Raw genomic sequence first — 72,089 nt, 5'->3', positions numbered from 1 at the left:
CAACCAAACCATTTCTTTCATTAGTTGTGATCAACACCCTACTTTTTAATTCTCTCTTATCTTGCTAAGTGCCCATATGTATTAATTCAAGAAATTTTATAGTGGGCTATTAGGAATGCTTAGACTATTCAACTAGCCTTGTGAACTCTTCCAAATTTTCTCTTTACCACTCTCTCTCACCCATTGTAATTATATACTCATCAAGTTTTAGACAATTATTCTTAGTGCAATGTGTTTATGCATTTATTAAATATCCATTTTCAGATTTCCTAAAGTAAAAAGTATATAGGTGTGAATGGATAATAAGCAAGACGAAGGCATACTTGAAAGAAATAAACATGATCTCATTAAAATTTTAAAAGAAACAAGCACAACAACAATAAAAACCTTATGTTAATATCTTGAGTTATGATTATCGATAAGGTAAAAATAAAGCATTCAAACTCAATAAAATATATAAATTAGCACACTATTACTTTTTGAAAATAATTGGGACTTCTTGGATCTCTTAATTGTTTAACTCTACCCCTTCAGCTAGCTTTCTTACAAATTATACTTGAACATCTTTTAAAGATGTTGATAGTTAATTGGGGTAGCATTTCGTGAGTGTCTTCCTTAATCTTAAAGTCTTCATCACAATCTTCCTATTCATTTTTCTCTAGATAATTGATAGCAACATCATTGAGTTTCTTTCTCAGACTTTTTAGCTCATCTTCATGCCTTATCACATGAGATGGGGTTACATGTATGGGAGAAATTTCTATTATTTCTTCATTCGGCGTGCGCCCCTAATTTTAACCATCATTTTGTCTCTCTTGATCTCATATGCCCTCTTATAAACTTTCCTCACAGGCTTAAACCCTAAGCCAAATCATTGGTTAACACACTTTATTTTTATCATATTAACTCTATCAGACATCCAAATGGTTAGGTCATATTAGAATGATAACTCATGTTTCAAAGGGTATTTTACGGCTATCTTAGCAGCTTTTGAAATTCAAGGTTTTCTCAACATTGTATTTTTAGGCACCTATTCAGCGTTTATTGCCTCAAAATCATGTAGATTTCCATCGATGTTGTCTTTAGTTTCAATGTAAGGAACTTTCATATTCTCTATCATTAATAATGTCTCTTCAGGCTTTACAATGACTAGACCTCCATTGATAATGAATTTTACTCTTTGGAGCAAATATGATGCTGCAACTCCAGCAGTGTGAATCTATGGCCTTTCAAACATGTTGTAGGATGGTTGAATATCCATAACTTGAAAAGTTACTTGAAATGGTTAGGGGTTAATGACTAACATAATTTTAATGTTTCCAATAACCTGTTTAGATAATCCATCATAAGCTTTAGAAGTCATGGTACTTGGTTTATAAGAGAAACATCTATTAGTGCTTTATCTAATACATGTGTTGGTAGCACATTCAAAGTAAAACCATTATATATAAGAAGCTTGGAAATTATACATTCTTTGAACCTCGTAATGATGTGTAATGGCTTATTATAACCTTTAAGATTGTTTCTCCTCTATTTGCTTCCTCCAAAACATTGACCTTTTTATTTCCCTAGGCATGGTTTAGAAGTGGATTAGAGTTACTGGGAGTTTCCTCGAAAGTGATCCACTTGCCTTAATAAGCTGAAGGACTTTTCTTTTAAATGCAATACAAATTTCAATGAATTATTGTGTGATACTATACTAACATGGTATTATAAGTTTTGTCTGACTTATACAAATTTAGAAATGGTGGTTTCAATAGGGTTAATAGAATAGGGGCAATTTGACCAATGTTTAAAAGTCTTTGGTACATTTTTTAAGTTGTATGGCCAGAGGTGGCAATTGTTCTTGGTCTTTTTAGAAATGGTTATTATTTTAGTTGCTGATTATTTCAATGATTAGGTTGGTTTAGGGGGGAAAGTGAGAGAAATTTATTTTGACTATAGGTGGGGGTAGGTGTTTAATAATTGTATGTGTTTTGATACCCTTTTCCTTTGTATCCTTTTCCTTCAACATCATTTACTTTGATATCCTTTTCCCCCATAGTGAAACCTTTTTTATCTGATAGTTTAGTAATTCTACCAGCTCTCATACCTTGTTCTATTCTCTCAGCGACAATTACAATATTAATGAAGCGTTGAATCATGGTTCTTATAAGGTGCTCGGAAATAAAAGGCTTTAAAGGTGTTAGAGAACAAATTTGTCATCTCTTTTTTTCTAATAATGGCAAGTTCACTTCATCGGCCTTCTCATGCCATCTCTAAGCATATTCACAGACATATTCCTTACATCCTTTCTCCAAAATAAAAAAGGAACATTTATTTGGGGTGATATCTATATTGAGATTATATTATTTCATAAAGCCTATACCAAGTCTTTCCACCTTCTAATCTTAGTGTTCTTTAGCCTCATGTACCAAGCTAGTGTAGTGCCACTCAAATTACCCTGAAAGAAATGGATCAACAACTTTTCATCACTTACCACTTCCACCATCTTATTGTAATATACCTTCAGGTAGGTTGTTGGGCATTGGTTATCGATGTATTTTATAAATTTTAGCACTCTAAATTCTTTCAGCACCATCATAGTAGGGACTAAACACATCCTAGCAACTCTTATAGGGTTGTATAGATCAACCCCTTCAATTTCTCTCATCTTTTCCTCTAGGGCAGTAAGCTTATCATAATTATCCTCCTCCCCTACTTTATCCTTTATGAGTTTCCTCAGCAGTCAGGTCTATAATAGGTTGTACTCTCATAGGAGGTACAAGTTGGGTAAAGAGAAAATGGGTTGTAAATTAAGGTTTAGGTGCACTAATACTTTATAGAGCTATGGATTATGCAACAACTTTGGGTTAAGCAAAGGGTCTTTCCCTAGAGTTGGACCTTAAGGCTTATTCAAGCAGGCTAGTGATCTTTGCAATATCACTTTTCATGCTTTTTATCTCCTTTTAGTACTAGTGATCTTTGCAATATCACTTTTCATGCTTTTTATCTCCTTTTAGTACTGAACTTCCAACTAGGCTCATTTTTTGTTTTCCATCAATCTTTTTTAAATGCTGGTATTGTAGGTTAGGTGTTGTAAGGGACTTATATTTTGACCCAATTTTGTTTTGTTTTATTCTTACCATGCAATCGAAAGACATACAATGTGTTCGTGAATATAAAATGTTTGAATGATTATGCAAATGGATTGTTTGTTCATTTTAATGCTATAAAGATAAACCAAGTCAAGATTTTCTTAGGAAGTTTTCATTGAGGACTCCAAACTCATAGGAACTTCGACCAATATGGAGAAAATTAAGAAATGTTACCATTAATAAGGAAAATAATTCCTAAATACTTTAGTGCTCAATAATGATTTAATTTATTACATTATTTTCCACCGTTAAACTACATCATTCTATGTTTTCAAACCTAGATATTCAAGTTATATTGATGCGAAGCTATCCAAAAATATAAAAAACTCATCTTTTGTTATTGTCTGATCTTCTGCCAAGTTCTAAATATTCCCCCTCATCCTAAATGCATAAAACTGGGTATTTCCATCCTAGACGTGGTAGTGCATGGTTTTTCAAGCCCACAAACTTGCTTTTTTTTTTTTTCGCAACAATCTTATCTCTAGTTAAAATTTGTTTAATAGAAATGAGAATATTAGCCTGGTTAATCAAAACCTGATGCAATATTGCCCCTTAAATTGTTAATTTGAGGTTTGAAGAATAGTTTGCAATTTCACCCAACAAGAACCTTACTTCAAAGAACTAAAGTTATATGTAGTTGATTACCCCACCCTACGCCTATAATGAGATATAAATGAGAAGTATAAATCACAACGAAGTTGTTTGATCATTTGAAGAGTTTGCAAGTTTAATCTAGAACTTATTATGAGAATCACTTAAACAGAAATAAGCATACAATATACGACAACTTGTAAATAAAATTCATCAACCTCAAAATAATGTTAACATTTGGTTTATATAATAAAAAGTTAACTGTAATTTGACTTAATGGACCTAAAATTGATAAATGGACTTTAACATATTAAAAGCCCAAAATAACTAAAATAATAAAATAAAACCTAACACAAATAACCCTTAAATGCCATAGGACCTATAATAAACTAAGAAATAAATAATAGCTCAACTAATTAAAACAAGTCCAAAATCAAATTTCATAATTTACTGGCAGAATTGAAGCACAACTTCAAATGAATTGTTCTTTCTCGTATTAGTGAATTAAAAGGTCTACCATATGGCACTGGAAAGGTTTAGATGTCTACTTTCTAATGAAATTATAATCACATCAAAATTATTTTGTAACTTTAGTTATGTCCAAAATAGTTGTGAAAGGTTAAGTTTTTTTTTTTATCAATTTCACACTTGACCGAATTATATATGTCCTTTGATTTCTTCATTTCTTTCATTTTAGTTCTAGGTTCTTCTAATCTCCATTTTTTAACCAAATAGACTCTCAATTTCAAATTACTTTTTTAATTAGACCTTTAATTGAATTTCTAACTTAACTATTTATTTCAAAACCATCATTGAACTTCCAATTCCTTTCAATCTTAGCCAAATTAAATCAATGTAAGCCATTCCTTCAATTCAACCCTCAATTATGACCCAAAAATCTTTAAACTTTATTGTAGCCTATACTTCTCAATTATTGATCCAATTTCAACCCCATGTGTGTGTGTGTTTGTGTTATGTTTTATATATTTTTTTAATGATTTTAATGATTTATTTTTAACGTAAAAAATAAATGAAAACAATTAAAATTAAGATATTTTTTCTTATGGTTAAAGAAAACCCTCCAATGTTAAGTTAAAACTTTAAAACGGATGGTGTAGAAAAGGAAATTGAGGAGGTTTTCCTTTGTGTGTTTGCATAGCAAAGCTTAAAGAAGATGAAGTTATTTTACAACAGAGAACATCACCCAAGTGCGAGTCCGTTTAACTTGGGAGTCAAAGCAGTTTATGCAACTTAAAATCTACAAGAGTGTGTCTGTACAAAGACATGATAGTTAATGTGCTTGCCACATAAAGGATGTAGATTTCATAATTAAACATCCTGAATCCATGGATTTAATAAAGAAGAACCCAAATTTCATACGTTCGTCATCAGCAATACGCTATGCGAGGGATATATATATCACTACAAGATTTCACAGTTTTACCGATGGAAATATTCCGTCGGTGTGTGATTACCAGTTCATCGGTGATGGAATTATCGACGTCTTCACCGACGAATTACATCCGTCGGCTTTCTTTTTGTCGGTAATTCCACATTCCGTTGCTATATCGGTCGGAAACACAAAAAAACCATTTGCTGATGGTTTTATAAACGAAATTTGCGCGCTAAAAAAAAGTTTCCAGCTTGAAATATACCGACGGATTTTATTCCATCGGTGATATCGTGATTTATCGACAGCTACCTACCGTCGGTATATTTGTCGGTGAATGTTTGAAATACTGACTGAATATATCCGTCTATAAATTTGTTGGTAATTGTGGCAGCTACTGTCAAATGCCGATGGATTCATTCTGTCGGTAAAACTATCGGTGAGTGTATGAAATACCGACGGAATATATCTGTTTGTAAATGCGTTGGTGAATGTGGTCAAATGCCGACGGGTTCATTCCGTCGGTAAAACCCTTTGTAATAGTTTTTTTCTAAATTTGTTTTTAAAAAGTTATTTAGAATACATAATATAAAATTATATAAATTAATGGTAATAAAAACCAATTATACAAATAAAATTTATATTAAACATCAAAAACAAAAAATCAAAGTAAATAATATTCATTACAAACTAAATGTGTTTCAGAAAAAATATTAAAGGAAATTTTAAAGGTAAATAATATTTATTAGAAATTAATATAAAGGTGGAGCTGGAGGAGAAGGAGGCTGGTGGTTATACGGCCAAAAAGGATTAGGCGCATATGTTCCACTCTGTGTTGTTATGTTCATGACCATTTCACGAAGTTGTTCATAAGCTGCTTTTTATTGTTTAGACTCCACTTTTTGTTGTGCTTGAGACACTTTGAGTTGTTCAGACTCTGTTCTTTGTTGTGCATGAGACGCTTTGAGTTGTGTGTACTCTTTTGATAGGTGGTCGTATTTTTCGGTGAGCTGAGCCGTGTGTTGCTGTAAGGCCACGAACTCCTTAGATGGGGGCTCGATATTGATTGATAGCTCCCAATGGTTGAAACACTACGGGTCAACTGCAAATTGTCAGCTATAGTGTTGGAGATCCCGTAAACCTGATTTTTATCGAGTCCACCTGACGATCCAACCTCCATCCACAAATCCGGATCGAATTCCGGATGGGTCAAAATATCATCCATGTATCTCTCCCCCAATCGATTATTATAGGCCTCCTGAAAATAAAAAAAAATAATCATCATATTCAATTCAATAAACATAATAACTTACAAAATAAAATGGTTGAACAAACATACCACAAAATGTTGATCACGATTATCAATGAACTATTGTGCCCTCTTTTGGCGGTTTTGACTCTGCACATGTGTCTTCACAAACAGCTCCATCGAGCTTGGCTCACATCCAAGAGACGTAGCCTATAATGAAAAAAAATTTATTAACAACAACTTAATTTAATGATATATTTCATTTAAATTAATCTTACCGTCTGTTTTACATGTGCAACAAATGGAACGAAGTTGCCAATATGCGTTGTCATTGAGCCATGAATTGACCGATTCCGGTTGCCAGCACTAGACTGTGAGCGTCGTGTGAACCGCTCAGACGTCACATGTTCAAGATAGTGGCCATATAACTTTCGGGATGTATATCGGTTTGAAATCCCTCCAAACTGCATCATCGTTCCAACCTTGAAAACTCCTATCTCTTGCGGTTTTTTTTGCCCTCTTTTGTGCTTCATACCAAAAATCACGCAATCTACTTCACACAACCAAAAATTACATTTCGAAACATAAATTTTTGTCTAAAAAAAATCTTGTATTGTTTTCGATGTTACCTAGTTGCCGCATGATTTTCTCACACCCTCCTCGCAATAGTATTATGCTCATTGTCCTAGCAGAATTTGTCCTGTGTATAAATAATTAATTTTAAATAAAAATAATAATTTATTTACAATTATATTAATAATTTATTAGAAATAAGCTAAAAATTATAAATTAATACCAACCTCAAATCTGTCAAACCATGCATTGATTTAAGGCATCCATTCAAGATGCTTGGATATCTGACTCCATTGAAACAATGGAATCTCCATCGATGATTTAAACGCTGATGATATTACTCGGGTAGAGTCAATGTTTGTGAACCTGAAAATAAACGAAATAAATTCATTAGTGATTATTTCATAAATTATGTTGTAATTTTTTTTTAAAAAAAACTAAAACCTTAACAAACTTACATTGAAAGGTCGTCATTCCACTGTGTCTCGTACTTACGTATAAATTGATTCTGCTGCGAAGGCACGCCGCCTCTACGCTGTGAACTAGCGCTGGAAGAGGCAACATCGGTTGACAACGCAGGTGGTGTCGGTGCCTCTTTTTGAGAGGCACCTAAGGAAATGTTATTCTCACTGCTAGGCAAACTAGCTGCGACCATATGTGAGCGACCAACTCTAGTTTTCATTCTACGCATCTACACAATTTTATACAAATAATTATATAATTAAATTCAAATGTTAAAAAAATTCGACAGCACCTCCCCTATACTGGATACAACCCAAATCCACAAACCTGCACATATTAACAATAGCCACAACCAATTGACCCAATCTATACTAATTATTCCAACATATTCAATGACTAATCCTAAGGTAAATTCAACATTAAGAATTACAATTCAACAAATTATTCAATAATTATGCCAATACAACAATAAAATATATTCAATAAATAAAAAAAACTCTAGATTAACAATTAAAATTAATGGAAAAAATCAAACATAAATCACGCAATAATAGAGTAAAATTAACAATTATTCCAAAATATTCAATTACTAATTCTAAGGTAAATTCAACATTAACAATTACAATTCAAAAAATTATTCAATAATTATGCCAATACAACAAAACAATAAATTGAAAAAAAAACTCTAGACTAACAATCAAAATAAATGGAAAAAATTAAACACATATCATGCAATAATAAAGTTAATAATTATTCCAACATATTGATTACTAATTCTAAGGTAAATTCAACATTAACAATAAATATTCAACAAATTAACTAATAATAATTATGCCAAAACAACAATAAAAAATATTCTATAAATTCAAAAAAAAAACTATAGACTTTAGGAATGAAATATGCTTACTTTAATAATTTTTTGAATTCAAGACTTTATCTACATTACAAAAAATACACAAAAACAAAAAACATAACAAAAAAAAAAGCAAAAAAAACCCTTAAAGTAAAATGAAATAGAAGAAACACATATCTTTTAAACTGATGAAGATTCACAAGAAAACTTGCAAGAGATTGTAGGCGAAAGCCTTGAAGAATGGAGAGGAAAAAAAATTAAAATTTAAGGTGAAAAACGGAGGAGAAGAAAAAATGAACTGAAAGGACGGTGGCTGGAACTTATATGGCAGTTTTACCGACGGATTCACTGATGGATATAAAATTAATTATTATTTTAATTTATTCTGTCGGTGAAGTGTCAAAAATCTGTTGGTAATTTTAAAATTTCGCACCAAAACTTTTAATGACCCTCCATATTTTTCGTGGTCTGTCGGTAATTCCGTCGGCAAGATGATGCGGTCAGAGATGCATTTAATGCACCACCCTTTGGAATTCGCACAGTCCGTCGGTAATTTTGTCGGTAAAATTGACCCGTTGACAACTTACCGACGGACATATATCCGTCAGTATGCATGTCGGTGATTGTGGCATTTCAAGTAATTATTTTCAAAATCTCTGTGAAATGCCGACGGACTTGTATCCGTCAGCATTGTCGTCAGTGATTGTGACATTTCAAGTAATTATTTTCGAACTCTCTGTGAAATGCCGATGGATCTATTTCATCGGCATAGTCGTCGGTGATTGTGACATTTCAAGTAATTATTTTCGAACTCTCTGTGAAATGTCGTGGTATGGACGTCGGTGATTGTGGCATTTCAAGTAATTATTTCAAGTAATAAATATTTTGTGTTACAAAATATATCATCCATAATCTAAATTACATGAAAAAAGGGTTTTACACAGGGCTTCATTTTGATAGTTAGTCTAGCTTTTGAGTTTATATTGCGGAGTCTAGCTTTTGAGTTGATTTTGACCAGACCATAGAGCGGATCAACTCTGATTCCTCTGTCAATCATGTCATACCAATAGCATTTGAATAAAAACACTCTATTCTGCTCGTTATGATATTGCAGTTCGACGACCTCTTCTAATCTACCATAGTAGTCAACTTCTAACTCACTACTAGTGGATCCTTTAACACAAACACCACTATTGTATGTCTTTCTTCATTGCCGTATTCTTTAGTATGGAAAACATATCCATTGATAAAATACCTGTTATAGCACTTACATTTTCTTTCAGGCCCCACGTTTAGTAAAGACAATGACTTAGGCGCACTCCTTCCCATTTGATAAACCTTGTATGTAATGTACATCAATAAATAGCAAATAAACGACAATCTCATAATGATTTGCATTCGTACATTAATTTTACAAGTTAGAATGAGTTTGTGATAGTGCTTACATGTGTTCTGAATCACGTGACAAATTGTTCATCTTGTAATTGAAAGATCAGGGATTCAGTCAACTGTGAGTTATTAAAGAACAAATATTGTCGATGTTGCCTGCAAGTGATAATGAGTGTATCATATTACAATATATAATTAATAGTATATTACTAACAAAGTTTAATTAGTATTACATATATATAAACTTACTGAATAAAAGGTCTCAGCTCATCACAGTTAAATAGAACATAGTTGTGTGCTTGTTTGAACTCTAGTTCTGACAAATATCTTCCTCTTACGATATTTTTAGATGTGGTTCATCCAGTATTGGAGAATATTGACAAATTCCCACTGGAAGGCACTTCACTGCCATCATCATGCGGTGGAACGCGATTGATTCTTGTTCTCAGATGAGGTTCGAAATAGTACGAGATAAATGTTGAGATCTCCTCAACAATATAGGCCTCACATATCGAAGCCTCAACATGCGCGTTGTTCTTAACCTTTTCCTTGAGATTAAACAAGTACTTGCATTGAATTAATCAAGTATTTTCAATTAAAAAAAACATAGAAAATACTTTTATATATGAATTACATTGCAACTATAATATCTAATCATTCGAATGGGTACATCCATCTATATTGGACCGGTCCTCCAACTTTTGCCTCGAATGGTAGATGTATATGGAGATGCTCCATTGAGTCAAAAAATTATGGAGGGAATATCATCTCAAGTTTGCATAGTGTCTCGACGATATTCTTTTGAAGCCTCTCAATGTGCTCAACATTCAACTTGCTAGAGCATATATCTCTAAAGAAATGACTGATCTTCGTGAGTGCATCCCATATTCCCTTTGGCAACAAATCATGAAAAGCTAATGGGATGAGTGTTTGCATAAACACGTGGTAGTCATGACTCTTCATTCCATACAATCTGCAGTCCTCTATATTAACTAGCCTTGATATTTTTGATGCATGTCCATCCAGAAAACGCAGACTCTTAAGCCATTTGTAGACTAGCAATTATGCATTTTTATCTAATACGAAGCTTGCTCTTGCTTTTGCGACCCGTGACTCATCAAAAACCAACTCCATATTTTTACGGTTACAGTATAAAGCTATATCCAATCTAGCTTTGATGTTGTCCTTTGTCTTCCCCTTTACATCCATGACGGTGTTGAAAATGTTCTCAAACACGTTCTTTTCGATGTGCATGACGTCAAGTTATGGTAGAGCAGATTGGTCTTCAAATAAGGAAGCTCCTAAAAGATACCTCTTAAAAGATACTTCGCTTTACCCAATTATGGGTCAAACCAAAACTAGAAAACTTTTGCTTACCTGATTGAAGGCCAAACACAATGTACCGTACTCTGATACAACATTATGCAAGTCTTCACTAGAAAGACGCGGGGATGCAACATCTTTTTCAACTATGCCAACAAAGAAATCTTTTCTATTCTTTCTATACTTGTGATTAAGTGGCAAGAAGCAACGGTGACTGTAAAAAAAGAAAAAAGCTTTATCTCCGTTTACTAGCGTGAATGCCTTGTTGTTTTCCATGTAGTATGGACATGCGATTTTCTCATGCGTGCTCCAACCAGAAAGCATTCCATAAGCTGGAAACTCGTTGATAGTCCACATTAAAGTCGCCCTCATAAGGAAATTTTTTTTCCTTGATATATCATAAGTCAGAGCTCTAGAGGACCACAACTGTGCCAACTCATCAATCAACGGTCGAAGACAAACATCTATATTCCGCCCCGGGCTACTTGGACCGGGTATGACAGTAGATAAAAACATGAACTCTGGCCTCATACACATTCCTAGTGGCAAGTTATAAACTATGAGTATGACCAGCCAACAAGAATAAGGAGCAGCAAATGACCCAAATGGGTTGAATCCGTCTATACACAACCCAAGACGCACATTCCTTGATTCAGCTGAAAAATAAGGATGAACACTGTTAAAACGTTTCCACGCTTTACTGTTAGAAGGATGCATCATCGCTCCATCAGCCACATCATGTGCTTAGTGCCATGTTATGTGCTCGGTGCCATGTTATGTGCTCAACAGTCCTTGGTGACATGAATAACCTCTGCAGTCTAGGTGTGATCGAGAAGTATCTAAGTTTTTTATATGCCACTAGAGTCTTTCCCCTGCCAGTTCTAGGTTTGTAACGGGAATGCCTGCATGTCATGCACTTGATTATCTTAGCATTTTCAAGGTAGTATTACATGCAGAAGTTAGGGCACATGTCAATTTTCTGGTATCCTAAACCGAGGAGTTTCATCATGGACTTCGCAACATAGAAGTTCTTTTTCAGCCTGTTCCCTACAGGTAAAATGCTTCTCACCCATTCAATAATTTTATCATACCCGGCCTCACTCAACCCGTGATCTGACTTGATGGTGAACATCTGTGCTACAACAGATAATTTACTGTGGTTTGTGCAACCATCCCATAATGGTTCGTCAAAATCTTTCAACAAATCAAAAAACCTAGTTGCATCTGCATTAGGTTCTTCTTCTATGATTTGACATTAACTGATATTACCTTGATTCATTCTCATTGCATCCATAACCATATTTATGTAAGGATTAATGTTGTCATTTGCCGCTTCATGCACGTTGCTAGCACTAGAAGTTGACCCAACCATCGTTTCTCCCATTCTCCTCTTACTAACAAATACTTCTCCATATGCATACCAACACTGGTGATTCTCCATAAACACTTTGTGTAGAAGATGCATCATTACAACATCTGGATGCAGAAATTTTTTTATTTTGACACTTCCTGCATAGACACCTAATATCGCCTCCAGTAAAATTTATGGGAATAGATGTTGTGAAATTAATAAAATCCTGAACCCTGTTACAATAATCAATCCTCTGCAATCCTTGGGGTGAATCCCGATACATCCATGAACGATCATCCATGACTTATATCGAACTTCTATAAAATTATGATGACATCATGTATTAATTAACTAAGTATTTAGGTAAATAAACTTGCAAAAATATTATTTTACCTCGAGATTATCCAACAAACCAATCACAATTTCTCATAAATATTAAATATTCATTATCATTTATCAACATCCATACAAATTAATATATATAAATTTATGGAAATTACCACTCCGTAATACCATTGATAAAACTTTAAACGGACCCATTAACCAAGCTATTAATTATTTCAAAATAGCACATGTAATTCGGTAATTTCATAAAGTTTTAACAATTTACAAACAAATACAATCTTACAAAATCTAAAACAAACCATAACAGGTATAAAATTATACATTCATATACTACAAGTTTGTTTGAGAAATAACAATAAAACATGTACATCTACTAATAAAATACATATACTAAAAAAACAATAAAATTGACATTTAAATATTAAAATTTAAAAAGATAAAATTACTTACAAAAATTGATAAAATCCATCGGTAAATCAGAACATAGATGCTGTGGCCACAAAATTTCAAGAAATATAACTTGTTGTGCTCAGATGAGGGAGATTTTTGTTTGATGGGGAGAGTTGGGATTAGGAAAAAGAAGAAGAAATAGAGAAAGAGAGGGTCGGCAGAGAGAGCATATATTAACTTTTTTCGAAATCCATCGGTGATTCTGATGGAAAAATCAACATGTCATCGTACGAATCTTTCATTTCTAATCCTTCGGTGATTCCATCGGCATTTCAAGAGGTGAACCGGTCACGTCATTGTACTGATCTGCCAATTCGAATCCCTTAGTAATTCCGTCGGCATTTTAAAAGGCGAACCAGTCACGTCACTGTACGGGGCTGTCGTTTTGAACTCGTCGGTGATTCTATCAGTAAAAATAACCCCGCCAAAACCTCCACGTCAGCGACCCGCCTTTTTTTTTAATTCGGAACGTTTTCTGTTCGTAATTCAATCGATAACTACCGACGGAAAGAGTCCATTGGTAGTTACCGACTGAATTACGGATGGAAAAGTTTCCATCGGTAATTTCGACCTCAAATTATCGACAGAAATATTCCATTAGTAAATCCGTTGCTATTGAGCGAATTTCTAGTAGTGTGTGTGTGTATCAGATGGTATTATGAACTGAATGCTAGTGCATGCTGGAGCTTGGAACACTGCTCCTGCAGCCTGGTTCACGTTTCTTTCTCTGGTCTCTTGTGCTGTGGCACCTCTCTATGTGTTGCCAAGTGAAGCAAGTTCGTATACAAAGTGTTACCTCTGTCATTTTAATCCTCAACAACTGTGTTAGGTTTTGCTTCCTAAAAGCTAAACCTAACAAGGTGGGTTTTTCTTAGCTTCAGAAAGATATTTGACAGGGAAGTCTTCCATATGAAAGCTGCGATTCCTTGAGAAAAGTTCAAATCCGTAGATTATTGACTAAAGCTGAGGGCCATCAACAAGAAGGCAGCCAGCGTCAATCATGCACGACAGGGTCGATGGAGTCTTTAAACTGATGGCATTGGTATCCAAGTCAATGGTCATGGAAAAAAAGAACCAACGAAAAAGCAATAACGGGACGATAGTGGTTAAGTAAGCTGTCCACATCTTGAAAAGGAGGGACCGTTTGATTAATTCGTTCTCGAGTGTGCCATTCGAAACACGAAGGGTGGCCTGCAATATTACCTTGATAGCACTCTTTCCCAAAATCCAAAACCTAGTACCTGCTGGTTTTTAATAATTTATCGCTCATAACTGCACCGTCGGTATGCTCACTTTTTTTATTTCATAAACAGTTTTAAAGTTAACTTACCGACGGATCGAATCGGGACTGTAATTATGTTGGATTTAAAAAAATTAAAAAAAAACTCAGTTTAATTTGGTAAAAACCGGTTATAACTTATTGACTTTTTATTCTCTTTTAACAAAAATAATATCATTTTATTTTATATATAAAAAATTAGACATTGATATGGGATGACTTGAGAGTTCCTGCTACTATTTTGCTAGTTGGTATGTTTTTCTTGCTTTCGTGAGACTTTTTTTAATCTTTGTGATTTAATATTTTAGACGTTTTATTATTACACTGTTTTTATTCAAGTTTAGATTTTTATTTTAAATATTAAACTTTATTTAATGTAATAAATATTTTAAGTTATGAATTATTTTATTGGTTTTGAGGAATATTTAAAAGATTATAAAATGATATGTGAATATATATATATATAGAATGTGTATGTACTAATTCAGAATTTTCACAACTTTTGAAATATTTTTGTTTATTAAATACAATATTATTTTGGAATGATATTTTGTTTTAAATTCAAATTTAAAGTTAGTTGGTTAAAATCAACTTCGCATCATCGAGACACAACACAAGAGAAGGTATAGCATAATTTAATTGGAAATACTTGATTAACTCTGCTCGAGCCATTGAACATAATTAAGATTTACATGTTTGATCTAAAAAAACAACATTGTGATTATTCTAATATATATACAAACACACACCAGGTTACCCCCAATTCTTAAATTGATATTGATGTTCTGTATTGTTTTCTTTCTTTATTTTATTATTATTATTATTATTTTAAGACAGAAGCCCCATGGTCGGTCAACAACAAGAACTAGAGATTCAGGAAACATAATTAGTTGTTTGAAAAAGAAAATTAAGGCCTTTATCGGTTATAAGCAGAAACAAAGAACCAAGAAAGAAAACGTCCGAACAGCAACTATGAGCATAAATAAGAAACTTATAAAGAGGGTGGTTTAGTGGTAAAAGTTTGGGATTAAGAGATTTGTTTTTTCTGTTATCTCAAGTTCGAGCCCTGTGTTTGCTCATATGATAGTCACTGAAGGCTTATATGGTTATTAATTTCAGGGCTCGTGGGATTAGTCGAGGTGCGCGCAAGCTGGCCCGAACACCATATTAAACTGAAAAAAACAAAGAAACTTAGGAAGAATAAACCTGAAGGTAGTTCAATTGATTAGACTTTGAATTTACTTTTTAATAATCATGAGTTTGAGTTCTCTCTGAGTTATTGAAAATTTATATAGTCGAGTTATTGAAGATTTATATAGTTGTTAATTTTAAATTTTATATGATTAGTCAAAATGTGTATAAACTGTTCTGAATATATTTATTAATAAAAATAAAAAATAGAAAGAATATCAGCAACGTTTTTTATTTTTTATTTTTTTTTGTTTTTTCTCCTTTTGGGTGAGAACATGATGCCACCATGTTTTTTGACGAATAGGAAGAGACGATGGAGAAGGTTCAGTAAAATGGCATGTGAATCACACAATTGAAGACAAGTGCGTACGTCCACGCGGCGCAGCATCTTTTCCCATCCATACACGTCTAATGAAGATTTCTTCTGATTTCAAATTTGCATCACTCGCTGAATCCCAAACGCGTGCATGCACACACGCGGTTTCTCGAAATTGGTAATGTGAAACAAACTCTTAATTATCAGCTGTGATTTTCGTCCGCGTCAACGATGGTGATGTTTTTAAAAGTAATTTTTATTTAAAAATATATTATAATAATATTTTTTATTTTTTTAGTCTATCAAAACTATTTAAAAATATAAAAAAATAATTAATTTTGTTTAAAAAATAAATAAATAAAAACACGGCTTCAATGAACTAACTGGAAGAGCTGGGTAGCAGCATTTTGTCAACACCGTTGTAAATAGAAATCGCCAAAGAACCCGCCATGGAACCCACCTCCTCTACAGTGCGGCCGCCTTGAGCCATTGACCCAACTTTAGGCTCGCTCAGTCAACGACTAATCTTATCGTCCTGCTTTCTAGTGGTCACCGCAGTAATTAGACAGTGCAAATGCAATTGCTCTCGACTTTTTCCGAGCTTTTGAGTGGTGAAAGAAAACTACTTTCAATCAACGACCCAGGAAAGCCATTCTTCTTTCATTTGGGTTTGCGTGATTGCTTTTCTTGTGGATCTCTCATTTTTTAAAAATAAAAATAAAAATAAAAATAAAAATAAAAAAGAATCTGATGGTAGTGATTGGTGCTGGGAACTTCATGTGCCACAGATGATAAAATTTTATCAAGCATGGGCAGTACAGTCCCACGTGTGGTGATGGATTTAGGAGCATGGCCCACGTTTTTAACGGTTGGCATCAGTTTTCTAGAAAATAAAAAAATAATCGCTATATAACGACTCCAGCGCTCCTCAAATGACTTTAAGAGAGGGGAAAGTCAGCGGGGAGAAAAGAGAGATGCATGGCATGTGGATTTTGTCTTGTGATCTTGGTTTCCTTCAGGATTTGTGGTCTTCAGCGCTCTACAAACATTTGCCTCTGTCTGTTTTCTTTTAGAATCGTTTGGGCAAATGTCGCGTGAAGTGTCTTGTTTCAATTATTCTTTTTCCTGGTTTCATTGTCTAATTTTTCATTGTTTCTTTTTAATATATATATATATATATATATATATAAAATTTAACTACAAAGTAAGAAACAAACATGGATATGGATGCGCAAATAAAATTAGTACACATGGATTTTAAAGATGATATTTGATATTATAATAATGATTATTTTTTACTTAAAAATATATTAAAATAATTTTTTAATTTATTTTTTACACTAGCATATCAAAATATATCAAAACAATCGAAAAACATCTAAAAAAAATTAATTTAAAGCAATAATAATAATAATTCAAAAGCAGATTTGAACACAAGAACAAGATCAAAACTTTTCATAGTTTTTCCATTTTATTCAGTCCGGTCTTGTGTAGCAAAAATAAGAGCATTTTGTTTTTTCAAGTGTATCTGCGTTAATAATATATAGATACAAAATTACTCTATATCATAGAAGCTAACAGGTTATAAAAAATTGTTGCTTGCACAGCCTGCACCACCCCCACCAACACCATCTTGTCAATGACTACAGTCCACGAGCAAGTAGCACGTCGCTACCAGTAACTATCAACCTCTGTGCTTTTGTATTTAAGAATTGTCATTCTCCAAGTTTCTAAGTCTTTAACCTCATCATCTCAAAGAAGATCACTTTGTGTTTTCTGAATCCATTTTAAGGTGGGGTTTTTCAGTTTTTTTTCTTTCTAGAACACAAGAGTCAGAGAAACACTTTGTTTTTCAAAGCTCTGATAAGTTGTTTTTGGACCTCATGAGTTGAACTGAAACTTTCCCATTTTTCTTTAGTTTTAGCAAGTTTCAAACTGGCAACAAGTTTTCAAAATCCAAGGTCCTTGTCTCTAGTTCATTTTTAATTTTCATGATTGCTCATGATGATAAACTATTGAAGTAGACAAGAGTTTGAATATATGAACATGTATTTCAAGTGGACTCTAGTTTAATATTGCTAAAATTTTGGTGCAGAATATTTCAAGAACATGATATGCATATGATATGGATATCAAGCAATGAAGCTTGTAGCCGAGCCTTCCCACGTGCAAGCCCTTTCTGATCATCATTCTCGATCACACATACTGGTTGCCATGATTATTGATCTTCTTCATTCTTGAAAATTCAGGGCTTTGATCCTCAGATTTAGAGTCTAGAAGAAGGAACAAAGGGGTTTATTGTTTTTGTTTCCCTTTTATTTTCGAATAAATCTTTTTATGAAATGGAACCTCCGGCGAGGCAGCAAATCTTCCGGCAGAAGAAGATGACTAAACAATTGACAGGAAAACGGGATGACACGCCGTTACATGCGGTGGTGAGAGATGGAAATTTGGAGTTAGTTATGGAAATGATAGCTGATAATCTTGAGGAAGCTGCAGATTTGACTCTGTTGTTGTCGAAACAGAACCAATCAGGAGAAACTGCTTTGTATGTTGCTTCAGATTGTGGTCATGTTTACATAGTGAAGGAGCTGATTAAGTACTATGACACCGGTTTAGCTGGTCTTAAAGCAAGAAATGGTTATGATGCTTTTCACATAGCTGCCAAGCAAGGCGATCTGGGTAAGTACCGTTTTCAATTCTTCAAATTCCTTGCTAGAATTGATAATTGGAGTGGGATTAACGTCGGGTTAATTTTGTGCTCTGTTTCTGTAATGCAGAAATTGTGGAAGTTCTTATGGAGGTCAATCCTGATCTTTCATTGACCTTTGATTCGTCAAATACTACAGCTCTGCACTCGGCTGCATCACAAGGGCATGTTGAAGTAGTGAATTTCCTGTTAGAGAAGTGTAGTGGCCTTGCTTTGATAGCTAAAAGTAATGGTAAAACTGCCTTACATTCAGTGGCAAGGAATGGGCATTTAGAGATTTTGAAAGCCCTTTTGAGTAAAGAACCTGGACTTGCGAATAAGATTGATAAGAAAGGCCAGACGGCTCTCCATATGGCAGTTAAAGGGCAGAACGTGGAGCTTGTGGAGGAGCTGATCATGTCAGATCCTAGTTTGATGAACATGGTTGATAATAAAGGCAACAGTGCTTTGCATATTGCTAGCCGTAAGGGTAGAGATCAGGTATTCTAATTTACTTTCCATTCCTTTTAATAGTATGAAGCTTTTCTTTTCCTGTTGCTTTGGTTACCAAATGTGAACTGAAGCTCCTGGTCTGTTCGAGGAGAAATTGAGATTGATTTATAGCGACATAGAAAAAGGCTCTTTTATCTTTCCGAGGGAATAGTTTCTTCTGGTTCTTTGGCTTTTAGCTACGTCTCAACTTGAGACCAATGTCTTACTTTATTTAGTACCAGTATCTATGTTCCAGACCTAATATAGTCAGTATCTTCTGCAATACAAATGAATCAGCCTTTTGTGATGTTACTGAATCTATATTTAGAGCAGAAGTCATCGTCATCTACCAAAGTTGCCAAAGGATCCTATCCTCCTTACAGAGTTGGGAAGTTTATGACGTTGGCGTTGCTGCTATTTGCAGATTGTTAGGAAGCTGCTTGACCAAAAGGGAATTGACAAAACAATTGTTAACAAATCCAGAGAAACTGCTTTTGATACTGCTGAGAAAACTGGGCACTCAGAAATCGCCTCCGTATTACAAGAGCATGGAGTCTTATCTGCCAAATCCATGAAGCCAAGTACAACTAACACAGCCAACCGAGAACTAAAGCAAACTGTGAGCGACATAAAGCATGAGGTTCACAACCAGCTCGAGACCACACGGCTAACACGAAAACGTGTTCAAGGTATAGCCAAGAGGCTCAACAAAGTGCACACGGAAGGTCTCAACAATGCAATTAACTCAACCACAGTTGTAGCAGTCCTTATTGCCACTGTTGCGTTTGCTGCCATCTTCCAACTCCCTGGCCAGTTTGCTGATGACCCAGGTAATCTCGCTCCTGGACAATCTGCTGGAGAAGCAAAAATCGCTACCAAACCTGAGTTCATGATTTTCATCATATTTGATTCAATTGCTCTCTTTATATCATTGGCTGTAGTGGTTGTTCAAACCTCTATTGTAGTTATAGAGAGAAAGGCAAAAAAACAACTAATGTCAGTGATCAACAAGCTAATGTGGCTGGCCTGTGTGCTGATTTCAGTTGCATTTCTTGCACTGTCATATGTTGTTGTGGGAGATCATCAGAGGTGGCTGGCACTTAGTGTAACAGCCATAGGATCAGTGATCATGGTAGCAACAATTGGGACGATGAGTTATTGGGTAATTGCAGAGAGAATTGAGACTTCCAGATTACGGAGCATACGGAGGTCATCAACAAGCAGATCGCGCTCAGAGACATTGTCATTCATGGAAGAATCAGAGATTTTGGAAAATGACTATAAGAAACTCTATGCAATCTGAGATTTTGTCCTCTCTTTTTTAGGTCTTACAAGTAGATACTGTATTTTCCTCCTTGTATATATACTTTTTTTACTTGATTTCAGCCTTTCTCGCTGTCCACTGAATCAGGGAGCTGACAGATCTTCTGGAGATTTTGAAAGAAGAAGAGGGTGGTAACTTTTTCGTTTTGAAGTATAGTTAATAAGAAACCAGTTAGTTGGTGACTCGGCTCTGTTTTCGTAAATGACCTCTGTACATTTTCCTGTGTCATTTTATCTTTCTTGCATTCAAAAACTAACTCTGACTCAGAGGTTGCTAAGAAGCTTTGGTACCTCCGGATGAACTAATACAACCTCGTATGATATCGCCAACAACGGTTTGCTCTTTGGGACATTTACCATCTGTTCTAGCTCTAAACTTTCTGTGTGATGTTTTTTATTCACTAGCCACAGCACCATCCCTTAGCTCTAGCTCTAAACTTTCGCTGTGATGTTATCAGTTGCTCTCTTCAAGCATCACCATCCAATTCAATGCCACGAGAAAACTATAGGAGGCTCATTGCCCCCATTTCACTCTTAGAAAACTATGAGGAAAACAAACCACAGGTTGTCCTATCTTAAGCCTGGATGTGATAAGTGAATTTGTTTCTGTGGTCAAATATTTTTCTTCATTTTTATGTAACAGGACTGGAAGGGATTCTAGTCAATGCTAAACAGTTGCTGACTGAGAGCCCTCATTTTTCTTTTGATTACTAAACAGCTTCAGCCCATCCTCACTTCCTGGTCTGTCACAAGGGCTTCCTGCTGTTGAGATCAGATCAGACACCTTACATAAGCAGCAGAGTTGTGAAGTGATGTTCCCATTCTTATTCTTTCCTCAGATTTTGCTGCATCTGTATAATCCCTCGTACTTTTCCTAGCCTAAGCAACGCTTTGCGGTGAATAGTTACCGAAATCCTTCTTTTGCTCAAATCATCTTAAATGCAGTGGCCTAAAGGATGCCGGGAAATTCATATCAAACTCAAAGAACTAGTTTAAGATTTGTATAAAGCCTTATTAAATATGAAAGCATGATTTGGAAAATAATGGATTTCAAAACTGGAAGGTTGCTTGACATGAACTTCCTCCATGATAAAATCGTTTAGAATACAATTTTAACCTCTATCTGAATGAGCTTAGAACTTTCAAAACAAGCAAATGCAAATACCATATAAATGGACTCTAATCTAACAATCGGTGCATAGGTCCCATCTAAATCTATTGCCTTGTTGTCGTTAGAGGAGTTACAGTTAAGAAATATGCAGAATATGTGAAGGGATTCAATTTACAAAGCTTTCTTTTCTTGCTCCTATAGTTTATAACTATATGAAAAGTTATTTCTATTAGGATACAATCTTCTAGGATATATTTCTACAACTAACATCAGAGATATAATAGGACTTAAATACTAGAAATTCAATTTGGAGATAATTATTTAGACTTATCAACACTCTCTCTCAAATTAGTGCGTAGATATCACTCATTTCTAGTTTGTTGAGATAGTTATTAAACGCTTGGTTTGACAGTGCCTTGGTTAGCACATAAGTAAGCTAATCTTGAGATCGAACATGAGAAACTTCAATTAATTTTTCTTCCAGTTTCTCTTTGATAAAATGCTTATCAACTTCAACATGTTTAGTGCGATCATGTTGGACAGGATTATGAGCAATATCACATGCTACCTTGTTATCACAATAAAACTTTATAGGGTTGACTGGCTTGATCTGTAAATCTAGCATTAGATTTCTAATCCACAACAATTCACATATAGCTTTAACCATTCCTTTATATTCAGCTTCAGCACTGGATCTAGCAACTACCTCTTGTTTTTTACTTCGCCATGTAACCAAGTTTCCTCCTACAAACGTGAAATAGCCTGATGTAGAACGTCGATCTTGAATTGACCCAGCCCAATTAGCATCTGTATAGCTGTGATTTTCCAAATTGTGTCCTTCTGTGAATAAAATTCCTTTTCCTGGAGACGACTTTAAGTAGCGTAAGATTCGGATGACAACATTCATATGTTCTTCACTTGGGGAGTGTATAAATTGACTGACCACACTCAATGCATAAGCTAAATCAGGTCGAATATGTGCAAGATACATTAATCTTCCAACCAGCCTCTGATAGCGTTCCTTGTTAGTAGGAACTTGATTTGAATCACCATGTAGATTTAGGTTTTCTTCCATAGGAGTGCTAGCTGGACTGCATGTTGTCATACCAGTTTCACTCAGTAAGTCTAAGGTATATTTTCTTTGTGATAGAAAAATACCTTTATCTGATCTGTCATACGGGCAAGATGCTGCTGTAGTCTTTTCCTTTCTGCAGGATCATTTCCAGTCACCATCATATCATCAACGTACACAATGAGAGCTGTGATTTGTTTTTCATTATGCTTTAAGAATAAAGTGTGATCTGAGTTACTTTGTGTGTAACCAACTGTCTTCATAAAATTTGTGAACCTTCCAAACCATGCTTTAGGAGACTGCTTCAAACCATATAGGGATTTTCTCAACCTGCAGACTTGTTTATTACCTTCAGTTTGTTGTTTACAGCTAGGAGGCAATCCCATATACACTTCTTCTTGGAGAGTTTTGTGCATAAATGCATTTTTTACATCAAACTAATGTAGAGGCTAATCGAGATTTACTGCTAAAGATAGTAGAATACGAATAGTATTAATTTTGGCCATTGGTGAAAAAGTCTCCATATAATCGATTCCATATGTTTGAGTATACCCCTTGGCGACAAGTCTTGCTTTACACCATTTAATAGTTCCATCGGCTTTATATTTAATGGTGAAGGCCCATCTACAGCCAACAGGTATTTTTCCTTTCGACAAGTCAACAACTTCCCATGTTGAGTTCTTTTGAAGGGCTTTCATTTCTTTATTCATTGCCTCCCTTCATCTAGAATCATCCAAGGCTTCCTGCACATTGTTAGTAATGGATACAACAGATAATTGATGTACAAATGCTAATTTTTCTTTTGACAGTCTATGGTAGGATACATAGTTATTCATAGGATATTTAAATTTAGAGTGAGGGATCAGTTCATAGTTCACCTTGGGTTTACCTCTTGTGATTCGATTAGGTAGTTCTTTTAGAGGTTCAAATGGAAGACTCTCATCAGACTCAAGTACGGAATCAACCCGGGAAGACAATTGGTTAACTGGTACATTGTGGAAAACTATCAGCACCTCTAAGTTATCCTTATTACTGTCAACAATTTTGATTTCTGGACTATCACTACCATAACTTGCATCACTGGTATACTTCTCCCTGTCCTGGTGATCCTCAATGTTCTCACCACCTGGACATTCATTGCTAGTTCCCAAGTTATCCAAAGGATCAATTAATCGATTACCTTGTGCAATGACATCCAAATTGTCTGCAGGATTAGCTGATTCTGCAGGATTAGTTAATGTCTGCACTTCATCGCCAGCCTCCCATTGAGGTGAACCCGTAGAATAATACATAGTAGTTTCATGAAAGACCACATCAAGAGTAACATAAAGTTTGCAAGAAGGAGGGTGATAACATCGATAGCATTTTTGATTCAACAAACTCACATCGAAGTGCTCGGGGTTCCAGCTTAGTTCGCCAGCCTTTGTGAAGATGCACAAAGGCTACATATCCAAAAACTTTAGGAGATAAATTTGGCATAGTAGGAGCACTTACAATGCGATGAAGAACCTCAAAAGGAGTTTGAAATTGCAGAGAACTAGAAGGTACACGGTTAATGATGTAGGCTCCAGCAGTGACAGCTTCTCCCCAATAACTGGTAGGCATATGTGCTTTAAATAAGGAAGCACGAACAACCTTAAAAAGGTGGCGATTTTTGTGTGCGGCTACCCCATTTTGTTGAGGGGTGTAAGGGCAAGTTGTTTGATGAACAATGCCATGTGAGTTCAAGTAATGTTTCAAGCTGTGATTGATAAACTCTCCCTCATTATCAGTACGGATAACCTGAATGTTAGATTGATACTGTGTTGCTATCATTTTGTGAAATTGTTGGAATAGAGAACTCACTTCACTCTTTGATTTCATTAAACAAATCCAAGTCATACGAGTGTGATCATCAATGAACGAAATAAACGAACGTGATCCATTCAGAGAAGGAGTATTTACAGCCCCCATACATCAGAGTGAATAACCATAAAAGGTGCAGGACTTTTATTCATACTAATAGGAAATGAAACACGATAACTTTTAGCAAGTTCACAAACATTACACTTAAAGTCTGAAACAATCACTTGCGAAAATAACTGTGGGAATAATTTCTGTAAATATCCAAAGGATGCATGGCCTAAACGCCTGTGCCATAACTAGATTTCAAAATTCTGATGTTTATTAGATGTTTTAGCTAAGAACACTTAGGCCAACTGAGTTGAGCTTGCCGGAATCAAATCTAGATAGTATAGCTTCCCTTTCCTAGTACCATAACCAATTGTCTTCCGAGTTTGAATGTCCTTGAATATACGTTAGGCCAAAAAATCACAACACATTTCAAAGCACAAGTTATTTGAGCAACAGATAGTAAATTATGATTAAGAGAAGGGGCAACAAGCACCGAATCTAAATTCAAATTTTTTTTAAGGGAGATCGTGCCTTCTCCTAACATAGAAGAAAAGGTACCATCGGCGGTGGATACTATCTGTTGATTTGAAGGTTTTATGGACTGGATAAAATTATTGTTAAAGGTCATGTGATTTGTGGCATCTGAGTCAATTATCCATTCACTATTTCTAACAGAAGTGGAGGTATGAAGAGCCTTACCTGCATTCCCAGCAGTAGCAATAGAAGAGGAGGCTTTCCCAGGATTGTTAACAAGATTGTTGATAGACGTATGATTGGGCTCCGCCACAGCAACTGAAGCATGAGGATTTGTCTATAAGTTTCGTTTACGAGGTGCTTTGAAAAAATCCCACCATTCTGGATATCCAATTAATTCATAGCATCATAGTTTAGTGTGTCCTGTTTCACCACAGTGAGTACACATGCATTCTGATCGTGCAACTCCTATTTCATAGCTGTTATTTTATGATCCAATTGATTGATTATGATTCGGTGAACCAGATGCTCGCTCTGGTTTCAAGTTCATTGGTCGTTGATATTTGATTCGACGAGTTACCATAGCAGATGGTTCTGAGTGCTCAGGTTCGCCATTCAGTGTGTTTCGTCAAACAGAATCATGACAAACATAGACATACGTTTCTTCAAGGTCTAGTACAGAATCTCTCCTGAGGATCTCACCACGAATTTGTTCAAACTCTTCATCGAGTCCATTCAGAAATATATTTACCCGCAGTCTCGCAACTGATTTTTTATAGGCAATTACATCATCGAGGTCGTTTATGACAATTTTATCACGATGATCTAGTTCTTGAAAGATTTCTATTAGATCACCATAATAGGTAAAAATAGGACGACCAACCTGTTTGGTGGAGAACGCACGTTGGTTTAATGCAAATAATTGTGATTCATCTGCCCCATCATAAAATGCTTTGGCAAGAGCATTCCAGATACTAGGTGCAGTGCAGTAGATAGTCTAAAATAGCATTTCATAATCTCTGGTGACATGGAGGTCAACAACCATCCTTTAACCTTCTAATTCTCAGCATACCATTTAGCATAGGATGGATCAGTAATCTCTAGAGATGTATTACTCATAAGATATTCAAGTTTCTCTCGCCCTGCAATCTGCATCTCCATGATTTGAGACCAGACATCATAATTGCTTTCAGTAAGGATGACATTAGTTGAGAAACTGGAATTCTCTGATTGAACATGGATAACTGGTGCAGAGGAAGATGATTCGGTTTTGTCACTAGTCATGGTACAGAGGGTAAGTTTATAAGGTTTCAGGATTTGTATTGTGATGATATAAAACAGATACTACACCTTGCTCTGATATCAAGTTAAGAAATATGCAGAATACGTAAAGGGATTCAATTGTTTTATTCAGCTTTCTTTCTCTGGTACAAGCACAATATATATAACAAACTTTACAAAGCTTTGTTTTCCTACTCCTATAGTTTCGGGCTTTTTGGATAACAATATGGAAAGCTATTTCTATTAGGATACAATCACTTGTTTCCAGGGATTTTAGGATATATTTCTACAACTAACATAAAAGATACAATAGGACTTAAATACTGAAAATCCAACTTGGAGATAATTACTCAGACTTATCAACAGTTACTCCCCCCATTATAGTCATCAACTCCTCAAGTGAGCTTTCCTCCTCAAATTCATCTATCAAGCCACGATTTTCCAGCTTCTCCAAGTCTGAACTATCATCATTATTAGAAGTGATAGAGCTGCAATCTTTATCATCCAAAGTGGTAGCTTTTATTGCCTTTTCTTCAAATTTCTTCTTCTTGTTATTCTTCCACTTCTTCTTGGTAATGTGTTGATGACACTTAACATGACTCGATCTCTTAATCTTAAAGCAAATCATAGCATCCCTTTTGCTTCGGTCGCCCTTCTCACTTCTTTCTTCTTTGAAGTCTTTTGTATTCCCATACTTCTTCTTTTTCTTTTTCTTCTTCTTCTTCAAGAACTCGGTAAATTGCCAGGTTATCAATTCAAAATATCTTCATCATCATCACTAATACTATCATTATTCTTTTTAATACTTAAAGAAGATTTCAAAGCAGTGGTATTTTTCTTGGTATATCATCACACACTTCAAGTTCCATGACCCTCCCTTCATGACCTATGAGTGAATTGTGTATGCATCTCCCTTATGCCTTCACTTGATTTCATCTCAAGCAATCCATACTCTCTAGTGAGATATGTCAATCTAGATCCCTTAACTTGACTAGTTCCTTCATTTGTGACCTCAAGTAACCTCGAGTCATCTTGCAATTTTGTACCCTCGTAAACTCAATACTTGGCAAAGCATAAAAGAAGGCATTCATTTCCTTTGCATTACAATTATACTTCCCCTTTTTGCCAATCATTCCAATCGCTAATTGGTTTAGGGCAATGTTTCCTTCTAAACTGGTCTTGGTAGGTCTAGCATAACTGTTCTCTGCAATGTCTTCAAGACTCAAGAAAAGTAATCATCGTAACCTTTCAATATGCATAATATATCTCATAAAAAAAAGGTACTTTAAGTGTCATGATATTAACTCTTAAGTAGTTAAACCAGAAATAAGAGCCTTTGCTCTGCTACCACAACGAGCTTCTCAAAATGCTCCATCGAATCTCCTTTAAAATTGTTGATGCTAGTATGATAAATCTTCGCAGAATGAATATCTTCTTGCACACGACGTAGTCAAGGTAGAGCACACATATCTCACTTTCTTAAAGCAGATTCAAGCCTTCTGTGATTACAAGTTATATTATTGAAACTAAATTGTTGTGACAACTTTAACCATTAGGTTTATGAAACTCATGTAGGATGTATTCACAGAATGCTTGTCATTTTCCGGGAAGAATATTTGGTAAAATGAGCGTTTCAAAATACCCTTTCCCTCTCCCTTTGTCCCTCGATTAGGTGATCAACTTTATCAATATCACCTGGAGATCATAACCCATAAATTGGCTTCATTGGAGTAGAATTCAAGGTGGTTTGGCTCATTGCAAGCCTTAGTGCATAATTCCAAATAGTCCACAGCAATTCATCATTAGGAAGAATGTCTTTAGAGAAGTATCTCACTTTTAGCTCAAGCCCACGCAAGGCCAGCTCAATCAAAAGGAAAGAGTGAAGAAGAAAAAGAAAAAGAAAATCCTCAAGCCTAATTAGATTGCAAATCTTGGATTCATCTCACCCTGAATAATTCCATAATTCATGCAAGTACAACGAAACTTAGAGCTCGGGCCTAGAATATTGATTTTAAAAGTAAATCCTCTATTAAAGAGGGGGGATGTCCTATTGTTCTTTCCAACAGGAACTACAGTGGATGATCTACATAAAAAACAACAATTGAAAAACCTGAAAATCACACTGCTATAACTGAGACCCACTTTGAAAAGTTCAACTTGACATGAGATATGGCATCTCAATGACCCCCTCTTATTGTGAATTTTAAGGACTTCTACACTAATTATATGCTGCGTAGCCTAGGAGTCTCTTGATCCCCACGAGCTGCAATTACTGAAGCAGACAATGAACAGACTCCAACTTCACTTGAACTCTTTCTTGAACTAAACAAATGATGTGACCTTTTACAATGAGCAATTGCTTCTGTAATTGAACTCTCAAACTCTGAATTTGAACTGCCACTTCTCTTGAGCAGTTGTAAGTCACAGAACCCATTTGAACTAAATGAAAAGGATGAAGATGAAGAAGACAAACCAGATGAAGATGAAAAGGATGAAGACTTGGTTGCAGAATGCCATTGAATTGCCCCAGAGAAAGACCTCCTTTGGCAACGAAAACCATCTTCAGCCATCTCTTTCTCAAAGCTTCTCTTGAGAGTGTTTGATATCCTGCATCTGTCATTATCAATATTCCCAAAAGGACTCTTCTTCGGTACTTTCATGTACTTATTCAAACAGTCCTGGCCGTTTGAAACAGTTTCATCTTCTGCATTGCATGCCGCTTTAGCACAGGATTCGTCTGTGCAACCAGACCTTTTAAACAAAGACTTTAGATATGCTCTTGAAGCCTTGAGTTTGAGACCAAGCGAGGATTGCTTTAGCTTCTTAGTCCAAGACTTCTTTTGATGATCTCCCAGGAAACAGTTAGCTTCAGTTGGCCATTCAAAGAAATATTCACCTGGGTTTAGTTCACTACTAACCCTGCAAGATTCTGATGGTGAGATACTGCAAGATTCCAATGGGGTATTGATGTTAGTGGAAGGTGCAGTGGAGCTAGTGGTGAAGGGAATGACATAGTTTTCTTCAAAGGCTGATTCTTTTTTACTGTTTAAGGTGGTGGTGGTGGGGTTTTGGAGGAGCTTTTGAACCATTAGCAAGCGAGGAGGGAGATGAAGAGGGAGGAGTTTTCCCTTGTAGAAGAGTTCATCAGCTGGGGATGTTGTGGCTTCTCTACCATGAGAAACTGAAGACATTTGGAACTCAAACTCTCTGCTCTGTGGTGGAGAGCTAATGGAGTAACAAATGAAGTTCGAAGTGGAGCTCAATTCCATTTCAATGCAGTCATCATCTGCATGAATACACAAAGATGGGTTTGTGGCCATTTCATGTAGCATACTGTCTAAGAACTCTTTGTGTCTGTGTTTTTGAGTGAAAGATGCTTATGGGGAGGTGAGCTTGGGGGGGGGGGGGAGAAAGGGGGCAGAGCATCCTTTAAAGTGCGGATGGTGCCAAGTTAGAAAATAAAATTTTATAGCTAGGAATTGTCAGGTTTTCTTCTTTTTTTATTTTTCCTCTTTGAGTATCTGGAATGTTTCCAAATAATAAAATGCAGAAAAGATTTTGGATTTTTACTTTAGTAGCTGATTGCATTGATGCTCCTCTTTCGGCATCAAAATTTATGTGGATCGTATGCGGTTATTCTTCCTCTTTAGGGAGGGGGGGGGGGTCAAAGATGGTAGCTCTTTACTGGGAAAAATATAAATTACACATTGATGGTCCTTCATACTCGAATTCTACATTAAAATCACAGTATTTCATCTTCGTAATGTTTATACTATGGTGTTAATGGAGCACAGACGGTAGGGCAATGTTTCTGTATCTTATCCCTTAGCTTGCCGACTTTTTTCTTCTTTTCGGCCTGATAGAAGTAGAACAATAGCATGAGTTCATATTCTTTGATGGAAGTGACCAATTTATTTTGACATTTAGTGAGCTTATGTAACGCTCGTACAATCTTATCAAATTGCAATAATGCGTGGACGGTAGCTGAGTGGATGGCCTTGCTGGAGCACCGCGCCCCATGTATGTTCTTTTTAGCCATTCATGCATGAATCATCGACTGCTGTTACTGCTACAGAGGGTGAGAATCTACCGCTACAGGAGAAGATGTTGACAGTGGTCTTGTTTTTGTCTGAGAAAATGGTACTGTGCTGGCTAGAAACAGCAAATAGAGCAAGACCCAGATGGAATCTTTAAAGTACAACTCTCGCATTATGTTTTGAGTTTTGGTCAGGATGGTGTATCTACTTGGGAATCCTCAATGGATCATGAACGCAATCCTTCATTCACAGAAACCTATATTATTATTGTTGTTGTTGTTGTCTGCATATAAATTTGAGATCTCTTGTCAGAAAATATGAGACATGGATGTTCCTAAAGAAATAAAAATCCTTCAATTCTAATAAAAATCCTTTCTGGACATGGGCAAGGTGGTAGGTTAGGTTTCTTGAGCGAGCTTGCTTGTACGAGAAAAGCAACTCTCTCCTTTAATTCTAAATTATAGCAGCAGACTTCCATGTCAACCCTCTTTTTTCCTTTTCTTTTTTAAGTTATGTCCAAGCTTTTCCTCGATCACTTTTTAATTAAACCTTTTAGATAATATATTTCCTCAATCACGTGATGCTCCTCTGACCTCCACATTCAAAGTTGTGTTTATGTCCTGGGCACATGTTCGCTCACCTTTTCTGAACGTGGCTCTTTCACAGTGATGAGACTAGGCTGTGAGGTGCAAATGTCATGATTGGTTAGCTGGAAATCAAGGATAAAGCCCAGTGGCATGTCACTTTTGGACACTGCCTTCCCAAGTGGATTTTCAGGTGCCGCTCAACTCCTCCTCTTTTGGGCAACAGACCCTCTTATTGTACCGTTAAAATTTCAATCCATCATGATTCAGGCGTTCCTCCTGCCAATGATTGTACCGTAAAAAAAGTGCAGTGAACCTCGAGGTCCACGTCCAGCCAACATCAACAGCCCCATTACTCGCTGGACTAGGCTGCAATGGCTGGCCATCCGCCTCTTTTTGAGGACCCTTGCGTCTCCCCGTATGTAAGCGGGAACAGGAAGTTGCAACTTCCAAAGAACTGATGTTTTTTTAAAAAAAAAAAAAACATAACAGTGAACTTTAAATCCGTAAAACTAATGTTTTTGTTTAACAGGGTCGCTAAATAATACATATAGCCTTAGCAGATAGGCCTCCACTGTAAAAAGAAGGAAAGAATCGTACGGATATTTTGATGTTAATAAAATAAAATAAAATAAAACTAATGTTTTTGTTTGACGGTCGCTAAATAATACATATAGCCTTAGCAGATAGGCCTCCACTGTAAAAAGAAGGAAAGAATCGTACGGATATTTCAGTGTCATGATTACATTTGTTTAGGGGTATCAAATATCTACATTTCGGCATCAGGGGGGAGGATTTACATTCTTCCAGTGTGATATTTCAGTGCCTACTCTCAATTAACTCGAATCAGTACTCAGTAGAGAGTGTCGCTAGACATTCAGAAGTCATATAGCACTCACTTCCTATTAAAAGGGAAAAACAAGATTTCATTATCCGAAGTATATCAAATGACACCTTGTTATAAAATTATGATACTGACGAAATCCACTTGAAAGTAACCTCGGTCTATTCCTTGCTGGTCAGCTGCTTGGGATTTACTTCCTTTTCAAGCTCATCGAATTCCCACTCACCAATATCCTCTGTTGCGTATCCTTCCTCGTCCTTCCCGAGATCGGATCCTAACTTTTCCAGGTCTGCCTGTGTGACTACATTTCCTCTGTTAACAGGGGGTGATCCGCTTTCCTTTTCTTCTTTCTTTCCCGGAGCCTCAAATGTCTGTTTGGAAGAAGAGGATGGATCTACACGGGGGCTATTACTGGACTGTGAGTGTGATTGTTGATTCTCAACTTCCAGGACTGGTCTCTGGATGGATTTCATTTCCTCTTTAATTTTTTCCACAGCACTAAATAGCTCTTTGACCCTGTCGTCGTTTTTCCTGAAGTGGACGTACCGTTTCCCATTTTAAGTGGTTGATCAATGCATCGAATGATAGAGCATGTGCACAGATAAAGGTTACCGCACCTGTATACGCCTTCATAGTTGGTATAAAACTGCTTTTTCATCGCATCCACTGCATTTGTGATGGTTAAAATCTGGCAGGACAAAGAATGACATGGCTTTAATTAGATGAAACTTCAGTAGATCGGGAACAACGCAGGGAAGGAGATCAATCTAACAAGAAGAAATGCTAGAATGGAGAGAGGATTTTGAGGACAATAAATGTGGGATAACAGTACTTATATGAACTAGAAAATAGGGAAATAAAACTGAGCATTTGATATTGAAACATAGAAGGAGTTTGTCAGATATTATCAAAGCAAACCCAATAAAACATCCATACCTTTGCTTCAAGCTCCAGAAATCCCTTTTCAAGATTTTTTCTATGGTTTATTGCTTTTGACCCTTCACCCTTTATGATAGGTGCTATTTCTGACCTGTTGCAGAATAACAGTTTGAGACTTCTCTGAACTAAGTGATAAAAATTCCAAAGAATCATCATAGCATAATACCCTTGACAAGAATGCAAGTCTGCCACAAGCCCTTTCATACGGATGACTGAAGGCCCCAACTGTTCCTGATGAGTGGTTCAATTTTTGCATGTCAACAACAATGTTTAAAACCAATTTCACAGCTAAATAGATTTAATGGAAATTATAAAACTATAGTTGAAGAAGTCATACAGGAGCAATGAATATATTAACAATACCTTGTAAGCAGAGAGGAGATGAACACTCAAATTCACAAAATGATCACCATATCTCTCCAAGTCGCCACTTGAACATGCATGTGCAGAAAATAATCAACAAGAAACAAATGACAAAGATTTGACACAACAGTATGGGAACTTTAGTCGTACGGGAAAAAATTAGGAGAAATTAATCAGATCTTTTTGTTTTGGAGTGCGTCTATCCTACAAAAGCATAAGTATCAATCTCAATAGCAAATCAGTAGAGAGAATTTATACATACTTGACCTGATTCTCCTTCTGCTCTTTGTCTTTAGTCTGGAGAACCCAGGTAGCATCTAGAAAATTAATCCAAGAATTAACAGCATCTGCCTCTGCCCGACAGGATGTAATCGACTTTGCTAGCTCATCTTCCTACGATTACAAAACATGCTCAATATGATATATAATAAGAAGATTCCTCATTGGCTCTGTAATTTTCTTCTGGGAAATTCAAGTAGTTTAAAAGTTCTATTATGTACAAAATATGGTTCTTCTGACAATGGAAGATCAGCAATACCTTGGCTTTCAGGTGCATCAGAATCTGATTGCTGGCTTCATCAAATTTCTCTCTCTCTTCCCTGGCATTGTGAATACGTGCCCGTGCTGAATTCAAGGAGGTATTGACCTACAATAAATGCCAGAAATGGTTAGAATCCCAGAAAAAATAGGATAGAGATCCTACGGAGTTGACGTCACAGAGAGAACCAATTCTCCCACTGACATTACCAATTCAACTCCACAGTTTAAACACACAAGCAAGAATACAAGTTACGTATCCATACTGAAGAAAGCACATCAGATAATCATGAATATGAAAGGTAAACTGCAACAAAGGGAATAAATGGGACTCCATTGAATAATTCCAAGAATGATGATATCATCCAGAACTGCATGACATTTTTATTAATAGACTAGCAAAAATATTCAGATGAAGGATACCTTCTTTAATTCAGCTTCAAGTTCATCTTTTTGCTTTTCCATTTCTCTAATCTCCACTGACAATTCCTAGAAAAATGCAATGTGACATGTTTAATAATATTCCTGGCAACAAAATAAATCAAACAATGACAAACTTTGTCCCAAGACATAGGTCATGCAAAACTTCATGGGAGATCATAAAATTCCTCAACAATATGAAAAGAAAAGGAAAAAAGAAAATCAGAATATTGTATATCCGAACTTTCTCAGATATGGAATAATTGGATATCTTGTTTAACTATATTTTCTTGCTAAGAATAGAACTCTTAAAACTGAAGCAGGATTTTTGAAATGGAGATGCACAACTGTGAGTGCTATACAATCATAAAGTGCTTCCGAAATTAAATTTTTAAAAATTGAAATTGGGCTGCTTAAGCTAATGGTAGTAAGTGTTGGACAGTGAAGGATGCCCAAAAAATCAGTCTAGCTCTGTTGAAAATAATAAGATCCATATCAAAATAAAGAATGAAGGGTTCCATAGAAAAGTGGAGGAATTGGAGGAGGCAACCATGGAGGTAAATAGAGGAATCGTTACATCTAAGATGAAGACTAATTGGATTGAGGGGACAAGGGAAACCATAAACAGTGAGAGCCAAAGAAGTAAAAGAACGGATCTAGAATCACTCCTGCATAGTCCTGAACAAAACGGAGGCAAGGATTCATGTTTCAAATTCCAGTGCCATGATGCGTAATAGTAATCTAATTTTTTTTTCTCTAGGATGACAGCTACTTAAGTTGAAAAGTTTTAAAAATTTTCAATCAATTTTCTTCGTTTTAATAAAAAGTGTCATTATTTCCTTGGAGGAAAGGTACCTTCTCAAGCTGACTAATCTCATCACCTTTAGCCACACGAAAGTTGAGTGCGTCTTCTTTCTGTGTCCTGCATAAACATTGAGAAAGAAATAAAAAAATGAAAGACTGGCATTAATAAAAAGTAATAAACAATAGCAATACGAAATTCCGGGAAGGTTAGAACCAAAGCATCAGAGAAAAGCCAATTATTATATATTTTCAAACTATCCATGTTCCTTTCAATTGTCAATAAGCATATTAGTAATGCACTGACCAATACCCCGAAAAATAAATCATTCTAGATGTTCCATCACTAACCATTAAAAAGAAAACTACAGGAAAATAAACATGATGAAAATGCAATACAGGACAGCACTCTAATTATACATTGCATATTGACTTAACAGCATGTTAAAATCCATGAAGAGTTCATTTTTTCAGCAATAAGCAAACTTTCACTCACGGTCACAGTTGTGGGGAACACTTTCTATAAATTTAGAACCCAATGCACCCAACCTTGCAGAGTGACATTTCTTGTCCATCCTCCCCCTCCCCACAAAAGCAGTAAAAGTAGATGCAAATACACAAAATGCAGAAACATAGATTATATCCCATTTGCCGACACATGCACAAGCACATGCATGAACATACTAAAAAAAAATCTGAGATGCTAAATGAACCTTTGTTCTAAAATGCGCTTTTCAGCTTTTGAGGTCGAGTTAAGAAGAGATTCTGATAAAATTTTCAATTTATCAACCTGCAAAATAAGTGTATAGTGGATTATTAAGAATATAGTAGCAGGAGTTGACAGGCTAGAAATAAACTGAAACAAAACCCAGAAAATAAAAATAGAATTGAATTGTGCCAATTTGTATTATCTCTTCAAATCATAAACTAAAAATAGACGAGATTGCTAATGTGATTTAAAATTCTTTCAAAACAAAGCATTTTACAATCTCTTTGAGAAACAATAGGCATTGAGGATGAAATAAAAATGTTTAAACTCATCCTTTAATATCATTACAATTACCAATAGAAATTGTGTTTGGTCTAAAGGATTTTTGGAAAATTGTAGTATTTTTCACCTTGTTGATTTGTGTTGAAAAAACTGCTTCGAGAAACAATATGAAATCCAGTGAAAGTTCCATGACCAGAGGAAGTGCCATGAGGGATTAGGTAACATTTCTGATTCGCTATCTTCTGTTTCTAGTAAATTTTTCTATAGTTAAGATTATTCATATGCATAATAGGCCATTTGAGATATTAGATTGGTCCTAAAACTATCAACAGTAACAGAATATTAACACTAGGTAAGAAATAAAAATCTCAGTTAGGATTTGCATGACATTCCTGCCTCATCTATGCCAAACATGCTCGACATATAATAGGCTTGCCTCTGGGTGTTTAGACAGACAGGTTTGTAAAGCTATGATTTCAGCTTCAAACTTCACAGGTTGCAGAAAGGTAGCAGTAAGTTCTAACACTGCAGCAGCTATTAAGGAACAGAAGACCATGCAAAAGCAACTTAAATGAATGAAACATGCTGAATTATCACTTTGTAAGAGGTTACCAAGGAACATTGCTTAGCCTAGAAAATAGTGTCCTCGAGCATTTCTTGTGTCCTTCAGATGCGTAGGTGTAAGTACTTTCAACTCCTATTTTTTTTTTATTCTAGGGGTAAGAGAAGGGTCAAACACTCAACAACCAATGCCTCTTTGCTCTCTATCAATTGCAGTACTTTCAACTCCTCTAATGAAAGAAATCTTGGTGATAAGCACATAAAATTATTGCTAGCAAGCATTAGAAGTTATGAGATCTGTTTGCAGAATATGCCTCCATAAAAGCACTTAAAGAACAGCTTGGTTCAGTCTCTGGTGCATACCAGGAACCATTTGACAGTTTGTTCCTAGAAAAACCTCTCTGAAAACTAAATGTTATTCTGAAAGGAAATAAAAGGCCCAGTCAGGTTAGATCTGTCACTAAGAATCCATACCTTCTCCACATGCATTTCTGGAGAATCCCCATTTCTCAAAGATTTCTTCTTTAGTAATAGTGCCTCCAATGTGGAACATAGTTGAATTTGTCCAAGTTTTTCTTCTACAGCCTGAGCAAAAATTGAACGTCAGTTTCTGTGATCAAGGACGTAAATTCTAAAATCAAATTCAGAAACTGTCTGAAGATGTAGTAAGCATTAAGATACCCACTCTTTTAGAATCTTGCACGTTTGTGAAGATCTAAACTTGGGATAAGAAAGCATGAAAAGATTTTGGAGAAGAAAAAAAATCAATTAAAGTCAGTCCTGAAGTTACAGTTACGTTTTTTAGTGAAAACCAAGAACCTTAAAATTACAAAAATCTTTAAGCTTTCTTCACACAACTACTTGTATCAGACTAGTGTACAACAAATGACATGCGGAATCTGTTAGTACATGGAAAATTGTGAATGTAGGATCAGCCTACCTCCATTGTCAAAGCAGTTGTTTCTTCAGAAGAGTTTCCACTTGCTTCATTGGAAAGCGGATTGAGTGCCTTTGATTTCTCAAGTTTCTCCATTATGTTGTGGGCTTCAGCATCTATTCTGAGTGCAGAGAACATAATATAAAACATTAATAAAAAAAATCATTTCTAAATGAAATCAATGCAAGGAACCAATGCAATTATGATTTGTAAATGAAGCTTAACTTCCAACAGATTAAACATGCAGAAAAATGACCAGGGACCCATACTCTATGCCCATATATTTGTATAGATATTGTATATAGAAAATAACTTTAAATGAATACTGATCAGAAAATGAAAGACCAAGCACACGGATAAATGAACAGTGATCCACATTATACATACAACTCTTTTCTGGAAATAGGACATATAAGTTCAAACTTGGTCAAAAATGTTATCAAGTCAAAAAAATTACTTCAAAAGTTCGCTTTCCTAGTTGAAGTTGAGTCTACTCGAAAGTAATGATTGTTTATAGCCTCAAATTTCATAAGTGAAGACAGATGAACAGATTTCAAGCTCCACGATGCAAATGATTTGTGAGTTTTAATAAGGATAATAATAATAATAATAAAAGAGGAAATTTTAATCCACAATGCAAATGACTCATTCGAAACTTCTCTTACAATAAATTTGAAAAAAAAAACTAATTAAATCAACAAAATAAAACTTAAAAAGCACAGTAAACTTATGCTAGGTGCTAACAATACCAACAAAAAAAGAAGAGCACCGCCGATATTTCTATGTGCTTTGCCAACTCCAAAGTATATTAGTAAACATATAAGAAATCAAATATGGATGCATGCATAAATCTGAAGGGTAAGAAGAGTGGGGAAGAGGAGAGTTGGGATCTTTCCAAAGTTGAGATGGCAGGTTTCGATCATAACTGTCTGAAAGATGAGACATTATTCATAATCACTTTCTGCCTAACATGTGAATAAAGGTGTGTGTGGAAGGGCGAGGAAGCCAAGGGTATGACACCCAACCCAATTCACAATATCAGCTTCTGCAATAGACAATGAACGAATCTAGAAAGTTTTTATTTTTGAAGACTCACATTCAAATCTAAGATACAACATCCTGAATTACCTTGCAATGTCAGCATTTATTTTCAGCCCTGAAATTGCACTTTGAGCATATTGGAGCAACTCCTCTCGCTTTACCTAGACAGAGAGAAAAGGGGGAGGGAGTCATGTTGATCATAAAATTTCACTTGGAAATCTGCAACCTATTAATTGAACTTCTTTATAGAACAAAAGGTATCCCTAACTTTATCCAAGCATATATTATATAGAAAAGCCAAAGGTTATGCTGGATCATCTTATACTAACAAATAAAAAACCATGAGGGTGTCTGCAGAATTAAACAGGAGATAATTGTACCCTTATCATAATCACTTTAGAAAAGAAATCCAAGGAATAAGCTGCTATTTCCTGATGAGTAAAACCCGAGAATTAAAGTTAAAGGAACAACCTTGCTACAAAAGGATGATAAGTTGTAAAGAATACATAGACCAAAAAAAAGGTAGAATAAGTAGTTAAAGATCTCTAAAACTTTCAAAATTATGAGAAGAAAGTTAAAATAAATCATAGATAAAGCCACCAGGCGGTCGAGATACCTCATAAGCAAGATTAAGCCTATGCAAGGAAGGTCACTTTCTTAGAAAGTTTAGCTGTCTGTCACTCTGTATCCTCTCTCTGAAAATAATGCAGGAGAGACAGAGGAACTGAGTTTCAAACTAAACATCCTCCCTTACCAAGGTAATGCCTAAAATACTGATCTCCCTTGAATGAATCCAACTTTAGATGATTAAAAAGTGAACCAAAGGAACTTCATATTGATGGATACAATTTAAACCCATCATTATAATCAATGGAGCAGATACTTGCAAGGAAAAAGATAGAAGAAGCAAACAATACATCCGTTAACTTGTAACAATGGGAGCAATGGGATGTAAAACATAAGTGCTCTATTTATTACTTATCAGCAAATTTTCCATATTTTCATGATTGTGGCGCAGAACTTGATAAAAAAGTCCTTCATGAACCCAATTCAATCCAGTAGATAATGATGAAATGAGTACGCAACTCTTAACATAAAACAAACGAACATTTACAAGAGTATAATAAAGTCTTGTGTGTATATGGACTTATACCAGTACTTCATCCTCATAGGTGGTGAATGCTGTTGCCAAATCTTGTATGCTGCTCATCACTGCCTTGTGTACTTCCTTCCCTCCTGCAAGACACAGCCTGTATATAAACCAAACCAAAAGGATGTTTACATGAAGTCTATGCATAACACTGAAAGTGAAAGGGCATTTAAAGCGCATTTTCTCTTCATTGTGACAACTTGACTGACTCAACAAGCCATAGCCCTAAGCTAACTGCATTCAGCTTTTCTCACATTAACAAAATGAAATTTCAAGCAACTACTTAAACAAGACATAAATAGAAATTACGAGAGTGGGAGGAATCACCCAAATATCTCCAAAAGCAATGAAACTTCTTCCTCATTCGGCGCTTCAAGAATCTGAGTCATACAAAACAGTTAACCTGCGGTTAAACTCAATGGATCAGCAAATACAAAGCCCGCTAAATAAATGTAAACCAAAAAGACGCTAAGATTTAAAGCAAAAGATTGACAAGTGCCAAAGGCATTAAATTTGTCCTTTTACAAGGCAAATTAATAGCACAATATACCCTGATCACCTTTTGTGCCAACCAACAACTATATGTCATGTTTATACAGCAGAAAACAACAATAGGATTACGAACAAACAAACCGAGTGCTTACCATGGACAATGTAATCCCTTCAAGAGCTTGACTATAAAGAAAAACCTCTCGAAAATCCATCGTCCCAAGATCAGGATCCACATAATAAACCTGTGCAAAGTTATGTAACAATCTTGAAAATAAGAAACCAATCACAACTTCAATAGAAAAAATAAATACTAAATATTTTGGGAAAAAAATAAAAATAAAAATAACCATCAAACTTCTATCTCACCAAAATAGATAATGCAAATCCATACTAATTACGACACAAGTTTTATACATTCACAGCATGCCAATGGACAGACAAGATTTCTCCATGCAACAATTAAATTTTAAATTTCAAAAGAAATGAGATGAATGCTAACTATATAGGAAGATGCTCACAATGGTAGGTTTTTTAGGAGAATCCTTGAAGGAGTCATCAGCATGATGTTCATAAGTAGGAGATGAAGAAAACATTCTTTCTCTATCAGTTTCTTTAAGAGCAACAAGCCATCTTCTCAATAACTGCACTCTCTCTTCACCTCTACAGGACACGGATACATCCTCTAATCTTTTTGCTGTTAGCCTCAAACTCTGCAAACTCCTTGATGACGCCCCCTACACCATCCAAAATCAAATATTAATTAATACACATCCAATTAAAAAAAATTAAACAAACACGAATAATTATATATTACAATGCGGTCTTGGATTATTTTGGCTCCTTCAGAAACGGCATTACCGGCGTGAAGGACGACGGAGTCTGCATAACTACGGACGGTGCGTGTAATGTTAGTCTTTCCACCGACTTCTACCGCTCTGTTAACGGCGGTTCTTATCCACGACATTACTATTTACAACGTGATGGTGTTTTTTCTGCGTTCGGATTGGTGATGATGATGGTGTTATTACAATTGGATTTGTAATTTGGGGTTAGCAGCAAGGAAAATGAAGGGGAAGGGAAGGAGTCAAGGAGTTTTGCGCGTCTTTGGTTCGAGAGTCTTTTGCCTCTCGTTTCGGTTTGCTTGGTTTTAATTTACTATATTGTCCTTTCCCACAGACTTTGACTTTCATTTTCTATTTCTGTTAATGAAAAACTATTTATTTATTTATTTAGTTATTTATTCCTGAAGAATGCATGTAGCTGTGCAAAGTTATGGCTCCGCTTATTGGTGGCTGCTTGGCCGCACCTCTCTCGTCTCTCATGTGCTGTACGAGCACACGTAATAATCTTTAATTAAATGATTAAGACACGATGTTAGACTTTATTTTTATTGTGATTTAAAAAAAAAGAAAAGAAGAAATCTTCTTATTGATATGATAAAGAAATCTCTCCTCATGAAGAATATATAATCTCAGGAGAGTAAAAGGGTATTTAAATAGTAATAGTATTTATTTGTTTTAGTTTTTTTTACTTGAAAATATATAAAAATAATAATTTTTTATTTTAAAAATTACTATTCATATCAGTACATCAAAATAATCTAGAAATATATAAAAAAAGCACATCAAAATAATCTAGAAATATATAAAAAAATTCATGAAATACTATTTAAAATGTAATTCCAATTAACGTCTAAAACATGCTAAATTGAATACGGTGTATTTGAAAATAAGTTGGTAGCTTTTCTTTATTTGAAAATAAGTTGGTAGCTTTTCTTCTTCTTCTTCTTTTGCATGAACAAGCAATTTATTACTACAATGAATTTAATAAAGGCACACCCTCTATATATTCATGGTCAATAATTTGTAAACTTCGATGCCAATTCTCTTTATGGGATACGATTTGACTTGTTCGTGCTAGTTATTCCCATAAGAATCTCATTTGTTTCAACCTAATTTATTAAAACAATTTAAAAATACTAAAAAAATAATTTAAAGAAAAAAATAATTTAAAAAAAAAAACACTTTTACTCCGTGGTAATTCAATTTAACGAAACCCAATCCCTTCGCCTGTCCCTAAGGACATATCATGAGCCTCCTAAACATGGAATGTGCAAAGAGCAGACCACAGATAATGCAAGAGCCATTTCCGATTGCAACCTCAAAAAGCGACCATGGAAAAACACTATCATCAAAAATTACAGAAGCTTTTTTTTTTTATTAATAAGGGGCTTTTTTCGAGCACCTCTTGACTTCCAATACAAGATGAATTGCTTACGAATCATACACCAGTGCTGCGAAATGCAAAGGGTTAACACAGCATCACTTCTGGCTAAGAAATTGGAACAAATGGAAGAATCTTGATCGTATCTGTACTTTTGTGGACATTTCAATCCACTTTTCATCCTGTTAGTACCGAGGGAACCATCTCTCTGTAAGGCATAGACTAGAACTCAATCTCGGGCAATGGCACCTTCCAAAAATTCCATGAGTTATAATCTTCCTGCAGATATATGAGTCGAGGTCATTCAAGATTTTTGTGGAGTAAAACAGTATTTTGGGCATTTAAACAAACACTCAACCTGTATCCTCTGTCTTAACACTTTTTTATTTATTTTATTTTCACCCTTTTCAAACAGCACAATGTGTTCTTAAAGTTCACTTGAGTATGCTTACCTGCTCAGCTGACGATGTAGGGGGGAACATATCATTGACCAACGTGTGTAATGATGTGTAGGACTTCACATCGATGCGATGACTAATGGCCACCTCACCCTGTCAGTTTATGAGAACTTATTAGCAATCAAAAAGAAAAGGAAGTAAATCCCAGATGGAAGACCACCAAAAAGGAATGTCAGTAATAAAAATCCAAACCTTTGGGTTTATAATAAATATTTTGCCCTTCGGAATCCCAATTTTCCTGTAACTAAGCTCATCGGTATCTCTATTTCCGAAGCCCGCATAGAACGGGTTGTAATCAGAAGGAAAGAGTCTTTTAATGTCCTACAGAACATGAAATTCAGGGCATACTGTAAGTTTGGGATGAAATGCAAATGCTTACTAAAAGTGATTCTATGTCCATGGTGGTTTTTCCCTTTAGGATTACCTCTAAGCACGCAATCTTGAACTCATGAGGAGCTCTTCTTATGACTGATAACCATGCAATGCAAGAACAAATTTCAGAGAGTCAGAGTATCATTTAAATTGGAAAAAAGATGTGGAATATCAAGTACATAGGAGATGCAGACTAAGTCAAGCTGGCAGCCTGGATACAAATTAAAATCACAAAGAAACAAGAATTTTCCACCAGAGGGTCAATGATGCAATTGTGAATGGACCAACTGCTGCATGCTCTCAAATGCTGGAGGCTCACCGGGGCAAGGTTCATAAGATGCATATTCTAGAAGTAACATAACTAAAATGTACAGTGTAGCCACATCTGAAAGTGCAGATACTTTATTAGTCGCAAAAATGGAAAAATTCATTTTATTTTTACTTTTCTTGTATCTTAGCTATTCTTCTCTTTCACTTTGGAAAAACAAGATATGCAGTTGTCCTTGATGTCCATTTGTAGTGGATTCGTGCACTTTAAAACCCATTTAAGTACACCGCACAAACATATACATATTTCAACATTTAGCCTTAGTAAATTCCATGATTTCCTCTTTATGAAGCTGGAATCATCAGTGCATGTACCAAGAAATTAATTTGAAGACCAAGCAATTCCATAGAACAGATAATTTTTAAAAAGACCTTACCTTCCCGGTACAATGAGGGAAACAATCCATCAGGTGAAATAACAACAGGTCCATTTGGTAGGGTTTTTCCATCCTGCAAGCAGAATAAAAATTCCCTAATCAGTAAAATGCAGTGCAATAGAGCAGCATCATAACTATAACCTCCGCAAAACCCAGTCTAAAGCAACAGAAGAGACAGACTGCACAACAGGGTAAAGACAGTGACCAGGAGCCAATGATGTGATATCATCCATGAAACAATAAGTTAACAAGGAAACAATAAACCCAAATAACATTTATACCTGCTTTAGGTTGAAAAGGAAACTTCTGGTTAGATACGCCTGAACAATTGCACGTGCACTCAGAAACAATAGCTGATATCCATTCTCCTGCAGGAAATGCGGAATTCAATATTTGATGTCCATTTACTGGGAAAAAACCTATTTGTTCATAAACATGCCTGCTGCAATTCAATGAGATAAAACATGGAACAAGTCCAACCACCATTCCTACCGATAGCATTTGTTAGTGAAAAAAAAATGCAAGGTAACAGAAGAATCAACAGATTAAATTGCTAAAGCTTAATTGGCAAGTATGTGTTGCCTGCATGAATTACTTTTCACTGTTCACTATTACTGATTGAGCAAGCCATATGCATGGAACATGTCCCTTTAAAAATTGATATTTAGAATGTCTGCCTACAAAATAAACAAACAATAAAGAAATCCAATCTAACATAAGGAGGATCGACTAAAGGAAGAGGGTTATAAAGGGGTAAGCAGATGTTATGCCTCCTTTTTGCTCTTAAAAAGGTTTGGCCCAAATAATTGATCCATGTAGAAGACCCATCGTAGTTTGTGATTGATGCCCAGTTTTGTTCTTGCCATTAGATGATGACACGTAGCATGAATGTTCTTATACCACAATTAGAAATTCATTTAGCCAAAATACTTTAATCCATACAGAACAAAAGGAAAGGCAGTCTTCTTCACTTTCAGAGGCTTACAGCTAATATAGTTACACATTGGCAGAGCATTGAAGAATCATTTTGCAAATAAATTTAGCAACCACTGGTTAGCAAGATCGAAGGGAAAATAATACCTTAATGGCACAAAAAAGTTTAGCAACTCCAGATTGTGTCCAATCCTTTCCAACCAGGGGCATGAATTGACCCAAAACATCAGACCTGGCAAGAATTATCAAATTAATACCCCAAAATCAAATCTATGATTAACTGAAAAACATAGAGGAAAATATTTTACAGGTAATCAGTTCGTACTGTAAAACCATTGCTAAGAATGCTTGTGGATGCTTTATTATAAAATTAATAATGGAGGATGAGCTTTTAATTCCCATGAGAAATAAAATTTTCTGTTTTGTCACCTTAACCGTGTCATGTTAGCTTGAGACAGTAAGACTAGACTTCATTCAGAAAGTGATAAAAGGATTCGTAATGTAGTTTCATTAAGATCTAGCACAGAGAGAAACACATTCAAAATTGGCGAAGACCATGCCCAAACTCATTGCATTAAGTCTCCACAATTCAGTCAATTTTAATGATACATTCAAAAACATGATGCCCACAAGAATTGCTCAGCTGATGGTTACAGGTTGACACATGACTGGTGAACGATTAGGATAAAGTACACAAGCCAAGATATGATAAAGTTGTTGGTAGTCCAAGGGTATCCATTGCTCATAGTTTTGATGAATTAAACTAATAATTGGTTATTGATCATTCCCTTGAGGTTGTGCTGCTATAGGTACATTATTATTTTTAACTTCTCAAGAATGATGATTGATACATCTTGAAGTTGTGCATAACATATAACTACATTGATGGAATATCATGCTTCAAGATTAGTCTTAGGTGGTTGTTAAATGTGGCTCAAGTCTTTTCATGGACCGATTTAACTCTTGAAATCAACTTCCTATACCCAAAAGACAACCTAGAAAAGTTGGCACCAAAATTCACTAAAGCATCTCGTGTCCACACCTAAAAAGCCTAAGACCTCTGGTACACCAAATGGCTATACCACACAAATTTCAAAGGCCTCATATAAACCAAATGGCATGTCATATACAAGTCAACCATACCGGGTACAGTATTCCAAAGACAACCGGTAAAATAAACAACCATTCCAAATAAAGTTTTCCTTAAGACCTGTGGTATACCAAATGTTATTCCTTGCATTGTGACCGACCTCCTTATCATTTGAGTGATTTGAAATTGTTCTGTCTCTTGTGCTCAAGTGTGTGAGAGTTGTACCTAGCTTGTCTATATACCAAAATTTGAATTACCTTGTTCTTACACCAATGTTTGAATTGGAAATAACCTTCTCTCTTTTTTGCCAACTAGGACAAACAAGATAAGCATTTCAAATCTCTTACTATGCAGCCACCCTCACTTCATGGATGACATATTTTTTATATCATCTTGCTTGAACCATGTGGTATATCAAACTTCCAAAATTCAAAATTCTTGGCCAATTCTCTCTTACTCTAAACGGATAACTAGCCACTTTTTCCTATAAATAGACCTCTCCTTACACTTTTTATAAGATTGTTGCAATCATTGGGCTATAATTCCTATTCTTACATAATCATATTCTTTCTACTTTGAGCTTACTCTTTATTATTATCTTACACATTGATTGCACCTCCTACCTCATGTAAAAAGAATTAGATTACACCTACTAAGACTTGAGAATTTCTTTGTAATCTATTCTTATGAGTGTTGTTTTCATTCTTTTATAGTGAAACTTATTGTTAAAGTGTAAACAGTCCTATAACTTGGTTGTGAGCTTCTGTGTGAGCTTGTTTAGGTTCCGGTCTATATATCTGGAAAAAACCACCTATGGTTTGTCCTTGAGTTGTGGAAAGCGGTTGGTTTCTATCTTTGTCCATTAAAAAGATTGGTTGGATTTGATCTTAAACCCAGTGTAAAAAGAATCAGTTGTAAAGGTTTGAATCTTGAACCTGCAAAAGGATTCGTTGGCCTAACCCGTGAAATAAGACGTGAGTGATAGTGGAAGCCCAAGCTTACCGCTTGGGAAGTGGAGTGGGTGTTTAGTGTCAAACTACTATAAAATCCAAGTGCAATCTCTCTTCCTTATCTCTTTATTTTTTTGCACTAGTATTAACTTCTTGTTGCCGTGTGGATTGTATGGATAAACAAGTGGTTGCTCTGTGTGTGTTGGAATACTTGTTGACATGTGTTAGCGTGCTTGAAAAGGTTGTTGTGTGGCGTGATTGTGTTTTTTGTGGTTGTTTGACATAAACCGAATTGTTGAGATTAGTTTTAGAACACCTAATTCAGCTCCCCGAAAACCCTAATTCAAACAACCCCCGAGCTTCAGCAAGCTGCAGCATCCAAAATTCAAGTAATGTAATTCATGCTGGGATGTCAGGAGCCTTACCTGGTAATTGTCCCATCCACATCTGAAATCACTATCCTTGCATTCCACTTCCACAAGTAGATATGACAATCAACCTGTTACAACTGAATGTTACTTAGCAGCTGAAATTGGGTAGCATGAATTGCTAATTGCTATCATTTTTATATTGTAAGATTTTATATGCTACATATGAACCAACCTGTTGTGTACCTAGAACCCTAGTAGAGAAACTGAATGTTATCAAATTTTGACCATCTTTCAGATTCAATGATGTTATCTGCTCACTAGTTGGAACATTTGTCCTTAAAAACTGCTTGTGAGGAGACTCAGAACCACCACAGGATGCTGAAGTTGATTCAACATTTGAGTTTTGCACTCCAGATTCAGAATCAACAAATAACTCTTCACTTGAGTTACTGCTTGTCTTAACCCTTCTAAATGGAATAGGCCAAAGCCTCCATCTGCGGCTAGATGGTGCGGAAGTAATCCCAGGTGCGGAAGTAATCCCAGCATCATCATCCCTTTGCTCAAGCATGTCATCCAGCTCCACAGGAATCGCATCTTTGGGCTCAGCAGGTAAATCCAAACCAAATGCAGCCATTCCAAGCACAATAGGAGCAGCTTTTTCCCACGTGAAGTACTTCTCTCTGTATCTGATTATTAAATTTTCATTCCAGATAAATGATGTTGCAGAGTTTTTAAATTCCTCAGCAGATATGCGATGTGCTACAAACACTTCAGCAGCAGACTCCAAGCCCATACCTGAATGGAGTTCCTTTCCACAGAGGGAGATCTCAAACCCTACAAAAGTTAGGATGAAAGAAAAAGGTAAAACAGAAGCTTCACACTCTACATAGACCAAGCTCAAACTACAGTTACAGACTTCAAGATTCGGAAAACAACAATTAACTCTTACCTTTGCTTGAACAAGCTTCGCACTCTATTTGTGGTTTCACAGTCTCGCTTTTACTGGACTCATCTTCAGGAACAGGTCCTTGCAGGCTATTATCCAACTCTTCACCCTTCTCATCTGAACTGTTACCAATTCTAACAGAAGTACATGTGCTGTCAGCACCTATATGTTCTGTCCTTGAAGCATTTTTCTCTGCTGCTTTGAGTTCAACCTGCACAGTAGGTGATCCATGGAGGCCACTAGAATCAGAATTACAGCCATTATCTGTGAATTCAACAAGATCTCCATTAGTAGTTTGATCAACTGCTGGAGGACTACAAGGAGACTCCTCATGTGAATCTTTTTGCACCTCAGGTGAAGTATCTGTTTCCTCAGGATCAGCAATTCCACCCAGTTTGGCCAATTCCGGTAACGCCAAGCAGCTTTTGAAAACCTCTTCCCTATTTATCCTAACAGATGCATCTGAATCACTTTGCACCAGAAGATCTCCTTCTGACCTAGGAATGTCCTGAATTTCTTGACTTTGACATAAAAGCTCCCTGTCACCTTCAGAAACTTCCGGTTGGCGAGCATTATCACCATTATTTACACTGTAAGCATTATCAGATGAAAAATTAGACACGGATGCATTCAGCTTAGTGATGTAATCAGCAGCCCATGCATCATCACCTAAATTAAACTCCTCGGTGTCATCACCTGGGCCCAGATGGAACTGAGGGATGCATAATTGCACACTCTCGGTATTCTGTTCTGATTCCAATACAGGGGCTGTCAGGACATGACCATCCACACTCACCAAGATCACTTCTGAATCTGAACCTTGTGAAACAGCAGGATGCTCACCATCTAAACCATTGTATATATCAGAAGCATACTCTGATAACTCAACTGAATCATCCATAGAGGCTTGCTCATCTTGAAAATCATAATACCTCCGGTCACCATCAGATTCTGCCCTTCGAAGTTGGGCTGCACCTGATGAATTCTCTTCCTCTCGCAACTGAATCACCCTAGAATCGGAAACACTATGCTCAAGCCTCGATATTCCAACAACATTATTATCACCGACATCACTAAAACCAACACTGACACCTTCATTTGACATTGTCATGCTATTAGAATCCTTTATCACCCCATTTGCCTCACTTCCTTTACCAGGCTGAACCTCCTTTATGAAATAAGCTTCACCGGAATTATCAAGATACATGTGAAAATTTGCTTCAACACCATTGACATTTATGCGGACAATCTTCTCTGCTCCCTTAAGAACACCCTGAAATTTACCAAATCGAACATACCATGGGGTACTTCGAAATGTCCCATCCTGCTGTTGTACCACAATCACATCCACAGCCCCGCCAAAAGGATGAAAAGGGGTCACAACTGAGTACATACCCTGAGAAATTAAACTACCTACTTTCCCAACAACATTCATCTGGTCAAATCCACTGATAACCTCAAGAATCACAATGTGCCAATAAATCCTCCTTAAGATCACTCCCTAATCTTCTTTATTCTCTTTTCAATTCAAGATTCCGATAAAATCGAATATACATAATTCCCTGCAAGGAATGGAATGATAAATTTTCTTTTATTATGCAGAATCTGCATTCAATTTAATAAATTCCAAGTAAATAAAGCATCAACTATCAAAACAAAAAAAAAATCCCTTGAAGGAGAATAAAATCCAATTTTCCATTTGGATTTTGGCTATTGAGAAATAAAAATGGCATAAAAACAACTCCCCGTTAACAAATGTCACAAAGAAAGAATCTTGAATAACTAAAAAGATTCCAAATTTCATCGATTTCTCCGCAGCCAAACGAAACATAAAATTTGATTCTCCCTCCAATTGAACAAATCAAATATAATTAAAAACTAAAAGTACAGCAGGCAATCAAGTTAAAGAAAGAAAGAAAGAAAATAAAGCTACAGAAAAATTCTTGAAATGAACTTACGATTCAAAGTTTGGAAGAAAAAAAGGTCTCCCTAGAATCAATCAATCTCACAGCTCGAGAAAAAATGGAGCCAATTTGAGAAGTTTAAAATTATTACCTGTATCGCAGAAGTTTATTTAATTTTCGAATCTTTCTTCTTCTTCTTCTTCTTCTTCTTCTTCTTCTTCTTCTTCTTTTCTCTTGTGTTCAATGTCCTTCTACAGATAAAATTCTTGGAGGCTTCGCAGTCTAGACTTGTTTTTGGAGGATTTATATAATTTTTTTTAGTTTGTTTTTTTAGGAAAGCAAAGAATAGTAAGTTAAAAAAAATTCAGAAAAATCGACATGTCCAGTCAATAAATAGGTAATCCTGACTTGAAATTGTGCAGTGGGTCTGTATTTTCATTTAAATTACGAGGATGGTCCCTTCGATGATGAGTTATAAAACGATGAGAGTCGGGGTATTTTCAGGAATTTGTGTTTAATTTAATATTTAGTTTTGTTTTTCGAGTGAGTTATTATGGTAGGCAGGTAGATAGACGTCTCTGGACTTGAATGAGGCTGTCGCCGGACCACCGCCTCGTAGCCGTCGAAGTCAACAGTATTTATTAGATAAGAGAAATTATAATACTATTATATAAACGTGGATTTGACATCTTTTCTCTCTCTTTTAAAAAGAATTTTAGGATTTATGAATAATTTTTATAATAAGTTTTTTTTATTAATATGAGAAAGAAAATGGTAACTCTCAATGTATCTAATGACTTTTATAGAAAACTTAAAACTAGAATTTAAGTTTAAAATTCTCAAAATCTATTCTTTTTTTGTGGAAAAGTATATATTTTTTTAATGCAGTTTTTGAAAAAATAAATATTTATATTAATTATTTTGTTTAGGGATTTTTTATTTTTATTTTTCTATTTATTTTCTCATTTGAAAGAGAATAATTTTCCTTTTTTGTTTGATATTAATAAGGTTTTTTAGTTTTTTATATATAAAAGATTGTAATAGTTTTTTAGTATTTCTTTATGTTGTTCTTTATCTTTAAAAACTTTTACTTACAGCAAATCCCTTTTATTATTTATTTTTTCTTGCTTTAATTGATATTAGTTGATATTAAAGTCTAATGATTTGTAAAATGTTGTGTGTTTTAATTGGAAATTTAAATAATGTGACCTACATAAAGATATTAAAAGGTTGTTTGAAATCATTGGAATTGAATTTAATTTTAAGAATTAAATTAATATTTGTGTTTGAAACTCTTTTTAAGAGTAGAAATTCAAATCATTAGATTTTAATGAATAAAAAAATCAATATTTGTGTTTGATATTAATTACGTTTTTTAGTTTTATATATATAAAAGATTGTAACAGTTTTTTAACAAATAAAATTTTAATGAATAAAAATTAAATATTTTAGTATTTTTTTATGGTGTTCTTTGTATTTAAAAACTTAGACTTACAACAAATCCCTTTTATTATTTGGTTTTTCCTGTTTTAATTGATATTAAAATTAAGTTGGTTGCTATTAAAGTCTAATTATTCGTAATAGTAAAATGTTGTGATTTTTTATTGAAAATTTAAACGACACAAAGATGTTAAAAGGCTATTTAAAATTATTGGAATTTAATTTAATTTTAAGAATTAAATTAATTTTTGTGTTTAAAACTCTTTTACGAATAGAAATTCAAATTATAATGAAAATAATATTAAAAAAATATTCATCAACACCTATTTTTTAAAATGATTCATTGCCCTTTTGTTTTTTTTTTTTTTTTTTTAGTTTAACGTAGGTGTCCGGGTCAACTTTCACGCACCTCGATTAATTTCACGGGCCCTGAAATTAACGACCATGTAAGCCTACAATGACCATCATATGAGCAACTACAGGGTTCGAACCTGAGACCACAGAGAGAGCAAACCTCTTAATCCTAAATTTTTACTATTGGTCACCACCTAGATGGTTTTTACTTTGTTCTTTTGATAGATTATTAAAAGAATTGATGTGTTTGCTCTTGCGAGCGTTAACTATATGGTGACTGAATAGATTAATTTTTTAAAAAAATAGTGATGTCATTTATATTAAATTATAATAAAGTATAAATTAATTATTATTCTCTAATTAAATTATAATTTTCAGATTTAGAAAAATTATTGACAACATCAACAGTATAATTTAATTTAGTATCTTATATAACAATTAGTCCTTTTAATGATACGAATAACGAAGAAAACTCTTTGAAAGTTGTATTTTATGCATACAAAACAAGAGAATGGATCATTCTATTAGGCTCGTTGGTCTAAGATTTAAAAAATGTTGATCATTGTTAATCAATCTCTTGTTGATCATTGTTAATTAATCTCTTTTGTATAACCTAAACAATTACTAGACTTTTATTAAGAAGAAGAAAAACCTCAACAGAAAATGATAATAAACTAGTTATATGACTCGCGTGATGCTGTGGATTATTTTTTTTGTATAAAAAATATCAAAAAAAAAACTAAGGTTTAAAAGTGTTACATCTTTCTGTAAAGCTATACCTAAGAGTCTTGGATTTAGCTGCAACGCCTGATCTAAGAGTAATATTTATAATATTAATAATAACATTAAACTTGCATGACCCAAGTTTAAGTGGGTCTTAAGATTCGTTTCATAAAAGTTTGATAACTAAATAGAAAAATATTTAACATTAACAAACTAAATAAAAAAAATTAATTAAAAAAAAAGTATCAGCCTTTTCACCGTGGACTGCATTGTGCAGTCCATAATAAAAGGCATAAAAAGAAAAAGAAAAGCAAAAAAAAAAATAAAGGCATCAGCCTTTTCACTGTGGACTGCATACAATATTAAAAGATGAAATCGGAAGAAAAAAACTAATGAGAAAAAAGAAAAAAAATCTACATCAGCTGAGTTAACTCGCCAAATCAGGTTAACCCGTCAAACCTGGGATTCGTGTCATGAAAGTGTGATAACCAAATAGAAACAATATTTAATATTAATGAACTAAATTAAAAAAAAATATTAATTAAAAAGAAAAAAGCAAAGAGAAAAAAACATATAAGAAGAAAAAAACTATTGAAGAAAAAGAAAAAAATCTGAATCAATTGGGTTAAACCATCAAACTTAGGATCCGTGTCATGAAAGCCTAATAATTAAACAGAAAAAATTTAATATTAAGAAACTATAGACAAAAAAAATAAACTAAAGGCATAAGCTTTTTCACTGTGGATTGCACTATGCACTTCACAGTAAAAGGCTTAAATAGAAAAAAAAAAAAAAAACAAAGTCATATGCCATGGGTTAATGTTTTTTTTCTTGCATAAAAAATATCAAAAAAAGCTAAGATCTAAGAGTGTTAGGTCTTTCTGTAAAGATATACTCCTAGAGCCTTAGGTCTAGCTACAACACTTGATCCAAGAATAATATTTATAATATTAATAATAATATTAAACTTACATGACTTAAGTTTAAATGAGCCTGGCTGCAACACCGGATCCAAGAGCATTGGATGTGGGTCGTGTCATAAAAGTGTGATAATTAAATAGATTAATTAAAAAGAAAAAAACAAAGAAAAAAACCAATAGGAAGAAAAAAACTAATGAAGAAAAAAAAATATGAATTAACTGGGTTAACCCTTCAAACCAGGTTAACCCGTCAAACCTGAGATTCGCGTTATAAAAGTTTGATAACTAAATAGAAAAAAAAAATTGACGGATTTACCCAGAATTAACTGGGTTAACCCATCAAACCAAGTTAACCCATCAAGCCTAGGATACATGTCATGAAAAGTTTGATAATTAAATAGAAAAAAATTTAATGTTAACAAACTAAACTAGACGGAAAAAAACTAATTAAAAAGAAAAAAAATCTGGGTTAACTCGTTAAACCAGGTTGACCCATCAAACCCGGGATCTGTATCATGAAAGTCTGATAACTAAATAAATTTTTTTTAACATTAACAAACTAAGTCAAACAAAAAAAATCATTGAAAAAAAAATTAAAAACAAAAAAAAGACAGTTCTATAATATAATATAATATAATATAATAATAATATAATATATATTAATAAGGGGAAAGTGCAAGGCATGGGGAAAGGTACAATTTTTCCTCACACCTTTTAGAGTATTTTATAATAGTCAATAGATAACTATATAAATCCAAGCACAAGATGTAGATTTATAAATAAATAAATAATTGTAAGAATTAAGGGCAAGATAAATATAAGTTTTTTTAATAAAAAATTTCAATTAAAGATAAAATAGTCAAGATTGTTAATTTAATTCATTTCCATATGTAATCAAATAGTCTAATTGAATTCAATTAAATAATTTAATATTTTATTTCAAATACAAGAATTGTAATAGGTTATAATTGAATTCAATATGTAATTTGATTCCAAACAAGCTATAAGAACTCATGGCTAGGAGTCTCATACATAAAAGGATTATTAGTCTTCTAATTGAAGAAATTCTGTTCGAAGAATGTGATATATATAGTTTTTTTTTTATTAATATAAGTGTTCAAGTCAGCTTGTGCATACCTCGACTAATCTAATGGGCCTTGAAGTTAACGATCATATAAGTCTTCAATGACCATCATATTAGCAACCACAAAGCTCAAACCTAAAATAACAGGAGAAGCAAATCTTTTAGTCTCAAACTCTTAGTAATGGTCACCTACTGAATGGTTGGGATATATATATAATTATTTCACCTGGAATTGATTCTCCAACATGTGCAGCGATATAGGTAATGAAGTTCTTATTGTTTACATGTTAGTGAACTGTATTAGTTTATACATACCTGTATTTGGTATTTTTATCCTTGCATCTTATGATAACTGTGTTAATGGATGTGTTTTAAAATAATTTTAATATAAAAATAAATTAAAATAATATATTTTTTAAAAAATTATTTTTAATATAGTACATTAAAATAATGAAAAATAATTTAAAGTAAAAAAAATAAAAAATTTCAATATTTTCTAGAACCATAATTTATCATAAAAATAAACAATATCTCTAAATGTCTACTGTCGTGTTCTTACAGCCCAGAAGGCCGAGAATTGAGAAACATGATTAACGTTTTCAATTTCTCACAACCGAATAATTGACCAACTGGCCAAGTCCTCACGTGGTGGTAGTGTGGACAAATTGGAGGTTGGTAGCTCTTTCCAGCTGACATTGAAACCCGATTGGTCAATGCCAAAAGACCCACAGCTACTACCTAATTGATCCTTCTTCTTCTTCTTCTTCTTCTTTTTCTTTTTAATTTCAGGAGTTAGTCAATGCCAAATTTAGTTCTAAACATTCCTAATATCATGGTATCTTTAAGTTTTTTTTTTTGGGATTTTGAACCCGTTCTTAAAATGATATATATATATATATATATATATATATATATATATATAAACAAACCAGTGAAATTAACAACTTTACTTTTAATCTGTTAGGCTAGGTTTGTTGAGTCCAAGAGAGTGTTAGCCTGCATGCTTAGGTGCATTTGTTTTTTTGGCTTCTAAGTTTTAATTTAGGATAGTATTTTTCTTCATTAATTCCTATTTTAGAATATTTTTATACAAATATGATTTTGAGTTGCATTTTTAAATTATAATATTTTCAAAATCTAAATATAATTTTGAATTTTAGAAGAATAAAATCTAGCACATTTTTACTAGGGAAGTAAAAAACATAAAAAAGTTGTAGATGGAATGGATTTTTTTTTCATAATAACAAAGATTTGGTAATTAATGATTTATTATTCTTAGATAGTTTTAAAACTATTTACAAAAATAAATACTTAAAAATAATTTTAACATTATAAAGTTTTTGGTTAGCATTTAGAAGCAACCAGATTATTGACTCGCGTTACATCACGAGTTGGGTTAATTTTTTTATGAATGTCAAAAAACTTTAAGCATCGCTAACATGTTTTCTAAGAGGAAAAAAAATAATCATGAATTCAAAATTTTATCAAACAATAAGAGACGGTGGTGTATTGAACGATATTAAAAAAATTGGGACAACAACTACAGGATTGACTTGAGTCACACTAAGCCATCCATCCAAACTCGCAATTTAGGTCATGAAACTATGATATTCCCATAAAAAAATAAATCAAAATAAATTATGAAGATCAATTTTCAATCAACCAAATGATGAATGATGAGATTGATAAAAAGAAATATTCAATTAAAAAAAGGATAAAAAATTCGAGTTAACCTGTCAAACCTGCAATCTAAGTCATGCACCCGATTAGATTTAATTTTTTTCGAAGACCTTTTCATTTAATTATATGACAGTTAGACACACGAGACTTTTTTGTATCATATAACAATTTGTTTTTTTAAAAAAACATATAGGACATGCATGTGAGACTGAAATAACAAAAGCAAGTCTGTTTTTTTTAAAAATTAAATAACAAAAAGAGGCCTTTAAATAAAAAAGAACAAAAATAATTTTTAATAACAAAAAATGCATTAAATAACAAAAAAATAAGAACAAATAAGCTAGGTGCTTAGGCTGGCCCACGTGCACGCTAGGCCTCTTTTATATTTTCCTAGTAGTAGAGGGCAAACGACACATCGTATGCTTTTTTTTAAATTAAAAAAAAGTCCTCCACTTTCTAAATGTCTTAATTTTTTAATGTTACAAATGACTTATTGTCTGCAGCTTTAGAGTTCGACGATCGTAGGGTCACCAAAAAATTAGGAAAATGGTATTTTATAACAAAAAAAATCTATTTAAAATTATTTTTTTAGCCTAAAATACTCAAAAACAACCTGTAGACCTAAACAAACTTGTTTATGACTTTAAATAACCCAAAATCCAATCCAAAAAACAAAAAAAATTAATTTGGAACCCAAAAACTTCTTAAGGTTAAATCTACTTTCTCATGTAATTTGAAGGTAAAAGAACACCCAATGGAACTCTTCTCATTGAATTGAATATATTAACACTAATATTGATAATTTTGGTGGTCAGAATCAGTGTCAACCAAGATTTTTTGTAACACCACGTAAAATCTAAACGTTATAAAGATACCTTGAGCTTTTAATTTAGGAAAAGAGAGTGATTTTTTTCTTACATTTAATATCAGTAATCCATGATATCATTTTGATCTCATGGTTAAATTTAATTCATTATTTAACACATTCATATACATTATATATATCATACAATTATGATTTATGTTTCTAGTTCCTACTAAAATTCCAGCAGTCTTCTTTGTCCAGGTCACTAAATAATTCTTCTTTCCTTAGGATATCTGCAAAGCAAAAGATAGAATTCTGAATTCTCATAGACTACCATTATTCTTACAAGTTGTCCCTCAGACAATATATTCAACTCATCATTAAATTATCCTAATAACATATATATTCATGTTGATTATACACATATCATGAACACTTGATTTAACTTTTCTGAATCTTAACCTCATTTTAACGTTACCACATAATCCTCATTAATCCATTATTGTCAAAGTCGCGAATTGACTATGAGTTAACATGTATATAACGTGTAAAATCAGGTTAAAAACTCAAAAACCAGCAAACTCGGTCAAATCGGTAAAATCAGATCAATTTTACAAGTTTGACAAAAGTTAAAAAAATTTATTGACTCCCTAACTCTGAGTCTTCATACTCCCTAGTCCCTAGTCTTCCCTTTCCCCTTTGCTTTTTCTCAAATCTCAAATTCTCAACCTTAGCAGGCTAATAGCGTAGCTAGTTCCACAACTTCCATACTCTCTCTCAAAATACACATTTTTTTTCTTTACTTCATTTTTTTTTAAGTAGGTGGCTTTAATGCACTCAATAAAAGAGGACAAGTTTTGCTTGCCACTGTAAATGAAGCAACAATTGTGCCTTTTGTTAGCGGCCAAGTTTGCTTGCTGGATTCTCTCCTTTTCTGTCATGTTTTATTATACGAAAGAGGACCATCAATCTTATATCATTTTTTAATGGTTTGGCAGTTAAATAATCTCGAACTTGCTGTTAATCTTGCAAAAAGAGAAATCTTCCTAGTGCTGAAAATCTAGTAAACACATTATTTTCTGTTAATCTTTTCTTTTTTCTCCTCATCCTTGAGATTAATCAAGTTAATATTCCTAATACTGCAATGGGTTCTTGTACTCGGTATTTGCTGTGACAAGTAAAAAGAAGAAAGGTTAATCAAACATTAACTTGACATGTATATAAAAAAAAATTATGTGGTTGAGAAAACATGAACAAAAATTACGTGAATACTGTCTGAATTGGTCAATAGCAAAAAACTATAGCATTATAGAGATCAAGAATTAAAAATGAGCTTTTGTTTCCATCATCAGTGTTCAATTTTTCCAATGCTTTATGTAATACCTGGTTGTGAATCTTGGAGTTTTTGTTGGATTTTTCATCGCAATTTTGATATGAGTTTCTCAGCTTGTAGTTGCATACCAAAAAAGAATAGAAGTCTTTGTGAGCAAATTATTAATAGATTATAGAATATTTTGCTAGCTAACATAGGATAACAACTATATACCGTGCATTAAACTAAGATTTTGAGATTGCAATTATTTCTTGTACATATATCCTTTCATATCTGCGTGTATAGATATTGATTCCCATATATTCTTGCATTTCAGTGTACAAAAATAAGCAAATACAAAGCCTATGTACTTTCAAGAGAGAGAGAGAGAGATGATAAGCTAGAAAAAACTATAAATAAAGAAGAACATCTGCAAGTTTTTTAAGGAGTTATGTGACCAGTAAGATGGAATTGGATCAAAGAATTAGCTTGTTACAATTGATGTCCTATGTGTGATATCTTCCGGCTGTGACCTGCATCTGTTTATTTAACCCAAAGAGAATAAACATTGATAACTCTTCCAAATGCATCAGCCTAAATATGAAAAGGACTAGGATACCAAAAGAAAAAAGAAGAAGAAAGGAAATAAGAAAGAAAAAGGAAAGGTAGGCAATGTTTGACACAAATCACAAGTTTATGGAAGTCAATTGTAATTTTTCTAATGTTAAGAAAAAGGACTGTAAATGAACATCACCTGCTCCAACAACATTTGTGATCAACACTAAATTAAAGTAAGAGTGCTTGTTTAAAGTTTGGACCAAAACAAAGTGTATTAATGAGATGAGCTAAATCTATTTGGTAATGGTGGATACTATATTACTTCAACGGATGAGCTAGAAGATCATAACTAGTCACTGTATAAATAATCTATAAGCATATGAAATATTAATCTATAAGCATATGGAATATTACAATATTAAAAATCAAGTTAATTACAATTGTTGCTATCCAATTTTTTACCCATGTTTTGATAAAGTTTTTTAAAAAATTTATAAAAAATAATAAAAATAAGGGTTTACATATGGTGATAACATAGAACATCAAGGCTAAGGAAGCAATATGTCAAAGAGATAATTACTGAATCATATATAATTACTGAGATATAAAATACCATAGATATATGATTTGATTCGTGCTGGTTATGGAAAATAATCACTGCAATATAAAATATCATATATATAGGATTTGTTGGTGTTAGTTATAGAAGACAATCTCTGCAATAATGATTGTAATATTTCGTTAAATAGCACATGAAGAGATTTTCTATATAAGCGAACCTCCAACCATATGCAAAAAGGGAGAAGAAATTGACATAGGACAATTTTTAAAGAGATAAATTTAGAGCAACCACAAAAAAACCTAACCCTATTCTTTTTTTTTTTAAAGACTATAGTGGATGCCCCCGACCTGGGCCAAAAACAAGCCAACAATCTAGCACCCCCTCCCTTTTGATATATATATATATATATATATATATATATATATTTCCCAAGCTTTTAGCCAATCCCCTTTTTTTTGGCCAAAAGCCAGAGAGCCGCCGGACACCAGCATCCATTTCCCCTCTCACAGCCAACAAAAAGCAGCCGATCATCCTCTCTTCTTCTTCCATAGAGCCCCATCTCTTCCCTCATCTCTCTCAAAGAGACTCAGCTGCTCTTGTCTCCCATTTCCCTCTCAAATAGCCGTTCCACCATTGTCCCTCTCCTCTCTTCGAGCCGACCACAAACCCACGGTCCCCCTTCTCAGCCATCCCCATCTCCTTTTAGCTCCCCACCACAACCACAACAGTCACTCACCCTTTGGAAACCAGAGACAACCTGCCTCTCCACAACTGCCTATTTCTGGTCTGCCTCCCAACCAAAGCCGGCTGATCTCTATCTTCATCGTCCCTCATCTCCCTCTTAATAGAGCCTCCACTAAACCCCGAAACCCACTAGTAGCGTCTTCTTCCCTTTTGGTCTCCTCAACAGTAACGGTCATGGACAAGCAGCAGCAAGGCCAGCCGCTACTGTCTAGCAGCGACGCCCCCTTCTCAGTCGTTCCTCCTCACCGCCAGCCACCTGAAGCAGAGGAGGAGGAGAAGAAGCCCTCCCAACCACCAGATCTGCCATTGATAAAAGGAAAACAAACAGAGAAGGGAGAAGGCGGAGGAACTGGACAGATTTAAAAAATAAAATAAAATCGACTGCTTATGCGTTTTCTTTTGTTGTAGGTAACAGTGGTTGTCACCGTTGGCAGGGAAGGGAGGAGGAGAAGATGCTGAGCCAGATCTACCATCTTTCAGTATTTTCCAACGCACCGCCACTGTTCCTATTATCCCCAAAAGGCTTCCCTGCAGTTCTTTTTTTTAAGTTTAATTATCAACCTTTTTTATTCCATCAAAGACACATTTTAAGTTTAATTATAGTTTTGCCCTTTATTTAATGTCCCTTGTATTTTCGCATAAATTATATGGTTGTTGCCTAAATCACAAATCTTTATTCTAAACTCCGATTGACCTACAAATTCAACCCTAGGTAGGACATCAAGTCAAGAGACTTCACATAAAATTTTAGCCCGATCTAACGGCCGGATTAAGAGTTATACTTGATGTTGTAAGACTAGTTAGTTTGTTATTTTTTCATTATAAATATGAATTTTCTTATTCAGCTCTTTTATAAATCATATCAATTATTTTACTGAATCCCTAAGATCATTTTTTTTTATCCCTATGTGCATGTGTGTGTGCGTGTGTGTGTGTGTGTGTTATTTTATTCATGGACTTATTATTGTTTCACAATCTCACTACTAATTTTTAATTGGGGTTTACATCAATTTTCTTTCAGTTCTTTCTTAACTTTTTATTCCTCATTTCTATTGTTTACACCAACACTTTTTCATGCATTTCTTTCTTACTTTTTATTCCTCATTTCTATTATAATTCTTGGATTTATTTTTCCATCCAACAAAACCCATTAATTTTAACTTTTCCTAATTCTTCCATCTAACAAAACTCGTTATCAATTTCGCCAACTTTATGAATTTTTAACTAAATTTCTTAGTCCTCATTTTAACTTCAAAAACATCTTTAAATTCATTTGTGGATATTATCCCCATCAACATACATAAAATTATTATTATTCTCATTATTTATCCATTTTATTTTATCCTGAGTTTCCATTCGTTGTCAAAGTCTTATTATCTTCGACCTTTTCCGCAAGGGTTTATATTTTCTCTCTCTACCATTGTAATCCAACGACTCTCTCTCTCCTCTCTCAATCTAGAGACTAAAAAATAAGAAAAATAAAATATTGGACCAAAATTAAATTTTAGAAAACTATAGGGATTGAAAATCTATCAATTAGAAAGCGGGAGGGTGAAAGTTAACATTTCGCTCTAATTTTGAAAAAAAAAAAACCACCTAGTTTCTTTGTCTTTTTTCACTTTGGTTCCTTTACTTTTGATCTTTCCCTTTATCAATAAATTGGTAGCAATTGGCAACAAACTTAGCCACAAAAGGATCCAATCGAAGAGAAAAAAAGTTTGAGTACTAAAATTAAATAAAACGCACTATTTAAATCTACGGTGATTTGTGAGAGGCTAAACAATACACGAGTGTACAATAAATTTGTTAATAAAGTACTAATATTGAATATTTAATTGTTAATAATCTTTCCTTTCTTAGCTTATGTTAATTTCCAACTTGCTAACCAAATTCTTTGATATATTTTAAAAGTTTGATTCTGTATTTATAATTCATTAATTAATTTTATTCTTTGTTTTACATAAATTTAGAATTAAATTTAAAATAATAAAACTCATCATTTAAAATTTGTTAATGTGCGCACAATCAAAAAAGAAAGTTTGAACTATCATGTAGATTTGTGCACTCAAACACTCATTATTAACTCTTTCAATCATTTTTTATTAAATAAATATTTAATTGTGTGTTTGTTTTTTTCACTATTCACGTTGAAAAGGTAAGTTTAACTTTAAATATAAAACACACATGTATTATTAAATACTACAACATACATATTAATTTTTAATTTTTCCAAAAAAAAAACATTTTGGCTTTTTTTATGTAGACTTGATATATTTATTGCTTTACACTTAGTCTATTTATTGTCATTCTTTTTGTTTTTATCTTCATTCTTCTGTAATTTTCTCATTAATTTGTTTTTTAAAAAATATTATTTCTTATTCTTGATAAATGAAATAGTAGGCCCACACATGTGAATCTTTTTTTTCCCTTTGTTAATGGGATGAATGACACTCTACACTTGCAAGCTCATGTGTCTAGCCCCTTGTTTTTTTCCCTTTATTAATGGGGTAGACGACATGTCATTTATCCCTTTTCAAAATAAATCAAGTGTGCCAGCCTGGCTTTCTGAGCCTAGTAGTCCATGACCTCCTTTTCTTTTTTAATTTCATTTTCTTAATTGATACCTTTTATAATATGTATTTTTAAAAATAATTTTTAATTTATATTTAAATTAATATTCATTTTCTCTGATTTTGATATTGTTTATTTGGCCTTTTTTTAAATAACATTTTTTTTTGTTTTGTTTTGTATAAATAACATCTTTAGATTTCTTGATTAAGAGAATCATGATATAGTGAATGCACTCGCAATATTGTCATTTTTTTTCTACTATGTTAAAAATTAACAGGAGATCCTACATATTTTTATTAACGTATATGGTCATCGTTTTATTTTATTATATATAAGTATTGACTTTTCAATTCATAGTTATGTTTTTTTATTCAAAGTCAAAAAAATATGTTAAACACCTACATATTTATTTTTTTGCGTTAGAAAAAACATTATTTTCCCCGTAACGAGGCGAGTCAATTGATGTGTTCATATTTGTTTTTCATTTATTAGCACCAAATAGTTTTTAGTTCATTTAATTAAATGCATGGACAAACTTTTTAATTTATATTTATGATTTTCTTAGTTAAAAATAAATTGAAAATACTTGAATATTTTTTATTTGAAGTTTTTGAACCAAACCGAACCAAAAATCAGAGCAAACCGATTAATCTTGGTTTGGTTTTTTTCCTTCTAAATTAGTTCAAACCAAAATTATTCCAGTTGCAAACAAAATTTGTTCACAATCCCAAAAAAATCCCTATGGTTTTTCTCATAATCTCCATTTCTTTCTGCTATTGTATAGCCAAAAGTAGTGGGGGAGCACAACCCACAGGAGCCAAGCCCATGACCACCACTTTTCTAACATTAGCATTCTACAAGCATGATTACAGATCTCATTGTGTTGTCAAACCAGAGGTCGCAGACTTCTCTTTGTCCAATCATTCCCTTTGATAAAGTCCAGAGCCTATTCTTGCAAACAGCCTTTTGTCTTAACTGTACATTTGAAGCTTCTTCTATCAAAGAGCTTGGGAATCTTTCGATGAGTAGGTCCGGAAAAAGAGTTAAGGCGATACCTCCCTGTCACTCCGATAAGGATACAATAGAGAAAAGAATGAGCTCTTGTTCAGAGCTTGAATCAGAATATCCTTCAATAACTTTATATAAAGCCTGTAACTTTAGGTTTACAGAGTAAAGGGAGGGGAGAAAAATCAAAGAGGAGATTACGTTTTTTTTTTTAAGTTTTTCCTTTATTTTAATTGTTTTTTTTATTTGATCTTTCAACATTAAATTAGTAGAAAATTAAACTTCATGATCTTTTTTTTCTTTTCTATAGAGTTATTCTAATATAATGATCCTTGTTGCGAGTTTGACGGGTTAATTTGAGTTGACTCATTTTTTTATCCTATTTTTTATTTAATATTTATTTTTTAATTTTAACCTTTAATATTGGGTTGATTATAAATTGATTTTCATAATTTATTTAAATTTTTTTCTATAATATTATTATAATTTTATGATTTAAGACACATATTTGACCATTTAACTTGGGTATATCCAATATATTACTGTTCCCGTATTTGAAAAACAATTATTTAATATATTATTGTATTAATATTTTCAAAAAATATCTAATATCCACTATATTTAAATTCATAATTATTTTTTTATTAGAAAATACATATGCTTATATACTTTTTTTTCATAATTGCCCGTGCGCCAACAATCTAATTGAAAACTAAAAACAATTTATAATTTCCCTGGAATGGGCCTTTCCAGGAAGTACTGTTGACAATTGGGCCTGACTATCAAAACGATTTTCATCAAGTAGGTCAACACTTTATAAACGACGTCGAATACACGAATCCTCTTAACCGGCAAGATCTGTCTCAACCACCTGCCACCATTTAGCATCGAATCCACATCCCCAAGAAAACTCTCAAGCCTTTCCTCCTCCTCCTCCTCCTCCTCCACTACCACCACCACCACCACCACCAAACCAACAGCCTCCTCTCAAAATGAATAAACCACCGCATCTCCTCCTCCCTCTCGTCCTCCTGGTCCTCCTCTCCCTCCTCTCCCTCTCCACCGCCGAGATCAAAACTCTATCAATCACCAACGACGCACGCGCCATGATCCTCTTCGAAAAATTCGGCTTCACGCCAACTGGACACGTGAAAATCTCCGTACACTCCGTCTCCGTTGCCTCTTCTGTCAACGCTCCAAATCCCGTCTCTTCACGGCTCGGTTTTTTTCTCCTTTCCGAAGAATCTCTCCTTCAAGTCATCCTCGAGATCCAAGAAAACCCTAACTTCTGCGTTCTCGATTCTCACTACATTCTATCTCTCTTCACTTTCCGTGATCTCTCACCGCCTCCGCTCTCGTCTTTTAACCAATCTTATCCAGTCACTGCTCCAAATGAGTACTCACTCTTCTTCGCCAATTGCGCGCCGGAAACGCGCGTGTCCATGTCCGTAATGACTCAGGTGTATAATTTAGACCGCGACGGGTCTAAGGATTATCTTTCTGCAGGGTTAACGCAATTGCCTTCGTTATTCTTTCTTTATTTCCTTGCTTATGCTGCATTTTTAGGGTTATGGATTTATGTTTGTTATAACAATAAAAGATCTGTTCACCGGATCCATTTATTAATGGGTGGGTTGTTACTTATGAAGGCTCTTAATTTGATTTGTGCCGCTGAGGATAAGCATTATGTGAAGGTTACCGGGACTCCACACGGTTGGGATGTGTTGTTTTACATTTTCCAGTTTATTCGTGTGGTTTTGTTGTTCACTGTTATAGTTTTGATTGGGACTGGTTGGTCATTTTTGAAGCCGTTTTTGCAAGAGAAGGAGAAGAAGGTGCTGATGGTTGTGATTCCACTTCAGGTCTTGGCTAATATAGCTTCCGTTGTGATTGGTGAAACTGGTCCCTTTATTAAGGATTGGGTAACTTGGAATCAGGTGTTTTTATTGGTTGATATTATTTGTTGTTGCGCTATTATCTTCCCAATCGTGTGGTCGATTAGGTCGTTGAGAGAGAATTCGAAGACGGATGGGAAGGCTGCTAGGAATCTGGCGAAATTGCAGTTATTTAGACAGTTTTATATTGTGGTTATTGGATACTTGTATTTCACAAGGATTGTGGTGTTTGCATTGAAGACGATTGCAGCTTACAAGTATCAGTGGGTGAGCAATGCTGCTGAGGAGACTGCTAGTTTGTTGTTTTATGTGGTGATATTTTATATGTTCAGGCCCGTGGAGAAGAATGAGTACTTTGTTCTTGACGAGGAGGAGGAGGAAGCTGCAGAGTTGGCTTTGAGGGATGAAGAATTTGAGCTTTGAAATGGATAGGAAGTGGTGGGTGATTTCACTGCCGCAAATGCAATGTTTTGCTGGTGGTTTACTGGATGTGCTGAAAAAGATTGTTGGGACAGGTCTGACACTGCAGCTGCTACTCGTTTATTACCTTTAGGTTTTTTTTCAATCTCGTTTTCCTGCTATAGAAACTTTGATTTTACTGAGTAGTGGCTGTATTTTTGGTTAATGGATCTTCCTTGTTGTAAGTTGATAATTACCTGTGCACTTTATATGTTGTGTCAAAATGAAATGTCATGCATTCTGTTATTATGGAACTAGCTAATGGCTTTGTTCTAAATGATCTGTTAATTGATACCATTCCTGTTTAGTATTTCATATTACTGAGCTTTTGTGGCCCCTAAACTGTACACTTTGATGTTTGCTTTTCACATCATAAGGATGATTGCACTGAAACCACATGTTTATTTTTTACAGTTTTTTGTTTTCCCATAGTAGTTGCTCATTTCTGGCATATATTTTCCAATGGTTTGAATTTTATTATGGAGATAATGGATAGCCACTGCTCCCCCCCCCCCCCCCCCCCCCCCCAAGTTGGAGTGGATATTGTTAGCATTGTGGATTTTGTTGTTACTAGTTCTGAATGAAAATTTACTGATAGGTGAATCAGGTTCATATAACATTATCCTTCAAAAAATGGAAAAGAAGTTGGCATGTCTTTGAAACCGGAAACTATCACCAATGTTCTATAAAACCCTGAAGCACTTAGGTTTGATTGAATCAGGGTTTCCCTGCTTACAAAAGAAATGTGTATGATATGAGTTTTCTTGAAATAAGATTATTATTTACATGTATCTGTGTTCGCACACACGCATCCTAGGAACCAGAAGCTTTATGGGTCGCATCTGGTAATCTGTTCCTTGTCTATCTGAAAGAAGCAAATCATAGCATTATCTTTAATGGATTCCAAAGAGTTATTTATCTGGTGTTTTGAAGAGTTGTTTATTGATGTATAGAGCCAAGCCAAAGTACATTATTAGAAGTCTTTACTTTAGGAGAAGTCCTGTTCCTGCCTCTGTAGTTACTTATGGCGCTGAAGAAGCAAAAAAAGAAAGAAAAAAGAATGCTTCATAACAACTCTCCTAGTTTCAGTTTTTATACTTGAAAAGCAATTTCATTACGAATTTGCTTTCCCAGCTGTTATTGGCTGCCTGGGGCAATTAGGCTTGTATGCTTAACTTTTCCGCGCTTGCGTCTCCTTAGTTCTTGATTGTTAGGATGCCTTGAATTTTAAGCTTTCCCAGTGTCAATTCCCTAGCAAGGTGGTTTGAAAGCAGTCATTGTGAGTGATGCATAATGGCTCTGGTGCCCGACAAACATGCATCAACTCTTGACTTGCTATGGGATGTGGCTTTCATGCCTGGTTGTCAAGCAGGCTCAAAAAAAAAAAAGAGTGCTATACAGAGGTAGACAGTGAAATGCATTGTGCATGGCTTAGCTTGTCTTTTGTCTAATGCCCAATAGATTTGCATACAAGCTGTTCATGTTGAAGACAATTTCTGCACTCTTAAAGTTCCCAAGGGATTATCTGAGATCTTTCTGCTCATGTTGTAGATTAATGGAAAGCAACCATAACTGTAATTTTCATAGCTGTATTTACTCAAAACGGAACGGATAGATATAGATTAACATATCTTATCTCATGTGACAAGAAGCCCTTAAGTTTTTTTTTTTTAATTGTATGGATTTTTTTTGTAAAAACAGTAAGAATTTAAATTTTATTGAAATAAAATAATTTGTTATTATGATTCCTTTTTTTGTTAATAATTCTTTTCTATAAAAAAATGTAACTTCTTTGTTCTATGTTCTTTACTTAATAAAAATAAAAAACAATAAGAGCAAATATAAAAAAACTGGATGATTTAAAATATGAATAGAAAATGTATTTCTCAAATTAAAATTCATTTATCTTATTAATAAGCTCCATTATCTGTTGCCATTTTTTACTAGAATATTGTTTTTATATAATATTTTATAATGATCATAAAATAAACTTTTAATTAAAAAATAATATTTTAAGCGGTTCAACTATAATTGTTTTTAGAAAATCTTCCAGTCCGGTCTCTTTATCTTGTTTGGATTTTAAATTAAACTTAGTAGAAATTGATTTAATGTAACTTGATCAACTTGACAGGTGATTTGACTATAATTATTTTTTCAAGACTATGATGTTTTAACTTTTTATTTTTTAAATATTGAGACAATAATATTTTGAATTTATTTAATTAACTAGTCAAACTCATAATTCAGGTCATAGACCCAATTAAATTTAACAATTTTATATTTAAAATTTATTTTTTATTTAACTAAACAATAATAAAAACATAGATGTGTAGGGAAGCCACCAAATATAATTTAAGGGAAAAAACCCATCATGAAAGGTTATATAAAAAGAGCTATTGCTGCTATTATAAAAAGAATATTATAATTTTATTGGAAAATAAAGTAAAAATTAAATGATATTTAATAAAATAATTTCTCAAATATATTTTTAATAAATTTATTTTAATGGATTTTGATCAAATTTGAAGAATATATATATATATAAGGCTAAAATAAAGTAGACACCTAGATTCGGAAGACAAATATGCAGTGTCCATAAAAAAAACACTATAAATGTAGACTTGTAAAGCTAAGCTCGCACACCTGAAAATCCCTTTTTTTTTTTTCTTAAAATTTTATCCATAATTGTTTTTTATTTTTTAAAAAGGCGATGACGCATTCATGCAATGGTTCAAGACATTGTCTCCAACTTTTGTATTTTAATTGCAGCCCGAATTAATTTCTTTCTACGCTGAAATTCCTTGTAATTCAAGAGTACAGTATTCCAGTTTAGCCCCTGACTGTGTCTGCCTGGCACCATTTACCTTACTGGAATACCCCCAAACAGGCCTTCCCCAGCAGGGCCCAACCCGATTACATTGGCTGCCAATCCAATTTGGAATTTGGCCCACGCTATGCCGTAGATGAATTTATTATCAAACAAAAACAATCCAAACATTGTTAATATGATTTCTAAACAAAGAATTTAATTATAAATTCAAAATCTTGGACGATGACTTTTTTAAATATTAAAATATTAAAAAATTTTAAAAAATCATTTTAAGATATTAAGACGACAAAATAATTCATCGATTTTAGTTAACTAATTAAACTCATGACTCATGTTATGAAACTGCAATAACCTTATAAAAAACAAATTAAAATGAATTATGAATTTTAATTTCCAACCAATCAAATGTTAAAATATGAAATTGATAAAAAAAATTAAAAATAAGACAAAAAAAAAAGCTCAAGTAAGCTCGGGTTAACCTGCAATCTAGGTTAGACACCACATCAAATTCAATAAGTTTTTATCAATGAGATCATTTTTTATTTAATTATACGACAATCATCTACATGGGAGCTTTTTTTGTATTAAATAAATTTTTTTTAAAAAATAGGATATCTACATTGGATTAAAATAAAAGAAGCAAACTTAATTTTTTAAAATTAAATAACAAAAAGATTTATTTTTTAAATGTTAAATAAGAATAACATTTAATTGAATAACAAAGGATGTGTTTTTTTTTTAAAAGTTTAAAGGACTAAAATAACATAAAAAAAAACAAACAGACATGCCAGGCATGTGGTAGTGATATACCAAAAGCATGCTCAATTTTTTTTTAACTTAAAAAACAAACTGATTAACTTTTTTAAAGTTCAAGGTAAAAAATGCATTAAATAAGAAAATAAAAAAAACCAACATACCAAGTGCTTGAGCCTCAACCAAAAAAGTCTTGACGTGTGGGCCATCTAGCCCAGGTCTTTGTGCCTAGGCTTAATTTGTTTTAGTAATGGGATGGGCGATGCATTATCCCCCCCATTATTATTATTTTTTTTTTTTTGCAGAGGACGTATCATTTATAACTTAGATTCTAACAACCAAAGGGTCACCAAAATATCAAGTTAAGGGTGCTTTACACCCCAAAACACATTTTCAATCATTTGGTGACCTAGAAAAACCTAAAAATGACCCAAAAACCTAAGTGAACCCGTTTGTGCTATCAAATAACTCAAAAATTGATCTAAAAACAAATAATTAATCCGAAATTAAAAAATTTCTTGATGTTAGATCTACCTTTTAAGGTAATTACAAGGTGAAATAATAGCCAAATGAAACTTATCTCATCTAATAGAACATTGTAACATCAAAATGGTCGATTTTGGTGTCATTTGAGATTTTTTCTTTTACCACCAGAATTTGAGGACTCTGTCTCTTCTCAAACTAGAATATAAAAAGTAAAGAAAATGAGTTTTTAGAACAAGATTGAAGTTTAAAAAAATATAGAGACTGGAAATCTATAAATGAAAAAATAAAAGGATTAAAGTTAGCTTTTTACGCTGATTTTAAAAAGTCACCTTTCTCTATTATTTCTTTTTCTCTCTTTCCTACCATTCATTAGGAAATTGGAAAATATTGGCTTTAGTTTGGCCATAAAATAAAACCACAAGCCCTTTAGTTTGTTTTTAATAGTTGCCTTGTTAGTGAAAGCTACTTGGATTGATTCTCCTTATGTAAAAAAGGTTTCTATTCTTACTTTTTCGTACAAAGTAAGAAGAAAAAAAGAGCTAAGGTTTTGTAAAAGAAAATCCAGCACTATTACTAAGGAGATATGATAACAAACCAGTAAGAGGATGATGTAAATGCATAAATGCACTAGACTAATTAACATCTCGTTTTATATGAAAATCAACATAAATGTTCTTCTCTCCTAAATTAGATTTTTTTTTAAAATGACATAGTTAGAAAAAAAATTTATTATGGAATGATATAATTTTGAAAAGTTTTTGAGAAATAGTATAGTTTCTAAAACACCGATGTTCTGAATTGCATTTGTTAAAGAACCGTTATTCAGAATAATTACTTAAACAAAAATTACGATTATGAATCACAGTTTAAGTGAAATTGTTATTTATAATATTGGTTATTTAACAAAATAGCAGTTATATAATAAAGTTGTGATTCTGAATTGCAGTTACGATGCATATATAACCCCCTCTTTTTTTTTTTTTTATTATGGCCACCACTCCTGCAAAACAAAAAAACCCTACAAACAAATAAACCCAAGAAAAACCAACTTTCAATCTCCTAAAACACTATCTAATCCTCTACTAAAATATCAGAATCATCTTCTCCTTGTCTTTATATGTCTGTCTACCATTTGTTTTGTTGCAAAACGTTGGCCCAAGCTTTCGTTGATAGCCTCTCCACTGCCACAACTGGTGGAACTACCAACTAGATGTAAAAAAAATCAAGGTAAAATATTTGCATTGTCTCTTAGTTTGATGAGTTTTATTATTGAATTGATAAATTTTGTGTTTTGATTTAATTATGTATTTATGTTGTGTTTGATGGTTGGATAGTTTTAGGTTTGAATGTTTCAATTATGTGTTTTTAATAAAATTAGTGTTATTTATAGAATAAATTAGGTTTGAATTAGAGAAATTAGGATTTAAATTGATTATTGGATTACTTGTCATATTTAATTATATTTTTTGAATTGATATAAATTTTATTTTAAGTAATGCAATTAGATAGAATTTTAATCAATTGATGTTATTTATAAAGTTATGGTCGAAATAATAGCAACTAGAGTTTGCGTTGAATTTTTGTAAAAACAATTATGTTAAAGATTTTGTTCAATTAAGATAATTTACTTTTTAATTGATATTCAATTGTTGTAATTGGTATTTTCAATTATAAAAATTGTTCATTTAATATTTTGTAAAAATTGTCGTAATTGAATTTTTGCAATTAATTATATTTTATTGCTATTATCATGGTCAAAGTAATATCAATTATTGTTTGTGTTGACTTATGAGATAATTTGTTTATGATGAAATGAGTAATTTTTTTATTTTACAGAATATTTCTTCAAACTTATTTATATTATATCATTGTGGTGGTACTATTATTCATAATACAAATAATAATATCACTTATCACTTATATTGGCAGGAATACTGTGTGCTTAAATGATACTAGATGCATGTCATTTGAAGATACCAAAAACGTTATATGTGGAAGACTTGAGTTGAATTATAATGATGCTGAA

General features: G+C 33.8%; 5 protein-coding genes across 10 annotated transcripts; 2 read left to right on the top strand and 3 right to left on the bottom strand.

Moving 5' to 3' along the window:
- Positions 1-17,469: 17,469 nt before the first annotated feature.
- LOC133676813 (ankyrin repeat-containing protein At5g02620-like) lies at positions 17,470-20,606 on the top strand. 3 transcript variants are annotated; one of them, XM_062098560.1, is made up of 4 exons: positions 17,470-17,576; positions 17,995-18,581; positions 18,680-19,089; positions 19,505-20,606. In XM_062098560.1, the coding sequence occupies exons 2-4, from the start codon at positions 18,242-18,244 to the stop codon at positions 20,381-20,383; spliced, it is 1,629 nt and encodes a 542-aa protein (XP_061954544.1). In that variant the 5' UTR covers positions 17,470-17,576; positions 17,995-18,241; the 3' UTR covers positions 20,384-20,606. The 3 variants fall into 3 exon arrangements, with proteins under 3 accessions (XP_061954544.1, XP_061954543.1, XP_061954542.1); XM_062098559.1 differs by having other exon boundaries at positions 17,563-17,691; XM_062098558.1 differs by lacking the exon at positions 17,470-17,576 and adding an exon at positions 17,698-17,860.
- A 7,564-nt stretch (positions 20,607-28,170) lies between these two features.
- Positions 28,171-29,687, bottom strand: LOC133677660 (probable membrane-associated kinase regulator 4). The gene has a single exon (XM_062099778.1). The coding sequence runs from the start codon at positions 29,564-29,566 to the stop codon at positions 28,457-28,459; it is 1,110 nt and encodes a 369-aa protein (XP_061955762.1). The 5' UTR covers positions 29,567-29,687; the 3' UTR covers positions 28,171-28,456.
- Positions 29,688-31,516: 1,829 nt separating this feature from the next.
- On the bottom strand, positions 31,517-41,068 carry LOC133676600 (uncharacterized). Of its 3 annotated transcripts, XM_062098296.1 has the most exons (19): positions 40,746-41,068; positions 40,450-40,665; positions 40,084-40,173; positions 39,767-39,819; positions 39,443-39,539; positions 38,377-38,450; positions 37,252-37,369; positions 36,786-36,896; positions 35,473-35,549; positions 34,814-34,880; positions 33,962-34,027; positions 33,540-33,647; positions 33,264-33,394; positions 33,002-33,068; positions 32,805-32,869; positions 32,636-32,729; positions 32,317-32,387; positions 31,855-32,230; positions 31,517-31,757 (listed from the first exon to the last, which is right to left on the bottom strand). In XM_062098296.1, exons 1-18 carry the CDS (start codon positions 40,893-40,895, stop codon positions 31,861-31,863), a joined length of 2,025 nt encoding a protein of 674 aa, XP_061954280.1. In that variant the 5' UTR covers positions 40,896-41,068; the 3' UTR covers positions 31,517-31,757; positions 31,855-31,860. The 3 variants fall into 3 exon arrangements, with proteins under 3 accessions (XP_061954280.1, XP_061954279.1, XP_061954282.1); XM_062098295.1 differs by having other exon boundaries at positions 31,517-32,230; positions 40,746-41,067; XM_062098298.1 differs by having other exon boundaries at positions 31,517-32,230; positions 40,790-41,067.
- A 1,053-nt stretch (positions 41,069-42,121) lies between these two features.
- Positions 42,122-50,460, bottom strand: LOC133677289 (phosphatidate phosphatase PAH1-like). Of its 2 annotated transcripts, XM_062099225.1 has the most exons (11): positions 50,034-50,453; positions 47,982-49,540; positions 47,265-47,866; positions 47,087-47,160; positions 44,769-44,853; positions 43,970-44,056; positions 43,689-43,761; positions 43,037-43,080; positions 42,805-42,933; positions 42,607-42,705; positions 42,122-42,433 (listed from the first exon to the last, which is right to left on the bottom strand). In XM_062099225.1, exons 2-11 carry the CDS (start codon positions 49,411-49,413, stop codon positions 42,377-42,379), a joined length of 2,682 nt encoding a protein of 893 aa, XP_061955209.1. In that variant the 5' UTR covers positions 49,414-49,540; positions 50,034-50,453; the 3' UTR covers positions 42,122-42,376. The 2 variants fall into 2 exon arrangements, with proteins under 2 accessions (XP_061955209.1, XP_061955210.1); XM_062099226.1 differs by lacking the exons at positions 42,122-42,433; positions 42,607-42,705; positions 43,037-43,080 and having other exon boundaries at positions 42,846-42,933; positions 50,034-50,460.
- Positions 50,461-64,477: 14,017 nt separating this feature from the next.
- LOC133677245 (protein CANDIDATE G-PROTEIN COUPLED RECEPTOR 7-like) lies at positions 64,478-66,309 on the top strand. The gene has a single exon (XM_062099159.1). It carries the CDS (start codon positions 64,633-64,635, stop codon positions 65,956-65,958), a length of 1,326 nt encoding a protein of 441 aa, XP_061955143.1. The 5' UTR covers positions 64,478-64,632; the 3' UTR covers positions 65,959-66,309.
- Positions 66,310-72,089: the final 5,780 nt, after the last annotated feature.

The sequence above is a fragment of the Populus nigra genome, chromosome 17 (assembly GCF_951802175.1).
Source record: "Populus nigra chromosome 17, ddPopNigr1.1, whole genome shotgun sequence".
Taxonomy (NCBI): domain Eukaryota; kingdom Viridiplantae; phylum Streptophyta; class Magnoliopsida; order Malpighiales; family Salicaceae; genus Populus; species Populus nigra.
This window is presented reverse-complemented; position numbering and strand designations above follow the sequence as displayed.

Bases quoted from the DNA above. Each gene is read 5' to 3' on its own strand.
- LOC133676813 (XM_062098560.1), top strand. From the start codon at position 18,242: ATGGAACCTCCGGCGAGGCAGCAAATCTTCCGGCAGAAGAAGATGACT. The intron at 18,582-18,679 runs GTAAGTACCGTT...TCTGTAATGCAG, and splicing joins TGCCAAGCAAGGCGATCTGG to AAATTGTGGAAGTTCTTATG. The intron at 19,090-19,504 runs GTATTCTAATTT...TGCTATTTGCAG, and splicing joins GCCGTAAGGGTAGAGATCAG to ATTGTTAGGAAGCTGCTTGA.
- LOC133677660 (XM_062099778.1), bottom strand. From the start codon at position 29,566: ATGCTACATGAAATGGCCACAAACCCATCTTTGTGTATTCATGCAGAT.
- LOC133676600 (XM_062098296.1), bottom strand. From the start codon at position 40,895: ATGTCGTGGATAAGAACCGCCGTTAACAGAGCGGTAGAAGTCGGTGGA. The intron at 35,550-36,785 runs GTATGGATTCTT...CTTATTTTGCAG, and splicing joins CAGAAATGCATGTGGAGAAG to GTTGATAAATTGAAAATTTT. The intron at 32,730-32,804 runs GTATTATGCTAT...ATTCTGCAACAG, and splicing joins GACTTGCATTCTTGTCAAGG to GTCAGAAATAGCACCTATCA.
- LOC133677289 (XM_062099225.1), bottom strand. From the start codon at position 49,413: ATGAATGTTGTTGGGAAAGTAGGTAGTTTAATTTCTCAGGGTATGTAC. The intron at 47,161-47,264 runs GTTGGTTCATAT...CAGTTGTAACAG, and splicing joins GGGTTCTAGGTACACAACAG to GTTGATTGTCATATCTACTT. The intron at 44,854-47,086 runs GTAAGGCTCCTG...AATTCTTGCCAG, and splicing joins GTGGATGGGACAATTACCAG to GTCTGATGTTTTGGGTCAAT.
- LOC133677245 (XM_062099159.1), top strand. From the start codon at position 64,633: ATGAATAAACCACCGCATCTCCTCCTCCCTCTCGTCCTCCTGGTCCTC.